At 38.9% G+C, this 72,089-nt stretch overlaps 2 protein-coding genes and 1 long non-coding RNA gene across 3 annotated transcripts; 2 read left to right on the forward strand and 1 right to left on the reverse strand.

The window, feature by feature from the left end:
* Nucleotides 1-23,056: 23,056 nt before the first annotated feature.
* Nucleotides 23,057-27,292, forward strand: LOC141369571 (uncharacterized). Its single transcript, XM_073876464.1, has 4 exons — nt 23,057-23,149; nt 24,069-24,992; nt 25,099-25,968; nt 26,041-27,292. Exons 1-4 carry the CDS (start codon nt 23,057-23,059, stop codon nt 27,139-27,141), a joined length of 2,988 nt encoding a protein of 995 aa, XP_073732565.1. The 3' UTR covers nt 27,142-27,292.
* Nucleotides 27,293-34,250: 6,958 nt separating this feature from the next.
* LOC141369427 (uncharacterized) lies at nt 34,251-42,638 on the reverse strand. Its single transcript, XR_012373092.1, has 3 exons — nt 41,473-42,638; nt 41,107-41,227; nt 34,251-34,350 (listed from the first exon to the last, which is right to left on the reverse strand). It is a non-coding gene; the product is annotated as an uncharacterized lncRNA (long non-coding RNA).
* On the forward strand, nt 36,277-40,249 carry LOC129441561 (coiled-coil domain-containing protein 106-like). The gene is made up of 5 exons (XM_073876445.1): nt 36,277-37,500; nt 38,094-38,226; nt 38,326-38,463; nt 38,969-39,127; nt 39,267-40,249. The coding sequence occupies exons 1-5, from the start codon at nt 37,498-37,500 to the stop codon at nt 39,572-39,574; spliced, it is 741 nt and encodes a 246-aa protein (XP_073732546.1). The 5' UTR covers nt 36,277-37,497; the 3' UTR covers nt 39,575-40,249.
* Nucleotides 42,639-72,089: the final 29,451 nt, after the last annotated feature.

A 72,089-nucleotide genomic window follows, 5' to 3' on the forward strand; every position in this document is an offset into this window, starting at 1 on the left:
AAAAAAAGCTCAGTGGTTTACTCAGATAGCATGCAACCATTGAAACAATGTTAAAAATCGGTGATTTGTCAATGTTAATTTCCCATTGAATCAATACTTTAGGTTTGCACCCTCCATTAATATTGAAATGTCAACAAATCCCCATTATCGTGATCAGTGTTCGCTTTAGTTGGGCCCTTAACTCTTTTGTTTTGATGTTACAGGGGACATTCCACAAGAGATTTTTAAGATATTAAAATAAATCTTTAATGTCCCCAGAGCACATATGTTTTAGCTAAAAATACCATATAGGTAATTTATTGTGGCATGTTGTAAGGCAGGGGTTTTCAAACCTTTTGTGTGTGTGGACCACTATTTGTAATCAAGAATTTTCGCGGACCACCTCATAATACTCATTATAAAATATGTCTACACAAAGTCCTGAACTATTCTGCACATCTAAATAGTCTTACTAGCACTAAAACTATAACTGGTCATCACATCATTACAACAGGTTTCTTAAAAGAAAGCTTACTGCACAAAACGGCTGCCACATATTCATACACCAATCCATTTTGTACGGCACTGAACTTGAATGTCACGGCCGAGCACCACTGGCCTATTTTAGTAATCACACAATAACTTGAAAATTTAATTTAAAATGTATATCAACATTCTTATATCAATATTATTTATATACATATTCTCAGTGTTGGGAAAGTTCACTTTCTACATGAACTAGTTCAGTTCATAGTTAATATTTCAAAATTTTGAACTAGTTCACAGTTCCAAAAATGAACTAATTTATACTGCCCTACAAAGCCAAAGCGCAGTAACTACGCATTTGGTCAAAATTGAGTTAAGGGTTCAAATGGGCTTTGTGAGATCTGTTGTGTCTTGTGACAAAGTCTCCTGGTTCAATTTTGTCCCATTTCAGAGAAACGTGTGTGCCAAAATTGCAGTAACATGTTTAACTGGCTGGTGTAAAAAACTTTAAAGCCATTTTTCTCAGTTTCAGTGTTTGCGTAGATACTGCACTTAGCCTTTGGAGGGCAGTATAGTTCTTTTTACTATATGATTTTTTTTTAAATGATTGCCTTTCTAGCCCATATATAACCACCATAGACAGCAATTATTTTATCAGTTTTAACACTGAAGCTAAATGCGTCCGATTTTATCTTCATATCCAAATTTAAATCCTTATCCAACCAGGGTTTACATTAGCATTGACTGTCTTTACATTTTTGTATTTGCTTGCACATACCTTGGAAGTCTAGCCAGGCATTGCGTGTATGATAATTTACAGGTATTGCACACCACACATGCACGTTAAATAGCGTGAGCTTAGACAGAGTCTATTTCAAGATCCAGAATATACGTTAGCAGCCTATGTTAATCGTTAATATAAACATATGTTTTCTTGTTCGCTCCACGGGTTTAAACGCCGTTTTTTTCCTAAAGAATAATGTTAAAACTTTATGGGTGGTGGTTGAGAATAATTTATATGGCAAAATAATTTTAGCGCAATATAAATGTATCATATTGCTATTCTTAATATAAGAGAATACTCATATATTTTTACAACACTTTTAAATTTAAAACATACATATAAAGATGCTTAGTACAATAGCTTTGCTTCTGACAACAAGTTTCTGTAATAAATCAGTAAATCAATCATAAAATGTTTTGACAGTGCCTAATAAAATGCTTGTCAATTCAAACAAAGCTGAAAGGTGTATAAAACCGCTTGAATTAACAATATCTGAACTGTGCTCTTTTGCATACCTCTACTTTTCTCATGTCTTTCTTTATACCACATTTATCTCTTTAAAATATTGCTACTTTTAGAAATAATTTGTTGGCATTTTTTTGTATACTGCACACTTTATACACTTTATATTTTACCAAACCCTGTTGCTGAAGGAGACGGACCGGAGCTCCGGCAAGGTGTGTTGTGGACCCGAGGAGGCGGAGCTGTGCTCCGGCCCAATTTAACCTATCTTTCTGGTACTTCCACTAACTGAGGTATCCGTCCTCCTTTGCTGTCTGCCTGGTATGATTTTATTGGTCATCTAGGAATAATTTTCACTTTATTTTACCTAATGGGGCGCAGCGCAAACCCGTTGGTCTGTGACATCACACTACCGTGAGATCTATTCAAAAGCATGCTGTAGGCCTACTGTCTCGCGGTGCTAAGATGTCACATGCCGTCCGATCGGTCTGCGTGGCGCCGCAAGATCGTCAAACGAGCGCTGAGCATTGAGTCAAATAAGACAAGCGTCAGAAAATTACCGAGGTCCGGACGGCCATGCCCTTTGTTTTGCCTCAAAATGCAGACAAATAATGTTTTTAGTAAGGCATGTTTGTTAAAACTAATTTTATATTCTATTTAAACTAAGGCTTAGTCCTGGTTTACGCTTATAAAAAACCGTCCTACAGCTCCTGAGGGGGTGCTCTCTCACTATTCACATGTAAATAAAATGGTTAGAAACCGGTTTTTCTGGTTCTCATTGCAGGACTGTGCGGGGGGAGGGCATTCCGTTTTCATGTGGAGACACTTAACAAACACATTTGAAATACACCAAGTTCCAGATTACAAGCAACACCAAAACACATCACGTTTGGGAGCAGTGCATGTAGGCCCTACTTATTTGAGTATAATGGTAGAGTATTGTGTTGGACACTATTTCAAATTGTCCTTTTCTCCACACAAATAAAACACTGATGTGCATGTCCATAGATCTTAGAGTCATTGCTATCATTTTCACTTTGTGTTGGGTTAATTCCCTGACCAGACCTCGATCATTTTCTTACGCTCGTCTTATAATTTGACTCGACGCTCAGCGCTCGTGTGGCTTCTTCCTGCACCGCGCAGACCGATCGGCATGTGACGTTTTAGCAGAGGTGGGACAAAGTCATTGTTATGCAAGTCACAAGTTTGCTCTAAGCAGACCTCTTGGTGATGTCAAAGTACCGCGAGAGCGATTCAAAGCGGATTTCTCCATGTGATAACTGGAATCGCTCTCGCGGTACTTTGCTGTCACTCGGCTGTGGGTTTTTGTAGCGCTACACCAGTCTGCTCCCCAGTCACTTTCGCGCCGCTATAGTAATTTCATATGCCGATTGGATCGCGCAGTTCGGCAGAAAGTCAAACACACCAAATATATAGCCTAATATGTATATGCATTTCAACCCGCTAAAGTAGCAAGTGTAGCATGCTAATGGAGCGGCGCGGCCGTGTGAATTTTTTGTGAAATGGGTCAGTTGCTGCTGATTCTTGCCATAGCTCTGTTGCCCAAATGCGCACGCATACGGTGCCATGTCATCATTGTGTACAAACAGTTAAATGGTCTATTAAGTTTTAAGATGAAGTCAAAATGAAACCGAGATGACCAATAAAATCAAACCAGTCAGACAGAGGTGCAACACAGGTCAGATGCGCAGTTAGTGGTTGTGCAAGAAAGATGTAGCCTAAGTAATCAAACGCTGACTATTATATACAGCAGTTTAATGACGAGAAATGTGAAACCGCAGTGACTGTCAAGGTGACAGGACAAGAAACATTACTGCAGTTGAGCACATATGGGTGTCCAGATTTAATGCGCTGCTCTTACTCCCTTCAGTAATTCACTTTCCGTTATTCAGCGTGTTTATTAACAAAATTCAACGCCACCCTTTAATTCTTGAAGATATGTTTTTTTACTGTATAATGATTAGATTCACTGTGTTGTGCTGCTAAGCTTGAACTTGGAAACGATGCATCACGTGCGCGGTACAACGCTTCATCCACCCGTAGTGCGCGTGCACGGAGTTTAAATGTTCATATTTTGTCTTGAACATTTTATTGCATTTAGTCCTAAGGCCTACCTGTTAAAGTCATTAAAGTTAATTAAATAACAAAAGAAGAGAAAGTGTGCAGCAGTGTGCCCAGGATGGTAAAATAATTATTACAATGTATTCCTAATGACCAACAAAAGTTTTCTGCATACTAATATGGTTTGAAATCTATAGGTATTTGATTCTTTGGTTTTCTGATTTATTAAAATTCATATATGTAGAGCAGGGAAATAAGAAGTTTTTTTCCTGGGGTGCATGCCCTAGAAAATACTTATATGGACCTCGGTATTTATAAAATCATGCAACGCGGCGTGTTTGTCTTTATACACATGTTATGAAATTTATTATTTTAAACACACATTTCACAAAGTATATATTGTAAGTGTAAATATTCATAAACTCAACACTTCCGAGGCGTTTTTCTAAAAAATAATGTTTAAACTTTATTGGTGGTGGTTGAGAATAATTCCTCTTTCCATATGTAACGCATTTTAGCGCAATGTAAATGTATCATATTGTTATTCTTAATATATAAGAATACTAATATATTTTTTTACAACATTTATAACATATATATATATAGATGCTTAGTACAATAGCTTTGCTTCATAGAAGTTTCTGTAATAAATCATTAAATCAATCACAAAACGTGTTGACAGTGGCAAATAAAATTCTTGTTAATTTAAACAAGGCAGAAAGGTGTATAAAACCGCTTTAATTAACAATATCTGAACTGTGCTCTTTTGCACACTTCTAATTTTCTCATGTCATAATTTATAATTATTCATTAGATTTAATATAAATACGTTTTGAAAAGTGTTGAATGCGAACGTGTAAGATATCTGAAAGGCGACGCAGCGTGTTTGTCTCTACAGCCACATGTTATAAAATTATTACACACACATTTCACAAAGTACATATTGTAAGTGTAAATATTCATAAACTCAATATTTCTGAGGTGTTTTTCGTCCGCAAAAGGCACAGTTTCTCTGTTCGCTATTTTATTAGATGTAGCCTATGTCTTAATAATAACATAAAAATATCTGTTATGAGAAGAATTCCTCTTTCCATATGTAAAGCATTTTAGCGGAGTATAAATGTATCATATTGTTATTCTTAAAATATAAGAATACTACTATATTTTTTTTACAACGTTTTAAACTTTAAAACATGTCTTTTTTATACCACATTAATCTCTTTAAAATATTGATACTTTTTTGAAAAACTGACAATTATAAATATTATGAACAAACAATGAAACGGTGTCAAAATTCGACAACACAAATAATTAAGATATTCATTGTAAATAGCAACCCTATATCACGAGTCGCGTTTATTAGGCTCACACTAAATTATCTGTTGCACTTACTATAAATGCGCATTGCACGTACAGTCATCTTAATATTTGTATGCGCTGTTATGCTGGCAAGAAGGGGTTGACATATCACTTCAAAAACAGCAATTCAATGTAAAATATTCAGCAATGCCCTTATTAACTTCTGGAAACAACGGCAATGACAATGTTTTTATGCGCCACCTGGTGGATATTCTTTGAAGCGAAACACATTAAGGGAAAGGGAAAAGTAGCCCCCCCGAAAGCACTTGCAGAATGCTGCGGGACTCTGCGAGACGAATTGGCGAATGCCGCGGGAGAAAACGCGCGTTTTTAAAGGCCACATCTGTATTATGGAAGTCAATGGTCACTATCTGCTGTGGGTTTACCATCATTCCTCAAAAATGTTTTACTTTGTGTTAATAAAAAAACCTAATGCATACAGGTTTAAAACAACACAAGAATGAGTAAATGATGACAGATTTTTCATTGAACTATCTCTTTAAGTTGTGCCTTCAGTTGTGTCAAGGATGTTTAAGTCTTCATCATATCACCTCTGCAAGCCTGTAAAGCAAATAATGAAATACATTACCATTGACTTCCATAGTAGGAAAACATTTTTAGAAGTATTTTGATAAATGATGAAGAAAATATTTTGAAAAATAATAATTAGCACACAATTAATGGTACCTATTAAATTCCATCATTTTTATTCCTACTATGGAAGTCAGTGGTCACTATCTGCCGTGGGTTTACCATCATTCCTCAAAATATCTTCTTTTGTGTTAATCAGAAAAAACTAATGCTGCATACGGGTTTCAAACAATACGAGGATGAGTAAATGATGAAAGTGATTGACTTCCATAGTACCTATTAAATTCCATCATTTTTATTCCTACTATGGAAGTCAGTGGTCACTATCTGCTGTGGGTTTACCATCATTCCTAAAAATATCTTCTTTTGTGTTAATCAGAAAAAACTAATGCTGCATACAGGTTTCAAACAACACGAGGGCGAGTAAGTGATGACAGAATTTTCATTGACCTTTCTCTTTAAGTTGTGCCTTCAGTTGTGTCATGGATGTTTAAGTCGTCTTCGTATCAACTCTGCAAGCCTGTAAAGCAAATAAAGAAATACATTACCATTGACTTCCATAGTAGGAAAAAAAATTGAAAGTATTTTTATAAATGATGAAGAAAATATTTTGAAAAATGATAATTAGCACACAGTTGATGGTACCTATTAAATTCCATCATTTTTATTCCTACTATGGAAGTCAATGGTCACTATCTACTGTGGGTTTACCATCATTCCTCAAAATATCTTCTTTTGTGTTAATCAGAAAAAATGAATGCATACAGGTTTAAAGCAACACGAGGATGAGTAAGTGATGACAGAATTTTCATTGAACTTTCTCTTTAAGTTGTGCCTTCAGTTGTGTCAAGGATGTTTAAGTCTTCATCATATCACCCAAGCCTGTACAGCAAATAATCAAATACATTACCATTGACTTCCACAGTAGGAAAAAAATTGAAAGTATTTTGATAAATGATGAAGAAAATATTTTGAAAAAGGATAATTAGCACACAGTTGATGGTACCTATTAAATTCCATCATTTTTATTCCTACGATGGAAGTCAATGGTCACTATCTGCCGTGGGTTTACCATCATTCCTCAAAATATTTTCTTTTATGTTAATACAAAAACTAATGCATACAGGTTTAAAACAACACAAGGATGAGTAAATAATGAAATAATTTTCATTGAACGATCTCTTTAAGTTGTGCCTTCAGTTGTGTCAAGGATGTTTAAGTCTTCATCATATCACTTCTGCAAGCCTGTAAAGCAAATAATGAAATACATTACCATTGACTTCCATAGTAGGAAAAAAATTGAAACTATTTTTTTATAAATGATGAAGAAAATATTTTGAAAAATGATAATTAGCACACGGTTGATGGTACCTATTAAATTCCATCATTTTTATTCCTACTATGGAAGTCAGTGGTCACTATCTACTGTGGGTTTACCATCATTCCTCAAAATATCTTCTTTTATGTTAATAAAAAACTAATGCATACAGGTTTAAAACAACACGAGGATGAGTAAATGACGACAGAATTTTCATTGAACTATCTCTTTAAGTTGTGCCTTCAGTTGGGTCAAGGATGTTTAAGTCTTCATCATATAACCTCTGCAAGCCTGTAAATCAAATAATGAAGTACATTACCATTGACTTCCATAGTAGGAAAAAAATTGGAAGTATTTTGATAAATTATGAAGAAAATATTTTGAAAAATGATAATTAGCACACGGTTGATGGTACCTATTAAATTCCATCATTTTTTATACCTACTATAGATGTCAATGGTCACTATATGTTGTGGGTTTACCATCATTCCTCAAAATATCTTCTTTTGTGTTAATCAGAAAAAACTAATGCATACAGGTTTAAAACCACACGAGGATGAGTAAATGATGACAGAATTTTCATGGAACTATCTCTTTAAGTTGTGCCTTCAGTTGTGTCAAGGATGTTTAATTTTTCATCATATCACCTCTGCAAGCCTGTAAAGCAAATAATGAAATAAATTACCATTGACTTCCATAGTAGGAAAAACACTTTAGAAGTATTTTGATAAATGATGAAGAAAATATTTTGAAAAATGATAATTAGCACACAGTTGATGGTACCTATTAAATTCCATCATTTTTATTCCTACTATGGAAGTCAATGTCACTATCTGCTGTGGGTTTACCATCATTCCTCAAAATATCTTCTTTTGTTTTAATCAGAGAAAATTAATGCATACAGGTTTAAAACAACACGAGGATGAGTAAGTGATGACAGATTTTTCATTGAACTTTCTCTTTAAGTTGTGCCTTCAGTTGTGTCATGGATGTTTAAGTCGTCTTCGTATCACCTCTGCAAGCCTGTAAAGCAAATAATGAAATACATTGCCATTGACTTCCATAGTAGGAAAAAAATATTTTGGAAGAATTTTGATAAATGATGAAGAAAATATTTTGAAAAATGACAATTAGCACACAGTTGATGTTACCTATTAAATTCCGTCAATTTTTATTCCTACTATAGAAGTCAATGGTCACTATATGCTGTGGGTTTACCATCATTCCTCAAAATATCTTCTACTTCCTGCTTCGCTACTGTTCGGACGCTTTTACTTGCGCTCTGTGCTTTGCGCTTTTGCTTTTCGCTTTTATCTTTTGATTCAACTACCAGCAGCTCAGCACAGTGCTCAAACTAAACAATTGGGCACTCACACTAAAACTACAAATTCCTGGAACAATATTGATATTTGGAACATTCAACAACGTGGGGAATTTGTCATAGCGGTCTACCAGTCTGCTATTGCCGGGAGTTGACAATCCTAAAACAGGACAACACAGCTGCCCACACTTAAACAGAAGAAAAGAAGAAAGAATGCCTTCTTCTGGATCTAAATCCACCTGCTGCTCAAATTGCCACAAACTTTTACAAAAGATTGCAGTTCTCGAAACAAAGTTACTTGTGGCGCTGCCGACCCAGCCAGAACATACAGTGGAGCTTCATTGTGGTCCTTCTCAACATAAAGCTGGTGAGTCCTGTGAACCTAATGCTTTTAAACAGGTCATAGTGAGCTCAGAGAAACCCAAAGTAATTGAGAACACAAACCGATGGCATAAACAGCGTGCGGGACCCAAAAGTGCTCAAGACATTAGACTGTCACGAGTGTCACAAATTGCTGCATTAGCATCATCTACCCCATATATGGGTACAACTCGAGTAGCCAATATTGGTATTCTACCACCCCCTGTACGGCTTGAAAATAGATTTGAAGCACTAATGAGTTTGGGTGAAGAATCCCCAAATGTTAATGGACACAGATCACATCAGCCAGTAGGTTACAGAGCTAACAGACGCTCAACATCATATAGGCAGCGGCGCTCCGCTCAGACAGCAGCCGAGCCAAACACGCTGATAGTGGGTGACAATATTATCAGAAACTTTGAAAGCAAGGCTACCCGTACATACTGTTTTCCTCGGGGAACGGTTTCTGATGTTAACAAGGAACTTTGCAACATTCTGATGAAACATAAGTCTGTCAGTGGGATTGTCATACATGTGGGAAAGAATGATATTCGGAAAGAGCAGTCTGAGCTCCTTAAGGGGGATTTCAATGAACTTTTTGAAACACTTACAAGACTGAAAGTTCAATCTTTCATCAGTGGACCTCTTCCAGCCCGAGGAACAAATATGTTTTCTCGTCTACTAAGCTTAAATTCATGGCTGCAAAAAACCTGCACCATGAGAGGACTGAATTACATTGACGATTTCAATATCTTCTGGAGTCAAAGGCAACTTTTTAACACAGATGGTATCCACCCAAACAAACTAGGTGCTAGATTGCTTAAAGACAATATATTTTTCTCCATGCATCATCCATCAGCTAAGTGTGCCAGTCCAATACTGAACAGCGGAAATGACCACAGGATTTTACACCAGCACCTGGATGGACATTTAGATGACAAGGATAAAACTCTGCAGTCACAACAACTACTGTTCACAGACACATCTCAGCCTGAGCCCTGCCCACAGACCTCGCTACAGCTGGATTGTGAATCAACACCCAAGGACGTTTCTGTTAATAACCACGATCAGAGAAGGAATGACAACACTCCCTCCCAGCCTTCAGGAACACCAGCTGATGTCATCACACTCTCTCTACCTCTCTCCAACATCACCACTTCTGGGCTTTTCAGAGAAAATGGAGAAACTGGTATCTGCTGGAACAAAGCTCTCCCACTCTATTGCTGCGAGTCCCCAAATATCAACCAAGAAACAGCGGGCTCCTCAACCACCAAAGCCTTCGGGCCCAGCCCGCCCTCCCCCTCCATCTGAGAAAGCACTCCCGACCACTGCCTCAACGTCAGGGATCACACCAGCCCTCATCTGCAAACATCACTGGTAACTGATGTGTGTTGGGTTCCCGCTACGTCAGCAGTAACAATCATAAATATTTTAAGAACAAGCGGGCGCCTGATGTCCCTTTAGCTTTCCCTATCTCTGTCCTGACATGTGATAGAAAGATGAAGGCTGTCTCCAGCCGCACAGCAATTCTATCTAATCTACTGCCTATTATACGTCATTCTGAGATTGATACAGTTCCAAAACCAGTTACTGTTAAGTTAGCACTTCTGAACATCCGTTCACTAAAGAACAAATCCTTTTTAGTTAATGATCTTATCACCACTAACAACCTGGACTTCATGTTTCTAAATGAAACTTGGTTAGATGACAGCTGCAGTGCTACAGTCCTCAATGAATCAGCCCCACCCAACTTTACCTTTATAAATGTCTGTAGAGCTGTTAGAAGGGGTGGAAGAATAGCTGCTTTATTCAAAGATGCCTTTCAATGCAAGCAAGTGTTACTTGGTGATTACCAGTCTTTTTGTGTATTGCTCTAAAAGGTACACCACACATTCTGTTTACAAATATTTATAGACCTCCCAAATACACCTCAGCATTTGCTGATGAATTCACAGAACTTTTATCAACAATTTCCTCTGAATTTGATTATTTTGTTATTGCTGGAGATTTTAATATTCATATAGACAATTCAGAAAACAATACTGCGATTGAACTGTTAAATGTTTTAAACACTTTTGATCTGACCCAGCACGTGCAAGGTCCTACACACAATAGGGGACACACTCTTGATCTGCTCATTAGCAAGAGTCTTAACATTTCATCCACTGTAATCAAGGATGAAGCACTATCTGACCATTTCTGTGTTTACTTTGATTTATTGATTTGTCCTGCCACTGATGCTAGATCTGTCTATGTCAAAAAAAGGTTCATAAATGAGAACACCAGTGAGGTATTTATGAATGCTATGTCAATGTTGCCAAACATATCGGCAGACTCTGTTGATGTTCTCCTTGAAAACTTTAACATAAAAGTTAAAGATGCTATTGATGGTATAGCTCCAGTAAAGGTCAGGGTGATCACTGGCAGACGTAAAGCACCCTGGAGAAACACAACAGCAGTACAGCGCATGAAAAGAACATGCAGAACAGCTGAACGTATGTGGCGGAAAACAAAACTTGAAGTACATTATAGCTATAAGGACAGTCTTCGTGCTTTCAATGTAGAACTAGGCATAGCTAGACAGACCTTCTTCTCCAATATTATAAATAACAACATAAACCACACTCGCACTCTTTTTGCTACTGTAGAGAGACTAACCAACCCCCCAAATCAAGTTCCTAGTGAAATGCTCTCTGACAACAAATGCAATGAGTTTGCAACCTTTTTCTCTGAGAAGATCAGTAATATCAGAATGGCAATCAATACGACCTCAAATTGTACTGTGGTCAGTCAGATATCATTGCAACAACCTCAGAAATTAGCCATTTTTTTGACATAATTGATATAAAAACCTTGGAAGAAACAGTACAACATCTTAAAGCATCAACTTGCAGCCTTGACACTCTCCCCACATCTTTTCTCAAAAAGGTACTTAACTGCTTAGAAACTGACCTCTTAAAAATAGTAAACACCTCTCTGATCACAGGCACTTTTCCAGAGTCATTAAAACAGCAGTTGTTAAGCCTCTCCTAAAAAAGAGTAACCTAGACAAAACCATAGCAACTACAGACCTATCTCAAATCTTCTGTTTATAATCAAGATCGTTGATAAGGTTGTTTTCAATCAGCTGAACAAATTCTTAAACTCAAATGGCTATCTGGACAACTTTCAATCTGGTTTCCGTCAGCATCACAGCACAGAGACAGTGCTCATAATGATATTCGCTTAAACTCTGATTCTGGTAAGCATTAGTCAATGCTCGCTCCCTGGTAAACAAAACTTTTATCTGCAACAATTTCACCACGTCAAATGAATTAGAATTTTTCTTTGTGACTGAGTCAGGGGTGAAATCCGGGGATTTAAGTCCCTTTTCGGAACTTGTGCCTCCTAATTTTGAATTTTTTAATACTCCTCGCCCTGCAGGACGTGGAGGAGGTCTTGTGACTATTTTTAAAAAGGACTGGCAATGTAAACAATTGAATACGACTAGTCCAACTAGTTCCCTTTCAAGGAACTCGAGCTGCGTCGCCATAGCAACGCTTTGGGGAACGCCTCGGCGTGACTAATCTGAAGCACGTGTAAAACATAAACAATGATGAGATAATTGTATACTGACCGTGATGCCGTGCGGCCCAGGGGTATAAGAAGGCATCCTACACAAACACACTCGCTTTTAGTGCCTCAGCAAGTGACTACGTGTATGTTTGCATAAATCTGAAGTATGTTCAAGAAGTTCAAGTATGTGTATCTTCCTGTCAGCGCGATATCACAGACAAGGATACACATGTATATGTGTCTTCGAGCGCAGCACGCACAGTTGGTTTTTGAGGATATTGGCTGTGTGCACTGTGATCATTCCCGTGCACGTGTTGCGCTCCAGCTTCGCGTTTAGAGAAGGATATCTCAGGCTCGCGGATCCGGTCCCGCTTCTGTCGAGGCAGAGCGGTGACTGCACTCGTGCGTGCAGGCGGCGGTATCCCCGCCTACACCCGTGACATCTGTCTCTCACTCTCTAGGAAGCTTGGGCTCGCGGTTGCGATCCCGCTTTTCAGCGGCGGTTGCGCTCGTGGGAGTCGCCATATGATTTCGTGCAGGCGGCAGTATCTCCGCCTGCACGTGAAGTCTCTCTCTCGCCGGATCGGGAAGGCGCCCTGCGTGAGAGCCATATATTTTCAGCTGTCTGTCTCCGTTGGATCCTCTTCATAATCCGCCTACTGTTTAAGGCTAAACGTGCAGTTTCCACGTGAAGCCTCCTCTTTTTACAGTATGGAGGTATTATATATACCTACGTTTTTTACACCTGTATGTGTAGACTATGTATGTGTATCTGCCTGTCACAGCCTGCATGAGCTGTTTGTCATTGTTCGATGAGTCAAACAGTGAAGTTGTGTCTATGCTGTGTGTTGCTTGTACAGCTGTGCACAGCATTTATTCTCCTGATCGGCCGCTGGTGCGCCATAAGTCAGATTTTGTGTGTTACGATTCGAGACCCTCAGCTGCTGAGGCGGGTAACGTCTTCGTTCGTGGCACTCACTTTCTTATTAAAGCAAAGCAGCTCACACCTCATTCATGGTGCCTGCTTCCCTTTCAGTGCGTAGTACGACAGGCAGCCGCCATTAACCAAGCGTGGGCATCTCGTTCCCCAAAGCGTTGCTATGGCGACGCAGCTCGAGTTCCTCGAAAGGGAACGTCTCAGGTTACGTATGTAACCCTGGTTCCCTGAGAAGGGAACGAGACGCTGCGTCTCCATGCCATACTCCCTGCATCCCTGCAGGCACTTGCTTCGGCACTGGGTAGCGAGTGTGTTTGTGTAGGATGCCTTCTTATACCCCTGGTCCGCACGGCATCACGGTCAGTATACAATTATCTCATCATTGTTTATGTTTTACACGTGCTTCAGATTAGTCACGCCGAGGCGTTCCCCAAAGCGTTGCTATGGCGACGCAGCGTCTCGTTCCCTTCTCAGGGAACCAGGGTTACATACGTAACCTGAGACGTTTTGAGGTTCAGCTGATTCATTTGAATTCTTCAAACCCTGTACTGTTCATGCTAATATATCGACCACCTGGACCAAATAACAATTTTATTGACGAATTTGCAGAATTTTTGGGAGAATTTCTGACTGAATATGATTGTATTTTGGTTTTAATATTCATGTGGGTTGTGCAGCTAATGCTTTAGCAAATGACTACTCAAATCTTATATCTTCACTAAATTTTGTACAATGGGTAAATGGTCCTACTCATTATCTTGGAAATACTTTAGATCTGATAATGACTTTTGGTTTCTCTGTCTCTGATGTTGTCATCAGTGACTTTTCCTTTTCCGATCATAAACCGGTGCTATTCTCTACTATTCTCCCCTCTATATCAGTTATTAAACCACCTCAGGCATGTTGGTCTCGTACTCTGACTACACAATCCCATAATGCATTTTCCAATATGTATCTAGAAGAATATCAGCCCCTAATATCGGACTCTGTTTTATCCCATTTGAGTGTTGATGATCAAGTGCAAATGTTTAATAACAGATGCCATAATATTCTAGAAGTAATTGCACCTCAAAAGCTAGTTAACCGGAAAAGTAAACCACAACCATGGATAAATAATGATATTCGGGAACTCAGACAGAAATGTCGTCAGTGTAACGAAAGTGGAAGAAAGATGGGCTACAGATATCATATGAAATGCTGAAGACCTCATTACATAATTTTCAGAAGGCGGCAAAGACTGCAAGGACGAAATATTTATCAGACATCATAGCTAAAAACTTCTATTGTTCTAGAATTGTATTTGCAACGATAGATTCCTTAAATCCTACGACCCAGACATTCCCAGAAGTCTCTTTCTCACTATGTGAAAACTTTCTTAAATATTTTTTAAATAAAGTGGAAAACTCATGGGTCCAACTATCGGCAACATCAAATTCTATTCCAGACCCGGTATTGTTCACTACTCATTGGAGCGAATTTGAACCAGTCTCGTTCCAGACGTGTAAAGAAATCACTCTAAAATTGAAATCCACCTTTTCCCCTTACGATGTCTTGCCTTCAAGATTCGTAAAACAAATCTTTGACACCATTGGATCGGATCTAGTAACGATAATTAATAACTGTCTTACGAAAGGGACAGTTTTAGACTGCCTTAAATTAGCATCCGTCTCACCGATCCCGAAGAAGCCTTCGCCGGATCCTTCAGTCTATTCTGATTTTCGACCAATCTCCAATCTGCCGTTTCTTTCAAAAATTTTAGAAAAAATTGTATACATGCAGCTACATAACTATCTGAATACAAATGGTATCTCAGACATCTTTCAGTCTGGTTTTAAAACCTTACATAGCACAGAGACTGCACTTTTGAAAGTTTTTAATGATATTTTAATGTCCACGGACGCTGGAAACACCACGGCTTTAATAATGCTAGATCTGAGCTCAGCATTCGATTTTGTTGATCATGGTATCCTCTTGTCGCGCTTAGAGAAACACGTTGGTTTACGAGGCACCGTACTTCACTGGTTTCGATCCTTCTTATCCAACCGAAGTTTCTCAGTAAATATCGGAAAGTACTCCTCTACCGTAGCACAGGTGATATGTGGTGTTCCTCAGGGGTCAACTTTAGCGCCGCTGTTGTTTTCAATATATATATGTTACCTATAGGCTCTATATTTAGAAGATTTGGAGTGTCTTATCACTGCTATGCTGACGACATGTAGCTTTATATACCTTTTAAGCACAATGATAAGTCAGCCATAAATCTACTGATGGACTGCCTTCAAGAACTGAAGGCATGGCTCAATAATAACTTTCTACAATTGAATGAGACCAAAACTCAATTAGTCCGAAAATTAGCGAAAGTTAAACCATTCTTAAGCAGGAATAGTTTTGAGATAGTAATCCATGCATTTATTGTTGTTTTAAATGTGCTTTATAAATAAAGTAAACTTGAAACTTGAAACTTGGTAAAATATCAGTGCTGGTGCTACTAGATCTTAGTGCTGCCTTTGACACAGTAGATCACACCATACTCTTACATAGACTGGAAAACTGGGTAGGGCTCTCTGGGATGGTCCTCAAATGGTTTAAAACATACCTACAAGGAAGAGGTTACTATGTGAAAATAGGTAACCATAAATCTGAGTCGACATCCATGACATGTGGAGTCCCACAGGGTTCAATTCTTGCACCGCTTCTGTTTAATTTGTATATGCTCCCACTTGGTCAAATAATGAAAAAGAATCAAATTGCTTACCACAGCTATGCAGATGACACCCAGATATACTTAGCCCTGTCACCCAATGACTACAGCCCCATTGACGCTCTATGTAAATGCATTGATGAAATTAACTGTTGGATGCGTCAAAACTTCCTCCAGTTAAACAAAGTCAAAACTGAAGTCATTGTATTTGGAAATAAAGATGAAACTCTCAAAGTTAACACATAACTTGACTCTAGGGGTCTAAAGACACAAAATAAAGTCAGAAATCTTGGTGTAATTTTAGAGTCTGACCTTAATTTCAGTAGTCACGTGAAAGCAATAAGCAAATCAGCTTACTACCATCTCAGAAATATTGCCAGAATTAGATGTTTTGTCTCAAGACAGGACTTAGAGAAACTTGTTCATGCTTTCATCACCAGCAGGGTGGATTACTGCAATGGACTCCTTACGGGGATCCCCAAAAAGAACATTAGACAGCTGCAGCTCATACAGAACGCTGCTGCCAGAATTCTGACCAGAAACAAAAAATCTGAGCACATTACTCCAGTCCTCAGGTCCTTACACTGGCTTCCTGTTACATTTAGAATAGACTTTAAAGTATTGTTACTCATTTATAAATCACTTCATGGCTTAGGACCCAAATACATGACAGATATGCTAACTGAATATAAACCTAACAGATTACTCAGATCATTAGGATCCGGTCAGTTAGAAATACCAAGGGTTTACTCAAAACAATGTGCGTCAGCATTTAGTTATTATGCCACCTGTAGCTGGAATCAACTTCCAGAAGAGATCAGATGTGCTTCAACAGTAAACACTTTTAAATCTAGATTAAAAACACATCTGTTTAACTCTGCATTTACTGAATGAGCACTGTGCTGCTTCACACTGACTGCACTTTTAACTCAAGTCACTTTTACTTCTGTTTTATTCTTTTTAACATTTTAAACTGTTTTATTAAAATCACATTTATTTTCTTTAATTGTTATTTTAAATTCTCATGTATCTTTTCTTTCTCATGTAGGAGATTACATAGACTGATACCAAGATGGCGCCGGTGTTCATGGCCTGCCATCTACGATCGTCGTGTTTTATAATTATTTTTGTGATTTTAGCTCTTTTTTCTCAACATGCCTTTTCACTACTTGTCTATGACAAAAAACACTTTTGGAAATTAGAGACGCAGTTGTTTTTGGATTAAAAACGGACCTAGGGGGGAAATTTTCCAGTTTTCCTCCCCCTCTATCTATCCCGGAAAACCCAAGTCAATTACCTTGTGTGTCTATTGGGAGAAAACGACGTCGGAGGCGCGTAAGGCGAGGTGGCGTGCTTGTCAGATGGAAATTGCACCTGGCGTCGCTGGCTGTGACTCATTGGCTGTGACTCTCTGGCTGTGGGTTTGATCGGGACTGCGGTCTGACCAGATGCACCCCGGTAACACGGTGCCGCTGGCTTCGGCATGTTGTGCCCGCTTGTAACTCAGCCTCATCTCATATACACCTGCCGCGGTTTCGCAGTGGCGGTGTGGATTATTCAAATCTCCAGCCTTTACGACGTGTTTCTTGGTCGGCTTGCTATCCTACTGTCGTAAGGATGGGGCTTATAAATTCCAGATCAGCGCGAAACAAGGCTGTTATACTTAATAACTTTTTTATTTCACATGGATTGGACTTTCTATTTGTGACGGAGACGTGGCTAAATGCTGGGGATCACAGCCCCTTCTCTGAACTGGTGCAACCACATTGCTCCTTTTTAAACACTCCCCGTGTCATCGGCCGGGGCGGAGGCATTGCATCGGTTTTTAAGAATCATTTTGGCTGCCGGTCACAATCGGCTGCTGCTTATTCCAGCTTTGAACTCCAGTTATTACAGTTTGACCAGGCAAACCCTGTGCTGTGTGCATTAGTCTACAGACCTCCAAAGTTCAACAAAGACTTTATACCTCATTTCACAGAATTTCTAGGTGGGATTATGACAAGATATGACAGACTTTTAATTCTTGGGGACTTCAATATACATGTATGTTGTCCCACAAACTCCTTAGTTAAGGAGTTTTTTTAATTTAATGGATTCTTTTAACCTAATTCAGCACGTGACTGTCCCAACCCATAAACTCGGTCACACTTTGGATCTTGTTTTATCATATGGCCTTTCTGTATGTGACAATGAAATATCCGATACTGTGTTTTCCGACCATAAGTCTGTAATATTTGCTATTTCTTTACCCTCTATCACTGTTAAATCAACTGTTGCTGGTCGACGACTTCGTACAGTAAATGCAGATACGATAAGAGATTTTTGCACTCGGATGCTGTTCCTAGTGTTTTGCATGTTGATGATCCATCTGCAACATTGGATGTGGAGGAGCTGCTGGTCCAGTTTAACTCCTCATGTACCAACATATTAGATTCTGTTGCTCCCCTGAAAGAAAAGTGTGCTAAATCAGCATCAAAACCCTTGTTAAATGACTCCACTCATGTTCTCCGTCAGGCTTGCAGGCGTGCGGAGCGCAGGTGGAGGAAGGACAAGCTTCAGATCTCACATGACATTTATAAGGACTAATTAATCAACTACCAAAACTGTGTACTCCAAGCTAGGGCCACCTATCTCTCTGAGTTTATTGAGACAAACCAGCATAAACCCAGAGTTTTGTTTGACACACTAAATGCTGTGGTAAATCCTCCAGTCTCTAACTGTTTAGTTGCCACCACACAAAACTGTGAACATTTTTTTACTTATTTTATGGACAAAATTAATGTGATACGATCCTCTATTCAGCGTCCTGTCTATCTTTCTGCCCCATATACCTGCTCAGTTGTTTTAAATCAATTTGAGCCTGTATCTCTAACACCATTAAAGATCATTGTTGAAAATTTGAAGTTTACCTCCTGCTCACTGGATATTGTTCCCACCCGTATTTTTAAGCAGGCCTTTCCTGTCATTGGCCAGAGTGTCTTGGCCATAATAAATAGCTCCTTGAGGTCGGGTTTAGTTCCAAACTATTTTAAACATGCAATAGTTAAACCTCTGATTAAAAAATCCAATCTGGATCCTATGGTGTGTTCAAACTTTAGACCAATCTCAAATCTGCCTTTCTTCTCCAAAGTTCTGGAAAAGGTTGTTCTGTCCCAGCTACAGAAATTTGTAGAAAAAAACTCTTTGCTTGAGGTATTTCAGCCAGGTTTCAGAGCCAAGCACAGCACAGAAACAGCTCTTTTACGAGTGTATAATGATATCTTACTAACTGTTGATACTGGTGTTTCTGCTATTTTATTAGATCTGAGTGCAGCATTTGATACCATTGACCATAATATATTGATCTCCCGCCTTGAGAGTTACGTTGGGATACATGGAGAAGCCCTTCAGTGGTTCAAATCTTATCTGTCAAACAGGACTTTTATTGTACAAATAGGGGAATCTTTCTCCTCTAAAGGTCATGTTAAATATGGGGTCCCTCAAGGATCTGTCCTTGCTCCATTGCTCTTCTCTATTTACATGCTGCCTCTGGGGTTGATTTTTAGAAAATATAATGTATCTCCATTGTTGTGCGGATGATACACAGTTTTACTTACCTTTTAATTATGTTAAATCTGCTGCTACTGAGTGTCTTGAGGAAATGAAGGTTTGGATGTCTCATAACTTTTTAAAACTGAACGAAAATAAGTCAGAAATCATTGTTTTTGGGCAGAGTAACACAGTAAATTTGGGACCACTGGAATTGTATTACAAACCAGTGGTAAGAAATTTGTGTGTCACTTTGACAATGCTTTTAAGTTCGACAAGCAAATTAATGCTGTCGTAAAATCTTGTTTTTTTCATCTGAGACTCCTAGCAAAGGCCATATCCTTTTTATCTTCTAGAGATCTTGAAAAAACTATTCATTCATTTATTTTTTCTCGACTAGAGTACTGCAATTCACTTTATATAGGAGTAAGTCAGTCAGCATTATCACGACTGCAGGCTGTTCAAAATCCAGCAGTGTAACGCGGTGCTTTAATGAAAGCAGAGGAGAGGTGAATCCATGTGCAAAAGGTGTTTATTATGTAAAATCCCAAAAAGGGTCAGCAAACAAATCCAAAGGGTTAATCCAAAATCAGAATCCAAATACAGGCTAGGGTTCAGGGCAGGCAGAGTAACAATCAAAATCCAAGGTAACAGGCAAAGGTCAAAAAACAGGCAAATCCAGGAAACAGATTAAACAGATAAACAGATAACAAAAACAGAATTCAGGTAACAGGTATCAGGTATCAGACAGGTAACAGACAGGCTTACTATGTATAATATTCAGCCCGGAACAGGTGAACAGGAAGTGACTTATATACAAAACAGACAGGAAGTGTGAACTGAAACATGGCATGATGAATATCAAAATAAAAGTCAGAACAGAGCAGGGTATCAAAATAAAAGTCCAAAATACAAAAATACACAGAACACAGAACAAAACCATTACAGAACCCCCCCTCTAAAGGGCGACTCCCGGAGCCCAACAAACAAATCATTAAGTCAAAATAGATCAGGACCTCTTGGCAAGGCAGGGCAGTTCAGGAGAGGTCCTGGGTCATAAGGTCAGGATGGTCCAGGGTCGTGGGGCAGATGCGGGCCTGGGTCATGGGGCAGATGCGGGCCTGGGTCATGGGGCAGATGCGGGCCTGGGTCATGGGGCAGGCTTGGACCTGGGTCATGGGGCAGGCTTGGACCTGGGTCATGGGGCAGGCTTGGACCTGGGTCATGGGGCAGGCTTGGACCTGGGTCATGGGGCAGGCTTGGACCTGGGTCATGGGGCAGGCTTGGACCTGGGTCATGGGGCAGGCTTGGACCTGGGTCAAGGGGTAAACATGAAGCTAGGTCATGAGGTAGGGATAGACCTGTAACACAAGGAGAGGAGGGATCAGAGTCCACTTCGGTCTCCGCCTCGGTGTCCTCTGCCTCCTTCCTGTGTCCGGGTACTACCCCCCCAAAAAAAAACTTGGGAAAGCTTCCACAGCCCAGGGTGGCGATGTTCCAGATGGTTGACCAGATGAATCAGAATAGTCAGTTGAGCCAGGTGAATCAGACGAGCCAGTTGAGCCAGAAGAATCATGTGAATCAAGTGAGTGAGACGAATCAGACGGGACAGGTGAATCAGGCAGGACAGATGAATCGGGCAGATCAGATGAGTCAGGCAGATCAGATGAGTCGAGCAGATCAGATGAGTTGGGCAGATCAGATGAGTCGAGCATATCAGATGAGTCGAGCATATCAGATGAGATCAAATTAGTCCAGGGGTTCAGGTTCAGGGTCTTGAGGAACATGGGAAATACCAGAGCAAACGGCAGACAAAACGCACCACAGGGCTATGGCAAATTCTGAGAGTCTATAATCCAGGAGACATACCTCAGGGGAAGATTCAGGCATGGCGGCCATCTTCACGGCAGGTGCAGGGTGAATAACAGCTCTCCTAAGTGCAGGTGTGGTGGTGACGATGGCCCTCTGAAATACAGGTGCAGGAATGATGGTAGCTCTCTCTTGAACAGGTGCAGAAACAGGCAAAATGGTGGCAGTTTTCGGGACAGGCAGGATGGTGGTTTTCTTGAAGACAGGTGCAGGTGCAGAGACAGGCAGGATGGCGGCCATTTTGGGAACAGGCAGGGTGGCGGCCATTTTAGGGACAGGCAGGATGGCGGCCATTTTGGGAGCAAGCATGGTGGCGGCCATTTTGTTATCAGGCATGATTTTAACAGGTTTGGGCAGAACGGGCAGAACATGGCTAGGTGTGTGGTGAATATTCCCTGGTTCATTATCCACCACACCCACAGTGAACGGAGAACCACACAACAGCAATGCAAAGTCAATATAACTCTCCAGGGACCAGGCAGACATATCACGTGGCATACATAAGCGCAACCATTCATCCAATGCATTGTAGAAAATTGGTTTTAAAGTGTCCTCATCATAATGTACTTGATTACTTAAATCCAAAAAGTCACTTACAAAATCCTCAATGGGCCGGTGGTTCTGACGGAGTGCAAGCAGTGCAAAAACAGGTTTCATAATGCTGGTGGGAGATTACAAACCTTCGCTAGATTCCGGGTTAAGGCTGAATATTCTGTAACGCGGTGCTTTAATGAAAGCAGAGGAGAGGTGAATCCATGTGCAAAAGGTGTTTATTATGTAAAATCCCAAAAAGGGCCAGCAAACAAATCCAAAGGGTTAATCCAAAATCAGAATCCAAATATCAGGCTAGGTTCAGGGCAGGCAGAGTAACAATCAAAATCCAAGGTAACAGGCACAGGTCAAAAAACAGGCAGATCCAGGAAACAGATTAAACAGATAACAAAACAGAATTCAGGTAACAGGTATTTAGACAGGTAACAGACAGGCTTACTATGTATAATATTCAGCCTTGAACTGGTATACAGGAAGTGACTTATATACAAAACAGACAGGAAGTGTGAACTGAAACATGGCATGATGAATATCAAAATAAAAGTCAGAACAGAGCAGGGTATCAAAATAAAAGTCCAAAATACAAAAATACACAGAACACAGAACAAAACCATTACAAGCAGCCAGGATGTTGACTGGCATACAAAAACATGAACATATCACCCCTATTCTTTGCTCTCTTAGCTGGCTGCCTGTACATTCTCAGATTGAGTATAAAAGCTTAGTGATGGTTTTTAAATCTCTAAATGGGCTGGCACCCTCTTATCTTTCTGACCTTTTAAAGCACCACAGTCCCAACAGATCCCTTAGGTCCTCTGATAAGCTGCTTCTATCTGTCCCCAGGTCTTGACTAAAACTTAGAGGGGACCGGGCTTTCTCGGTCATTGGTCCGAAACTGTGGAACTCTTTACCCTACCAAACTAGGGCTGTAAAGTCAGTGTCTGTTTTTAAAAAGGAGTTAAAATCATATTTATTATCTAAAGCCTTTACCTCCTCTTGAAACCTTTTTTAGTGCAGTGTTGTCTTTTAAACATCATGTTTAACATTTTATAATCTTAAATTATACTTCTATTTCGTTTCTTCTGACCGCCAGAGGCGGTGCTTACAGCACATGGATGTCCATCACACGAACGTGCAGGTCGAGTATTAGTAACAACAAAGTCACCTGTGACATGGTTGACGTCATCGATGTGCCCCCAGGAAGTGACCTCTTGCATCTTCTCGCGTTTGACGCTGAAGTTTCGCTACCCGTAGAGGTTGGAGCTGTAACCAATTTGTTTACCCTCCTAGAGACTGCGTTAGTCTAGCCATAATTCTTTTAAAACCGGCGCTGAGTGGCCTCGCTCAGAGGGAATATTGAGCCCAGCGTGGCGGCGTTTCTCACCGCGGACTCGCGGGTGACTATTTTCCACAGTCAGCTCCGGTTCATCTAAGGTAAGTCATTAGCTAAGATTTAGTTGTACATTTGGCTGCTGTCAACGTGTGTCGCCAAACGGTGTTCTCGCCGTGAACAGTTGTTTTTTCAGTTACGGGCAAACACGCCATTTCAGTTGTTATGTATACGTTTAAAATCAGAGCGTATCTTCGCAATGAAATAAGACAACGCTAAATTTCTGACAGATAATCTATTGACATAGTTTACACATTGTTATTAAGTGTCTTGTTTAATTTATTTATTATTTTTATTTTTTAACTTAAGCAGCAGTACAGCAGTCTACTTAGAGCCAGGGTGTACTCGCCGGTGGCTACTGTATTGTATAATTAACCAGCCTGGTGTTGTCCCGCCTAGCTGACCAAGTGTAACAGCAATCAATATGCTGCATATGTATTCGTCTCGTGCGGGATGTAAGGCCCCCCTCGAACCAGAGGACGGCCACACAGAATGTCCCTCTTGCCTGGGTATTGAACATTTGAGGCAGGGGTTAACGGAACAGGCCTGCATGAACTGTGTTTGCCTAAGTGTAGCCGTACGGACAGCCAGGCTAGCCCAGGTGGACCAGCAACACGGTACTTCCCATGGCAAAGGGGGGCAGGAGGCTGCACTAGCCGGGAGACCCACCAAGCGCCAAGGCGGGGCCACACACAGCCCCTAAAGGAAAGAAACAGAAAGGTGGCCTAGCTCTAAAGGTAGATAAGATGGCCGCAGAGTTCGAGCAAATTAAGGCTCTGCTAACTAATTTGTAGCCACCAGCACCGAGTGTACAGGGCAGCAGCGTTCTCGCTGAAACCCCACCAGCTAGGCAAGCTGAGCTGCCATCGCTATCATCGTCATCAACAGGCAAAGCGCAGGACGAACTATCCATCAGAGCCTCAGAGAGTTTTGAGCTTGGTGAACCTGAGCCACACACATCTCATTCACATGACTCTCAGACTGGCTCCCAGGTCACAAGTCAGAGTACAACGGCGGCATCAGAGGCTGGTCGAGCGTCAGTTCAGCCAGTCTTAAAGGCCGCATTAGCCCGTTTGGGTCTGGATACAGCACCAGCAGCTGTACCCAAGCCAAATGTTTTTTTTAGAGGGTCCACACAGCCCTCCACATGGGTAATGCCACCCTCAGCCCCGTATATTGAAGAGCTGCAGAGATGTTGGGCGGACCCTAGACGGCTTTCCCATCTCCCCAGGGACTGCAGAGTACTGGCAGCCATGCAGGACGCACCCACATATGGTCTTCAGAACATGCCGAACATAGAACCACCAGTAGCAGCACTAGTGCTATCACCCAATGAAGCTTTAAGACCTGACGCCCGTTGCCCCCGTGCACAGTGCCGGGTCACGGATGACTTAATTGTAAGAAGCTATGACATGGCAGCACGTATGGGACACATTGGGAATTCAATGTCACACCTGATGCTGGCCCTTACCGAGACGTTGCAAGGGACGGACCAGACATCGTCTCAGGAACTGTGTGATACGTCACTCCAGGCCCTCGCCTATATGACCAGAGAACTCGGTAGACTGATGTCATATTTAACCCTAGCCCGCCGCCAGATATGGCTAGCCCAGTCCCCGCTGGCAGAGCCCGACAGAAGAGTCCTTCGCTCCCTCCCTGTTCTCCCAGGGGAGTTGTTTGGTCAGGCCGCACAACAGGCCCTGGATAGAAGCACACAGGTAGTACAGGCAAGACAACAGTTTGCCAGTCTCCGCCGGGGGAGCCAGCTAAGACACAGGGCTCCAACCTCGAGGGGGCCACCGCCCGCACTCGCATCGTGGCCAGTTACCCGTCAGGAGTCACGACGCACAGATGGGTTTCGTCGCCCTACCACTTCCAGGACTCGCGGCTCTGCACAGGATAACAGAGCCGAGACTCGTCGCCCCTCTAGAGACCAGAGAGGGCGGACGGGCAGACGGTGACAACATAACGCCGGCGGTCGGACGTTTTTCCAGCCAGCAGCTCGAACGCTGGAAAGCGATAACACCAGACCCCTGGGTGTTGGCAACTCTGTCAAGGGGCTACAGCATCCAATTTCAACGACGACCGCCAAGATTCCGAGGGGTCAAAGACACCATCGTGAGCCACCCAGGGAAGGCCCTAGCCCTAAGACAAGAGATCAACGCTCTCTTAGAAAAAGGGGCCATTACATTAATCGACAGCCAGACACAGGACGGTGGGTTCTATTCAACATACTTCGTAATTCCCAAGAAAGATGGCGGTCTTCGACCGATTCTAGACCTAAGACCTCTCAATACCCACCTCAAGGTCCTAAAATTTCATATGTTGCACACTGTAGATGTTCTCCAGAGCATTCAGGAGGGAGACTGGTTTACAACCATCGATCTAAAGGATGCTTATTTCCATGTTCCGATTGTACCACATCACAGGCAGTTTCTCCGGTTTGCCTTCGAAGGACAGGCATACCAGTTTTGCGTCCTACCATTTGGCAAAGCGCTAGCACCGCGTGTGTTCACCAGGTGTATAGCAGCAGCGTTGGGGCCATTACAAGCACGGGGCATGCGGATTCTACCCTACCTCGACGATTGGCTGATCTGCTCACAGTCGGAGGCTCAGGCCCGCATGGAGGCTGCCGCAGTGGTTGCGAATGTCTCAGAGCTGGGGCTCAAGGTCAACCACCAGAAGAGCTCTTTGGTACCCAGCCAAGAGACAGTGTTCTTGGGCATACAGTTAGATTTGCGGACAATGAGAGCAACCCCTTCCTAGAGAAGGGTTCACAATATCCGCCAGCTGGCTGGCCGCTTCAGAAGGGGCAGGTTACTGACGCTAAGAACATTCCAGCAGTTAATGGGCATGCTCACTGCTGCCTCATCTCTGGTCCCACTGGGGCTTTTAACACTACGCCCATTTCAAAGGTGGCTGAACAACCGCCACCTTCATCCTGCACGGCATGTACACAGACTAGTGAGGGCCACGCACAGCTGCCGACGGCTCCTCCGGCCATGGGGGATGAGGGAGTACCTGATGCAGGGGGTTCCCTTAGGCTCTATCCCTTCCAGGAGGGAGGTCATTACCACAGATGCTTCCCAAGAAGGATGGGGTGCAGTTTGGCAGTGCAGGACAGTCAGAGGCTGCTGGAGTCCGCTACAGCAGCAACAGCACATAAATGTGTTGGAACTACAGGCAGTATTTTTTGGCCTACAACACTTTCTCCCGGAAGTGGCAGGCAGACACGTACTGGTGAGGACAGACAATACAACAGTGGTGTACTACATCAACCACCAGGGAGGCACCAGATCCCTGCAGTGCTTGAAGATAGCCCAGCAGCTCTTGCCGTGGGCCAATCAACACCTTGCCAGTCTGCGGGCTATGTATTTACCAGGCATTTCCAACAGAGCCGCAGATCTCCTGTCCCGCCAGAACCCCAACCCAGGGGAATGGAGACTCCACCCAGCGGTAGTACAGACCATCTGGGAGCATTATGGCAGGGCAGAGGTGGACCTCTTCGCCAGTCAGGACTCAACACACTGCCCCCTCTGGTTCAGCCTCTCCGAACCAAGCCCTCTAGGCCAGGACGCACTGGCACATGCATGGCCGAGACGAAGGCTTTATGCATTTCCCCCTCTACCATTAATCCTGCCCACCCTGCACAGGATTATAGTGGAACACCACGAGACTTTAATGATCGCTCCTCGGTGGCCAGGGAGAGTTTGGTTTCCAATGTTGCTGCGGCTACTGCACGGAGAACCCTGGTGCCTTCCAGTGAGGAAGGACTTGCTGTCACAAATGGGTGGCCAGATCTGGCACCCGGATCCAGCTCGACTGCAGCTATGGGTTTGGCCACTGAAGGGCCAGACCCTTTGCTAGGCCTCTGTGAACCAGCTGTGGTAAGCACCATTAACAGCTCTCGGGCACCCTCCACCAATGCCCTCTACGCAAACAGGTGGAAACATTTTTCTGAATGGTGCCGAACGCAGGGACAGGAGCCAACATGCTGCCCTTTACCAACCATCCTGCAGTTCCTTCAGACACTTTTTGACAAAGGACTTGCATCTTCCACAATCAAGGTGTACACAGCTGCCATCTCAGCGCAGCATAGCAGAGTCGAAGGGAGCACAGTAGGATCACATGTCTTGGTGACCCGTTTTCTGAGGGGCACTCTCCGATTGAGACCCCCCCTGACGAAGCCAGGTACCCCAGTGGGATCTCCCTCTGGTGCTGCAGGCTCTCTGCAGAGCACCATTTGAACCATTAAGGACGACAGACATAAACTGTCTCGCCTTGAAGACAGCCTTTCTCCTAGCCATAACGTCAGCTAAGCGAGTCGGGGAACTGCATGCACTCTCAGTCAGCAATGACTGCCTGCAGTGGCATTCCGGAGATGGCGGAGTCACGCTATGGCCAAACCCCTCCTTCCTTCCAAAGACCCTCTCTTCTACATTTACCAACCAGCCACTTAGCCTGCCAGCTTTCAAGTCAGCCCAGGAAGAGGGGTCAGACCTGAGGGCAGAGTTTTTATGGCCGGTGCGCGCCCTCAGGATATACACCGAGAGAACGGAGGGATTCCGCCAGTGTGACGCCCTGTTTATCTGCCACACAGGACCAAAGAGAGGTCAGGCACTCTCCAAGCAGAGATTGTCTAGGTGGATAGTGGAGGCTATCCAGCATGCCTACAGGCAGAGTGGCTCCCCAAACCCTCAGCCAGTCCGAGCACACTCCACAAGGAGTGTAGCAACTTCATGGGCATCACTGAGAGGCGTGCCCCTTTCTGACATATGCAGAGCAGCCTCCTGGACATCAAGCTGCACTTTTACAAGGTTCTACAGGGTCAATGTGGTCCCTCATAACCCCCTGACAACAGTAATACTCCCGAGCCCGTCACAGCATCTCTAGATGGGTAAGCACTCCTCATGACTTTGTAGGTACTAGTCATCCATGTGCTGTAAGCACCGCCTCTGGCGGTCAGAAGAAACGAAATAGAACGAAGGTTATGCAGATAACCACGGTTCTATGAGTTTCGGATGACCGCCAGAGCTTGGCTGTCATTCGGAGTGAACACGAGAAGATAGCCAAGAGGTCACTTCCTGGGTTGACTTCTCTTTTGTGCCGGGGCACATCGATGACGTCAACCATGTCACAGGTGACTTTGTTGTTACTAATACTCGACCTGCACGTTCGTGTGATGGACATCCATGTGCTGTAAGCACCGCCTCTGGCGGTCATCCGAAACTCATAGAACCGTGGTTATCTGCATAACCTTCGATTTATTTCTTTTTTATTTATATTTGTACAGCACCTTGGACAGCGCCACGCTGTAATTTGTGTGCTTTATAAATAAATAAACTAAACTAAAACTAAACTATCTTTGTCTTTATTGTGATCTTATCGTGTAAATCTTATTTTTACATTTTCTTTTTCATATATTTTTTCTCATTTCTGTGTAAAGCACTTTGAATGACCTCTGTGTATGAAATGTGCTATACAAATAAACTTGCCTTGCCTTGCCTAATAAAAAAAACTAATGCATACAGGTTTAAAACAACATGAGGATGAGTAAATAATGACATAATTTTCATTGAACTATCTCTGTTGTGCCTTCAGTTGTGTCAAGGATGTTTAAGTCTTCATCATATCACCTCTGCAAGCCTGTAAAGCAAATAATGGAATACATTACCATTGACTTCCATAGTAGGAAAAAAATGTGGAAGTATTTTGATAAATGATGAAGAAAATATTTTGAAAAATGATAATTAGCACACAGTTGATGTTGCCTATTAAATTCCATCATTTTTTTATTCCTACTATGGAAGTCAATGGCCACTATCTGTTGTGGGTTTACCATCATTCCTCAAAATATCTTCTTTTGTGTTAATAAAAAAACGAATGCATACAGGTTTAAAACAACACGAGGATGAGTTAATGATGACAGAATTTTCATTGAACATTCTCTTTAGGTTGTGCCTTCAGTTGTGTCAAGGATGTTTAAGTCTTCATCATATCACTTCTGCAAGCCTGTAAAGCAAATAATGAAATAAATTACCATTGACTTCCATAGTAGGAAATTTTTTTTAGAAGTATTTTGATAAATGATGAAGAAAATTTTTTGAAAAATGATAATTAGCACACAGTTGATGGTACCTATTAAATTCCATCATTTTTATGGAAGTCAATGGTCACTATCTGTTGTGGGTTTACCATTATTCCTCAAAATATCTTCTTTTATGTTAATATAAAAACTAATGCATACAGGTTTAAAACAACACGAGGATGAGTAAATGATGAAAGAATTTTCATTGAACGTTCTCTTTAACTTCTTCCACCCTGAAGCTATTTTGGGGATTTTCGCCTGGACTTGGCCTACCCAATTTCAAAAGCTTCCCATACCCACATGCAGAGGTTTACATACAAATGTTTGGTATCATTTTACAGGAAACCCTTTGAAATTACATAAAACACTGTTGAAAGTGCTAAACATGGTTGTATGTGATGTCAGTCCTCTAATAAACACAAAAATAAATAGGCGCTTTTTGATGTTTTTTTTCTAAAGTTTTTATTTGAAAGTGTATAACTCTGGCCCTGGGTACCTCAGCTCCCTGCAGACAGTTTTGTTTGATTCCAGCAATTGTCAGCTTAGACAGAGGAACAAGGAATTTTTTCTCTATCATAATCTATACAAAAGTTATTTTACTCCAACTGAAGGGAGGAATAATACCCTTTTTGTATTTATTTTCCACCTAAAAATATTTGAAGTGCTCCCATAACCACATACAGTGGAATAAATGCAATTGCTTTATATCATTTTAAAGAAAACCCTTTGAAGTTACATAAAAAGCTGCTGTTTGTGAAAAATATTGTTTTTTATTTTGTTTTTCATACAATGAAACACCAAATTTTCTTTTTTTATGTTGTAAATACTGCCTTTGATAGTGTATAACTCTGGTTCTGTGTGCTCTAGCAGACTGCAGACAGTTCTGGTTGTTAACAGCAGCAGACAGTAAACACCCAATAAAAGAATGATCTCTTTAGCATGTCGAATTCAAAAGTTATTCTTATTTTACTGAAGTGTGCGAAAATACATTTTTCATATAAATATTAATTTTTTGTTTTGCACATATAATAAATAGCAAGAGATTATTCATGCACACAACCAAAAAAAATGTTGTGAATGGACTCATTTTTTAGAGTAGGACCTAATATAAAAGATGGTGTATAATTTGTGGCTATATGTGCTATCTGAGGCAGTTCATGCTCAAGTTTCACATACATTTACAAAAGACCATTTTTTACCTTATTATTCATTCAACTATTGTTGGATATGTGTTAATAATAGAACAAAAATAACGCTGTAGCCTTTTATTATATAAAATATGAAATATGTGAATATTAAATCATATACAAAATTATGGGGGGGGTGATAGTGTAAATTAAGTGTAAATAACTTTCTAACAGTTAAGCCTGTAAAGCAAATAATGAAATACATTACCATTGACTTCCATAGTAGGAAAAAAAATTGGAAGTATTTTGATTAATGATGAAGAAAATATTTTGAAAAATTATAATTAGCACACAGTTGATGTTACATATTGATGTTCATCATTTTTTTATTCCTACTATGGAAGTCAAAGGTCACAATCTGTTGTGGGTTTACCATCATTCCTCAAAATATCTTCTTTTGTGTTAATCAGAAAAAATTAATGCTGCATACAGGTTTAAAAACAACACGAGGATGAGTAAATGGTGACAGAATTTTCATTGAATGTTCTATTTAAGTTGTGCCTTCAGTTGTGTCAAGGATGTTTAAGTCTTCATCATATCACTTCTGCAAGCCTGTAAAGCAAATAATGAAATAAATTACCATTGACTTCCATAGTAGGAAATTTTTTTTAGAAGTATTTTGATAAATGATGAAGAAAATATTTTGAAAAATGATAATTAGCACACAGTTGATGGTACCTATTAAATTCCATCATTTTTATTCCTACTATGGAAGTCAATGGTCACAATCTGCTGTGGGTTTACCATCATTCCTCAAAATATCTTATTTTGTGTTAATCAGAAAAAACTAATGCATACAGGTTTAAAACCAAATGAGGATGAGTAAACGATGACAGAATTTTCATTAAACTATCTCTTTAATAGGGATGTGCCCGAAGCCGAATACGTTATTCGGAAGGGCACGGATAATAGCTTGAAAACGAATAACGAATTCATCCGAATATCAGAGAAAATATTCGGCCAGACATAATCACGTGTTTACTGGAACAGCTCTAAATTATAAACCCCTTAAAGCACGAATAATTTGTGTGTGAAGTGAATGAGTGCAATCTATAAAATGACATTTTCGGCGCAACGGGAGCTGCACAGAATATTCTAAAACATCTGTTTTGATAAGAATTTACGAAAGCATAATAATAAGCATTACAACAAACTTGCTGCTCATTTTTATCTATGTCCATATAGCATTTGCGCGAATATAACGAATTGTTTAAAAAAACTTTCTTATTAATCTTCATCTAAATAAATAAATAATCAGATATTCGTTTACATTTTCAAATAACAGTATGCTCTATTAAAAATCAGTTTTGACTTAGTTCAAAACCAGCAACATGATTTTAAACAATAATCTAATTAGAAAGATTTCATTCAAATGTTTCAGTTGTTATTTGCTTGCTTTATTTTTATGTTAATTGCAATTCATGTCTGTAATGATACAATAAAGTGGAGGAGGCAAGCGCAGACGATCAACACAGTTTTATTAATAATGATGGTAAATATAATGAAACAACAGAGTGAATGACTGAGTCCAGGATGTTGGCAATGGTGAACGAAGGTCTACGATGGTGTGAAGAGTGTTGAATGGTGAAGTCGGTGATGAGTGTGATGATGGCCAGTGGATAGAACCAGGAACAAACCAAACACTCACACGGAGACGACAACACGAACACAAATCCAACACGACGACGAGAGACGATAATCCAAGTGATGCAGCAACATGAAATGAGGATCTGACAACAGGGAGAGAACAGGGTGAGTATTTGTAGCTGATGGGTGATGAGGATCAGCTGGAGCGAGGCAATCATACACAGGTGACAACACTTAATCAAACGAGCACATGGCAGAGGTGAGTGAACAAACAAACATACACACACACATGACACGGAGGAAACAGAGGATTTCCTACCGTGACAATGTCATAGTAATCTTCATTTTAAATTTTGCTTTTAAAATGTTACATTTTCATATTTTTATCTATTTACTTATTTATTTTATATATTCACCTAGATTGACAATAAAGCTTGCTTCGACTAGAAGTAATTAAAAGATCATCTACTGGAGTCACACGGAGATACGGAGTTATTAACGAATATTTTATTATCAGAGTGCAGCATTTTATCATGTTTTTCTGGTCTAATTAAATAAAACGAATAAAAACTAAAAGGGTAATTTTTACAGTTTGGTTAAAAGAAGTTTGATATTAGCAGCATTTTTAAGATTTTAAACTAATTCCAAAACAGCTCACGTTTCTAAATAAGGTTTGCATTTCGGATCTGTCAGTCAGTGCAAGTTTGTCGATCTTAATAACTTTTTAACATAAATCAGTTCCCGAACTTTATCTCCCTTAATAACTCTTTAAACATCAAGCAAGTCCTGCATTTTATTTTCAAATTCCTGCATGTTTTTAAACCGAAACCAAGATGTCAGACATGGATGAGTAGTAGGTTATATTTCACTCTTTTAGAAAACTTACAAATAACGATCATTTTAGATGTTTAATTACTATATTTGAATCGCTAGATTAGAGATTAATGTTGGCTACTTATTTTTTCTGAAAACATTGCACTCATTTAGAAAGAATGGGTCTCATTAACTCTACTGACAGGCACATTTAAACATTTAAAGGTGATGTAGCCTACAGTTTTGTCAATGTGCTTTCAAGTTTGTTATTTTAATGCTTAAATACAATGATGCATAGCACATAGGCACAAGCTGTATGAGGCTTTAAAAATGAGTTGTTTGCTTTCAATGAGTATTACTAACTTTCCATGAGTATTACTAACGAGAATCAAGTTATTTGTCTTTTTGATTAAAATTTTGTATTATTATTTTTAATAAATATTTACAGTTATTTAAGTTATAATTATTATAAAAAGCAGAAATGCATTAAAAATGCCATTTTAATGTAATATGACAAACTTCCGGTTTAAGACCCGCCACTTCCGTTTCCATCCGAATACAGATACAAATAATTTTGAGACTGTTACAGATACAAATACAGATACAAATACTGACTCCGCTGCACACCCCTACTCTTAAAGTTGTGCATTCAGTTGTGTCAAGGATGTTTAAGACTTCATCATATCACCTCTGCAAGCCTCTAAAAGCAAATATTGAAATACATTACCACTGACTTCCATAGTAGGAAAAAAATATTTTGGAAGTATTTTGATAAATGATGAAGAAAATATTTAGAAAAATGATAAAAAGCACACAGTTGATGTTACCTATTAAATTCCATAATTTGTATTCCTATTATGGAAGTCAATGGTCACTATCTGTTGTGGGTTTACCATCATTCCTCAAAATATCTTCTTTTGTGTTAATCAGAAAAAACTAATGCAAACAGGTTTAAAACCACACAAGGGTGAGTAAATGATGACAGAATTTTCATTGAACTATCTCTTTAAGCTGTCCATTCAGTTGTGTCAAGGATGTTTAAGTCTTCATCTTATCAACTCTGCAAGCCTGTAAAGCAAATTATAAAATACATTACGATTGACTTCCATAGTAGGAAAAAAATATTGGAAGTATTTTGATAAATGATGAAGAAAATATTTAGAAAAATGATAATTAGCACACAGTTGATGGTACCTATTAAATTCCATCATTTTTTATTCCTACTATAGAAGTCAATGGTCACTCTCTGCTGTGGGTTTACCATCATTCCTCAAAATATCTTCTTTTATGTTAATCATGAGGATGAGTAAATGATGAAAGAATTTTCATTAAAAGTTCTCTTTAAGTTGTGCATTCAGTTGTGTCAAGGATGTTTAAGTCTTCATCATCACCTCTGCAAGCCTGTAAAGCAAATAATGAAATAAATTACCATTGACTTCCATAGTAAGAAAAAAAATTGGAAGTATTTTGATTAATGATGAAGAAAATATTTTGAAAAATTATAATTAGCACACAGTTGATGTTACATATTGATGTCCATAATTTTTTTATTCCTACTATGGAAGTCAATGGTCACAATCTGTTGTGGGTTTACCATCATTCCTCAAAATATCTTCTTTTGTGTTAATCAGAAAAAATTAATGCTGCATACAGGTTTAAAACAACACGAGGATGAGTAAATTATGACAGAATTTTCATTGAACGTTCTCTTTAAGTTGTGCCTTCAATTGTGTCAAGGATGTTTGGTAACACTTTATTTTAAGGATCAGAAATTAGTTAGTAATTAATGACTAATAAGTGTATGTGTAACTGACTAGTTAGTGACCTGTAAGCAGTTACAATCTATTTATAAGCCATTTATTGGTTGTTGTCTTGTTTTTGTCTTATAGCCCCTTAACACTTGATTTTGTCCTAACAATGAACTTATTAACTAAAAACAAAAGATACTAATAGCTTGTATTGTGAAAAATACACACTTTATAGGTTCTTAGTACACTGTTTGAGTTTGTAGCTTATAAGTGTGAAATAAATATAGAATGGGCATTTCAAAACAAACATTTAAATGAGCAGAAAAAGTACTTTCATGTTACACAGAAGCAGTTTTTTAGAAGTTGTACTACACTAACAAACTATTTATAACTCAACTATTCCCTGAGTATATTAATGGGTAATAAGCATATTTCTCACTAATATATGCTTATTAAGGCAGTATTACTTAAGAGTATGTTCCCTATTCTAAAGTAAACATTTATTGTTTTCCAATAACAGAAGAGACAATAAATATTGCAGTAAATAACTTGTTCTTTATTGTTTCAAGTTTCAACAAAAGAACCAACTGCAGGTGAGAGACATCCCAAAATATTACAATCAATTGCCAAACAATTTATGGACAAATGTTTTTACACTAATGATAATTGTCATAGAATTAATTAAACATTGGCATTTTCACACAGGATACTTTCTTCTAATGTCATGCAAAATCATACCCAGGGGGCCTTTTTTATGTCTGTCACCACGCCAATATGTCCACTCAATTACTTTTAAGTGGTCTTTGAGCATGCTTTCTGTGCGGTTCCCCCTAAATCTCCACAATGTTGCCTTGCAGACCCCCCATAATCTCTCAATGTTTTGTGTGTGGGCACCTGTCCGGGGATCAACAAAAACCTCTTTATGGTTCACAGTTAGATGGTTATATCCAGCATCTCTCAGACGGCTATAGGCTCTCCACCCATCTGAGATAACAGTGCTTCAAACACCAAACACACTGACATTAAATAGGAGAATTGGCTAATGAGGGGAACAGGTGTCTAACAACTAATAGAATGAGTCTTCTTCTCTGAAATCTTTGACAGAGCAGGAACACCCATGACCCCCTGAGGGAAGCACATGTGAACCTGTGTACTAACAAACACAAAAATTGTCCACTGTTAGGACAACCAAAGCCCTAATCATATTGTATTATCATTCACATTTACACATAAAGTGTGTGAACATATTTTATATATCAATATATATACACAAGAAAACAGTACACTAAATCAAAACAATTTCTTGACATTTAAAAATTTTCAAAGACTAGAAAACTGCAAGGGAGTGGGGATAAATGCATGACACACGCAATGACGATAGAGAAAACAAGGGAGTCAGTGTGGAGGAGCTTCACAAGTACACGGGAAAAACGTGGTCTAATGACGCAACCTGAGTCCTTGTGAAAACCACGTTGTCCCACAGCAAACACATTGAATACATAAGATCAGAACATCTGGCCATCGTAGACTACATTTAGTAATAACTCAAATAGGACTCCGGCAGGGTCCTAACATAAAGTTATGATGTAATCTGCTTGGGTAATATACTTGGGTAAAATAGTTTCCTCTCAACACAAATACATAAACTGATACAAAAATCTCACAAATAGTGATTATATAACATTATTAAAATAATGTATTCTTACCTGTAAATGAAATGCATCCATGTCTGGAGGCTCAGGTGAGACTTGGAAAATATTGAGCCACTTCGGATGCTCTTGCTATGGGATTTCCTGTGGCATTTATCCCGACACACCCTAGCAGAGAATAATAACATTATTAAATAAGCATTCTAGCTTTAAAAAAAACACCAACATTTAAGAAACATAATATTTTAAGCAAATGCATATGTTAGACATGAGTGATATAAGTTACTGAATTTATATGTAAGGTATAGTGAATTAAAAAGGGAACATTTTATATGCAGTGAACTATTAGTGTGTGTGTCCGTCTCCTACTCTCTAACGTTAATGGTGAGATTAGGAGCATTAAGTTTTGATTTAAATAATTCAGTTTCAGCTTGTGACATAAATTTACTCAGTCAATATATAATGTTACTTTTCTTACCATGCTGCTTCCTTTCCGTTGTAGAAGTCCTTAAATTCCATGATGTGATGGCATGATGGGCAATACATGCGTTTTCGCAGTAATCCCTCCTGCATCAACCAGTAAACAAATTTTTTGTTCATCTTCGCTGATGGTCTGAAAAATACTCTCCTCAAAAAATCATAATTTGAAGCCATTACGCTTCACTGCGCACGTAGCGCAACAAGAAAACAATACCGGTAGTATGAAATAAGCGCACGCGCATTTAAATTTCGCGGGTAATCTTGACCCGCGCAGTGAACGCACTTTCTGTCCAATCAGAGACGCAGGAATCAATATGGGTTGTAGCTAGAAGGGATAAAGCTACGGCCAAAATCTCGCCGAATGAGCGCAGTTTTCATCTTAATCCTACCCCAAACGTAACCATAAACCCAACATTTCACGGCACTTAGGCCGTATATTTATCCTATCAAGCCAGAACCGCTGTTTTTCGTTCCATTTCTACCCCGAAACCTAACCATAAACCCAACATCTCGCGAGATTTGTCTGTAGCTGTATCCAGTCTCTCCCCTCCAGAGTCCAGGCAGTCAGAAGAACCATCAATCATCTGTCGAGCAGGTCTTCATCAAGAGACATCACAAAGAAGAGCGTCGAGATTTTGAAAAAGAAACATTCAGCACAATCGGCCATCGAAATGGTATGTTTATCTTAGTTACATTTCAGCTTTATTCAGTCTCTGAAACAATAAAATTACATTTTTTTTGCAATCCTGCATTTTTTTGCATCCTGTTGTAATGTCATCGCAAAAAAATTAAAAGGTCTCATAAAACAAATAAAATGATCTACTAATCCGTCATGATACGGAATAGACAACTTGGTGAACATATTTGGCCATTTTTATTAACTCATGTGAACAGCACGTGTCACCCCGCTACCATAACAACACTGCTCCCTGGATGTAACAGTCAATATCATGAGCACACATATCACATTAACTCTACTTTAATTCTAATTAATCAGAATGGACCGTTTGTCTGTTGTATTATACCTTCGAGTAACTTGTCAAGTGGGAATGATAATGAGATTACGACAAAACTTCACTGATTAAGTGGTAACTTTATAAAACAGTAGTTTCACAGTCTGAAAACACTTTTCTCTTCTGTACACTTTTTAGTAACGTTTAGTATCCATGAGAATAAACAAATCCAATATTGTTTATTGCATATAAACTTTTCTGGGGTTTAAGGTAATATGTTTAATAAAAATAAATTCCTGTGATCTTCTATACAGCCAAAGCGCAAGTTAAAGCAACAACACAAGAATCAGGAGTCCATTCCAGAGTGCTCCAAAGATGCCACACCCAATGATCTGGAGGAAACTGAACCTTCTTTACCAAGCTGCAGCAGCCAGGGTTCTGATACTAGTATGTTGTCTATGTCACAAATAGCAAATAACTACTAAAATTTGTGTCCAGTATTGATTGGTACCCTACTAATATTCATTTTGGATATTTTGTTTCTAGGCATTGTTTCCATGAAAATGAGGATTGAATTTCTGGAAGAGAAAATAAAGTGGCAAGAAAAAATGATTGGAGAGCTAGAAAATGAACGTGATTTTCTCCGGGAACAGGTTCTTGGAAAAACCAAAGGACAATATGTTGGTTAGTATATTAATATGACAATGCAGTGTGAAAAATGTATTACATAAAAGCAATTTATCCACCATGGTTTTTAAACTTCTGTAATTTTTACTGATTTCAATGGCTGATTGCTATTAGGTTTTGTTAACTTTAATTATTTTTAAACACTGGCTTATTGGGACAACAATATTCTGACCAAGCTTTAGCTAAATGTGTCAAAACCTATTGTAGGTCAGTGAATACTAGTGAATTGTACCTACTGTACCTGTAGATACCTGTTTGACATGTTTTGCAAAAGCATACAGGGAGTAACATTTATTAAGATGTGTAAACTCTTTAATTCAAATGTTCCAAAAAGTGTCATCCAGTCAATGATAAGCTACTGATGATTAGCAAATAATTTATGTTGATTGTCTAAAGCAGCATCAGGATAGAGGAAAATGCTGCCTGCCTTTAAAATCTGTAGGCCTGTGTTAATGCCAGCTTCTAATAATTTAAAAATGCTATGCTACACTTTTATTTTTAGCACCTTTGAATGTGAAACAAGAAGTCCACCATGACTACAATGAAGACACTACTTCCTCATCCCCAAGTCTTAGTGAATCAGACGAGCCCAAAATAATAGAGGACAAACAGAAGAAAAGGAAGAAGGCAGCACACCATTCTCTTCGACATCACATAAGAGGTAAATGGCTTTTCTACATCAACTATAATGTTAACATTACACCATGTAAAGGTATACTGCTGTTGTTTCCCAGTATGCTAACTTTTGGTGTGCTGTTTCCTGTATTTTGTATTTAATAAATTTTTCTGTTTATACAAAGTTAAAGGTCCAGAGGAGGTGATCAGACGCTACCAGCAAGTCCTCAAAACATTTAAGAAAGTTCGCACAATGTCTGAAGCATTCCATCGACACAATGTTGACAGGGGCACCATTGTGGGAACTGCACCAATAGCGGAGCTTCAGGTTGCAGACCCCAAGATCTATAGCACCTTGGTGTTTAATCCAGCTATGGAAACATTACTAGCTTTTGCGAAAAGATGTCCTGGTACTGTAAGTCCAGAAATTAAAAGATCTATTGAAGATCTCAAGGCTCGAGGGCATCTATTGCCCATTTTGATCAAGTACTGAAGTGGTGTTGCTTGATTTTTTCTAGAAAGACTGTTAAGTAAAAGTTGAGTTTAAAGGGATAGTTCATCCAAAAATGAAAATTCAGTCATCATTTACTCACTCTCATGTTGTGAACACGGAGGAAGATATTTTGAGGAATGTTTGTAACCTAACCAATCATGAGCCCTATCACTTGCATAGTTTTCTTTTTTCCTTCTTATTCCTACACTATGGTGTGAATGGTGCTCATGATCAGTTTGGTTACAAACATTCCTCAAAATATGTTCTCGTGTTTATCAGAACAAAGAAAATGATACAGGTTTGTAACAACATGAGAGTGAGAAAATAATGACTGAATTTTCATTTTTTGCGAACTATCCCAAAATTGTTATTGTTGTAGAAATTATATTACTGGATGTTTAAACTTGTTCTTGTTTTTATATCGTAAATGTTGATAAAGAGGTGGTTACTGACTTTGTGAGCAGTGCTTATATAAAAGGAGCTGAAGGAGTCCTTTAATATGTAAGATTGTTATAGTGAAAACTTAATGTTAATTGTGTTTTGGTGCTTATATAAAAGGACCTGAAGGAGACCTTTAATATGTAAGATTGTTATAGTGATAACTTAATATGTCAATTGTTTGGCAATTGATTGTAATATTTTGGGATGTCTCTCACCTGCAGTTGGTTCTTTTGTTGAAACTTGAAACAATAAAGAACAAGTTATTTACTGCAATATTTATTGTCTCTTCTGTTATTGGAAAACAATAAATGTTTACTTTAGAATAGGGAACATACTCTTAAGTAATACTGCCTTAATATGCATATATTAGTGAGAAATATACTTATTACCCATTAATATACTCAGGGAATAGTTGAGTTATAAATAGTTTGTTAGTGTAGTACAACTTCTAAAAAACTGCTTCTGTGTAACATGAAAGTACTTTTTCTGCTCATTTAAATGTTTGTTTTGAAATGCCCATTCTATATTTATTTCACACTTATAAGCTACAAACTCAAACAGTGTACTAAGAACCTATAAAGTGTGTATTTTTCACAATACAAGCTATTAGTATCTTTTGTTTTTAGTTAATAAGTTCATTGTTAGGACAAAATCAAGTGTTAAGGGGCTATAAGACAAAAACAAGACAACAACCAATAAATGGCTTATAAATAGATTGTAACTGCTTACAGGTCACTAACTAGTCAGTTACACATACACTTATTAGTCATTAATTACTAACTAATTTCTGATCCTTAAAATAAAGTGTTACCGGATGTTTAAGTCTTCATCATATCACCTCTGGAAGCCTCTAATAGCAAATCATGAAATACATTACCATTGACTTCTATAGTAGGAAAAAATTGGAAGAATTTTGATAAATGATGAAGAAAATATTTTGAAAAATGATAATTAGCACACAGTTGATGGTACCTATTAAATTCTATCATTTTTATTCCTAGTATGGAAGTCAATGTCACTATCTGCTGTAAGTTTACCATCATTCCTCAGAATATCTTCTTTTGTTTTAATCAGAGAAAATTAATGCATACCGGTTTAAAACAACACGAGGATGAGTAAGTGATGACAGATTTTTCATTGAACTTTCTCTTTAAGTTGTGCCTTCAGTTGTGTCATGGATGTTTAAGTCGTCTTCGTATCACCTCTGCTAGCCTGTAAAGCAAATAATGAAATACATTACCATTGACTTCCATAGTAGGAAAAAATATTTTGGAAGAATTTTGATAAATGATGAAGAAAATGTTTTGAAAAATGATAATTAGCACACAGTTGATGGTACCTATTAAATTCCATCATTTTTATTCCTACTATGGAAGTCAATTGTCACTATCTGTTGTGGGTTTACCATCATTCCTCAAAATATCTTCTTTTATGTTAATAAAAAAACTAATGCATACAGGTTTAAAACAATGCGAGGATGAGTAAATGATGAAAGAATTTTCATTGAACGTTCTCTTTAAGTTGTGCCTTCAGTTGTGTCAAGGATGTTTAAGTCTTCATCATATCACCTCTGCAAGCCTGTAAATCAATTAATGAAATACATTACCATTGACTTCCCAGCCAACATTTGTATATAGGGCCCATATGGGTATGAATTGGGCTGAAAAATGGGCCCTATATAGGATTGTCCGCGGGTTCCATAATGGCCTCATGCCAGTTGCCCACATGGATTTCATGTAGGATCGCAGTTGCCACTAGGTGGGCCCCACCTGGGCAACATGCACGACACCCATATTGAGCCCAGATTTGAGTTTTATGTGGGTACTACATAGGGACAACATGGTCATGAAATATGGGTTGTACGTGTTTGCCCCTTGTCAATTACCCGTGTAGGTTATATACAGGATTTCACTAGGTGTTTGGTGGGCCCCAATTGGGCAATATGCACAATGCCCATATTGGGCCCAGATGTGAGTTTTATATGGGTACTACATAGGGACAACATGGTCATGAAATATGGGTTGTAAGTGGGATTGTCCATGGGTTCCATGTTTGCCCCTAGTCAGGTGCCCACATAAGTAAACTGCAGGATTTAACTGGGTGTTTGGTGGGCCCCAATTGGGCAATATGCACAATGCCCATATTGGGCCCAGATCTGGGTTTTATGTGGGTACTACATAGCGACAACATGGTCATGAAATATGGGTTGTAGGTGGGATTGTCCATGGGTTTCATGTTTGCCGCTGGTCAATTGCCCATGTAGGTTAAATGCAGGATTGTAAGGTAGTTCCCAAATGTACAGCATAAGCAAAACCCATCTGGGACCCATCTTACAGCTCTAAATGGGTGCTACCTGAAGACTACTTGATCTGAAATCTGGTTTGTTATTATTATAATATACAAAGTACAGACTTTTGCTACATCTACATGAGTTTCAGCTTTGAAAAGCTGTGCCTTAGGTCAAACCAAAATATTTTAAAATGTTAGTCTGAACTTGCTTTAAACTACACAAGTAAAGCTATTTGAGTCGGACACCACATAAACATTTGTTGCACAATTTATAAAATTTTCAGAATAGGAAATTGTGAACCAAAGGATCATACAACCCCTTTGACTAATTCTAGGCAAAATATACCCCAATAGACACAATTTACAACAAAAGGTCCAGCAGAATATAGATCTCTTTAAAATTAGGTCAGCAGTTAGTCAATACAATAACTAGTTAGGCTGTAATTAATTTGTTGCAGGTAACTTACATTATTTAGTAAACTACATATTTAATAAGACATATCCAGTGTTATCCAGTTAGCATATAACGAGATGAGTAAGATGAATCCTTGTATTAGCAGGACAGAAATAAGTAAAGCTCACACTGACACTGAAATCCTTTCAAATTCCCTTTTTTTATTTAACTAACCATCAAAAAAGTATATCCTTCGATAAGTATATTGCTAATATAATTAGAAAAAATACATTTAAATGTGAAACTAAGAATTTAATTCTTAATTAAATTTAAGAACAATACAAGAACACAAGAACTACAACAGTTAAAGCCAGCAACCGTTATACCCTAAACAGACACTCTTTGGTGAATTCTTGAGGCCCTCTGTCCTCCTCTGTCCCTTGCCCCAGTAAACCACTTTGACAATGCCTTCTCGACTTCCTTCTGGTTGACCTTTGAAGTCAGGGCGTTGTTCTTAAGAGCATCTGAAAAAAACATTTTTAAGATAAAATGTATTACAAATAGCACATTTGTGGTTTTACAATAAAAGTTTGTGGCACATGCATATGCTTATGTTACACATTATTCTTCCCCCACCCAGCCATACTAAAAAGCAAAATGTGTGTTTACCTTGAAGTGGCAATGATCAATGTATGACATAAAAATTCTGTGAGAGGAATTAGCAAGCCGATCAAACTATTCATGGTAATTAGATATCAGACACTGGACGGTCTGCGTGTGAAATATAACATGTTCATATGTAAAAATAACTCAGTCTTTTTCAACCAATTAACTTATTTCTATACCGCTGTTTCTACTGTCCTAAAAACGGGCTTATGTCTTCCTTGTTCCTTCAGAAATACATAACGAGTATTGATTGTGTAGCGTTAAGTGTGTTGAATATGAGCGTTTCATCCTATCTTAATTTGTTCTATTTTATCACCTCTTAAATATGGGTAGGTTTCTTCAAAAACACCACATTTTGAGCAAAAGTCTATGATAATTGAATTTTTGTAAATGACTTTTGTTAGAGATCAGTTTCAGAGCGATGATCAAAGCATACACAGAGTTTAAACTTTTTTGAATTGAGTGAATGCTTTGGTGGTTTATAAGTTGGGTAAGATAGCGGAAATGGGAATTGCAGTAAAACTTGTCATTGACAGGGAAGTGTTATTTTTTAAATGACGAATTAACTCGTCAATGACATATAGACTGACAGATCCGAAGCATGGACAGACCCTGATATATACACAAACACAGATAATTACAGTTTTAAAATATCTGTTCAAACAGAAATAATCTGCTAAGTGAATGTTTGGTTAACTGTTGGGGAAACTATGCATTTTGGTAAGGGACTAGTATAAGCCCTTTCTGTGAATGCTGTTTAATATGTTTCTCTAAAGTTTAATATGTAGGGGTGCCACGGATCACAAAACTCGCGGTTCGGATCACATTACGTTTTTTAGACACGGATCAGATAATTTTTCGGATTAGCAAAAAAGGATGGGAAAAATCTAATAACACATCAAGAAATTACAAACATGAATAAAAAAGAACAAAGTTGCACATTAAGTAAGGTCTAAAATTTTTATTAGGTACAGAAATCGAATCAAATGAGTAATAACACTTTATTTATTGTATTAATTAAATGTAGTTATTATTTTTTCGAGATTCAGAAGTGATTTTATTATAGTTACAGGGTCCACGACCTTCAAGTCCAAAAAAATGTGCATCCATCCTTCACAAAATAAATCCAAACGGCTCCAGGATGTTAAATAAAGGTCTTCTGAGGGTAATCTCAGACATCAATTTGACATCAAACATCGACGTCAAAATTACGTCACAGAATAGGTCAAAAATGAAAGTCATTTTGACGTCAAAGTGTTGATGTCAATTTGATGTCAAGATTTTGACCTCTGCTGATGTCATTTTGATGTCAATTCTACATCTATTTGACATCAGGATGTTATGATGTTGATGACATTTTAAGGCTATTTTGATATCCCAGCCGGCATTTCAACGTTGATTCACCGTTGAAATTGATCTTTTATGGATAAAAACACACTCTTTCAAACAGTTTCCACTTAGTAGTGCAAAAGTGGAATATTCCAAATATAGAATAAAATCATAAAATAAGAAAACAAAAACATGTTTAAAAATCATTTTATTTATTACTGCAAATATGAGTCTTCTTATGGCCACCACCACCCATCCATTCTGGCTCATGCACTAACAATATGATGACAGCATCTAAAGAGGAAAAACAAACCACATGTTGTTATGTCATTGTCAAAAATGCTGTTATTTTAGCCCATGTATAAAAAAGTATATGCAATATTAAGGCAAGATATGTATTCTTTAATGGTCTGACTAGAAACATAGCATAGCTGTCAGATGAAGGAAGAAAGCTGTTGTGTTTACAAATGTGACAATGAGCTTTAATTAAGATCATCTACAGTGCATTCAGAAAGTATTAAGACCCCCTTCACTTTTCAATTTTGTTATGTTGTTGCATGATACTGCAATTGTTTACATTTTTCCCTCATAAATTGATTTTTTGAAACCTTTGCAAATATAATTTTTACATTATACATATTCAGACCCTTTGCAACAATACCTGAAATTTAGCTCAGGTGTCTCCTATTGGTCTTGATGTTTCTACACCTTAAAGAACATGTTCAGTATTTTACACTTAAAGCCCTGTTTTCAGATTGATTATGATAAAATAGAACGGTTTTGACTGAAATTTGGACATATGATGCTGGCCCGTGAATTTTCGGGTGTTTCTTGTATCACCTCCCACCTCCACAATGGCTCCACAGGAGCACAGGAACAATCCCTCTCAAAATGCACCAAACCTTCATCCACAAAGACGTGAAACCCACCGAGTGATCAGTGGCGTTCACTGATATGCTCACACAAAAATCACTGCAAAATTCCAACAGGTTTTATCGTAGTTTTGTCCAACTCCATTGACTTGTATTAGATGTGCTGTGAGGTACGGTATTACTCCGCGCTGGGAACTTTGTTTATATTCTTGCAATTGGCAAAAGTGGATTATCACCACCAACTGGGCTGGAGGGTCTATTATTCAAGCTCTCTGCGGAAGAATGTACGTGTGTGAGGCGTTTGAAAAATAGGTCCACAAGTTTACAACGAATGCTAAAACACCTGTTGGAAAGCATCTTTTGCAGCGATTTTTGTGTGAGCATAACACCCCTGACCCCTCGCTGAGTTTCACGTCTTTGTAAACAAAAGTTTAATGCCTTTTAGGAAGGATTGTTCCTGTGCACCTATATACACATTGTAGAGGTGGGAGGTAAAACAAAAAACACCTGAAAATTCTCGGGGCAACCGCATATGTCGAAACTTCAGTCAAAACTGTTCTATTTCATCATAAACAATCTGAAAACAGGGCTTTAAGTGTAAAATACCCAACTTGTCCTTTAAAGGGTTCTGATGAACACAAAGATATTTTGAGGAATGTCTGTAACCAAACTGACCAGAAGCACCATTGACTTCCATAGCAGGATAAAAGAATACTATGGAAGTGAATGGTGCTTCTGAACGGTTTGGTTACAAACAAATCCAGATGTTGCAAAGTTTGCTGCGTCCTACCCAAAAAGACCTGAGGCTATAACTGCTGCTTCAAAAGGTGCGTTAACTAAGTACAGAGTAAAGGGTCTGAATACTTGGGTGATATTGACTTTATATGTTCACCCCCCCCCCATTTGAGATGCTAAACAATGCAAACATTGACTGTTTACCATACGTGTGGGTCAAACAGCCTCTTGTGCAGGTACTTACCAATGAAAGCTAAGATGGACTCCAGACCTTCTGGACTGTCTGTGCGAGGATTCAAACTCAAACCAGACCAGCAAGGCATCACGTTGGCAGACACCCCAACCTGATCAAAAATTTTTGATTAGGAGATGTTCTTGTCCTATTTTTAATATTTACATTTTACAAACTTACCACAGATAATCTGGCAAAGCAAAGACTTATGAAACAGCATCTTCCCAAATCTCCTCTTCAGGGTCATCTTGGCTATCATGGCATTTAGTAATGTTCTGGAAAAAAACATATTTCATTAGTACAAAAACATAAAAAAAACTGTGGCCCAAGTACAACTATTAAAAAAATTAAGAATGTTTCCTTTTTTTGTCATGGGACACTATTATTTCCTTACGTTTTGAGGGGTACAAATTTGGGCATCTGGAAAGACACATGACTTCACCAAGTTGGACGGGGATCTGCCTACAACATAAAACACATAATAAAATAAAAAACAAGTCATAGCTCCTTTTAAAAAGAAAAATTGTGAAATACAAAACACTGCATCTTAATTATTAGGATAACTAGAATTTGATCTGAATACAATCCAAAACAAATACAAAATATATTGTAAGGTTCCATTACAACATGGTAGCTTGGTGGTGGATTACAATGGTTGGTGGTACTCATGGGCATAGCCATAATTTCAAAAGTGATGATTAGAGCCATAATCCATAAAGATTAGGGCTGTGACGGTTGTCATAACCACCGCAGTGGTGAAGTGCGGCCTGTGGTGGTGAGTGCGGCCTGCGGTTGCGTGCACGTCACAAACTATGCAAAAATGTAAAGTACAATTTCCCCCAGCGAGATAGCTTCAAGTTTGTGTGAACGCAAACAACCAGCAGATTCAGAGTAAGAGCACTTTTAGCAACTGATCTCATTGATGACCCGTTGGCTTGGGAGCAGAACAAAGGGAAAATATTCTTTCTTGGTCACTCAAGGTTGCAAAAAGTATTAATCTTCACTACCCGTACACCATCACAAGATGTTTTTAGTGCTGCTGGAAACATTATAACCCCAATAAGGTTTCTCACTTTTTGTTTCATGGATTGAAGTGCTACAATTAACACACACATAGGCGCCAATCCCGTGGGTGCTCAGAAGCTCGGCTCAAGCACCCAGCGAAATGGCAAAGCACATATGCTCAGCTTATTCACATTAAAGGGATAGTTTGGCAAAAAATGATATTAAACCCATGATTTACTCACCCTCAAGCTGTCCGAGATGCATAGCCATCGTTTTTCAGACAAACACATTTTCAGTTTTTTTAGAAAATGTTTTAGATCTTTCAGTTAATTAAATGTGAAGTTACGGGGTGCAAAAAATGTGCATCTATCCTTCACAAAATAAATCCAAACAGCTCCAGGATGATAAATAAAGATCTTCTGAGGGTAATCCACCCGGTGCTATTGTAGAAATATCCATATTTAAGATTGCAATACGCCGCCATCTTAGACTCCTCTGCACTCAGGAGAGAGTATTAGCGTAGTGCACGCACTTTTCTTAGTGACGTATGACAAATTCGGAGGGCGGGGGCACAGAGCAGCAGCAGAGTAACCTCCGTACACTGCGTAAAGCTCTGATCTTGAATACGGACGCGACTAAGATGGCGCAATTACCAGATGCAAGTTATTTTGGTTTATAAAGTTTTAAATGTGGATATTTCTACAACGAAACTGCACGGATTACCCTCAGAAGGACTTTGTTTATCATCGTGGAGCCGTTTGGATTTATTTTGTGAAGGATGGATGCACACTTTTTGGACTTGAAGGCCGTGGACCCCATAACTTAACATTTGATTACCTGAAAGATCTAAAACATTTTCTAAAATAACTGAAAATGTCATCGTCTGAAAAATGATGGACATATGCATCTCGGATGGCTTCTGGATGAGTAAATCATGGGTTTAATATCAATTTTGTCCGAACTATTCCTTCCGCTTCTGTTTAATTTGTATATGCTCCCACTTGGTCATATAATGAAAAAGAACCAAATTGCTTACCACAGCTATGCAGATGACACCCAGATATACTTAGCCCTGTCACCCAATGACTACACTACAGCCCCATTGACTCTCTATGTAAATGCATTGATGAAATTAACTGTTGGATGCGTCAAACCTTCCTCCAGTTAAACAAAGACAAAACTGAAGTCGTCGTATTTGGAAATAAAGATGAAACTCTCAAGGTTAATACTTACCTTAACTCTAGGGGTCTAAAGACACAAAAGTCAGAAATCTTGGTGTAATTTTAGAGTCTGACCTTAATTTCAGTAGTCATGTGAAAGCAATAAGCAAATCAGTTTACTACCATCTCAGAAATATTGCCAGAATTAGCTGTTTTGTATCAAGACAGGACTTAGAGAAACTTGTTCATGCTTTCATCACCAGCAGGGTGGATTACTGCAATGGACGTTGTTGTGGTTGTCCTTTTCTTCAAATAAAACAATCTTCAGGTTTTGATTTCAAAGATGGACTTTATTGTTAGCGAAATAAAGCCGTGAGGAGATCTTGCAAGATCCACTGGCTTCGTCTGGCACCCTGGCTGATATATATATACTTTTGGGTCCCTCCCCTCAATGCTTAGAACAAATATATGATTTGTAATCTATAGAACCACATGACATTCCTCAGACCCGTGGCTCCCTCCCATGACCTATTTGACCCTGGGCTATTCCCTTTGTGCCTGTCCAGATGGCTCTTTAAACTTCCTTGAAACCTGAATACACCCAGCTGGTCCAGATGGTTCTTTAGACTACTGCTTAGTTGGATTATATTAGTAAACTCATAATGCACATATTGGGATTAAAATAAACTACTTTATAATCCCCGCTCTGAGGCTTACCTAGCCTCAGTTTTCCTGTTTATTTATTTTAATCCGGAGTGCTGTTTCATAATTCAGTGTCTCCCTATTACTATCTTGTGGCTAAAGAAAGCCACTATACATTACCAATTACCCAATTATGCCACAGCACTTCGAACTATGGACATTAAGAACAAACGTCTTTCCATTCTCATTTTGTCTTGAATGTAAAAGTAAAAGAACTTAAGCCCTAAACAGTTTGTGCGCAATTGGTTTTGTGCTTACAGTTGTCATTATAGTTATGTAGAGTATATGAAAAACACAGTAAATGTAAAGTCAACGTTAATGAATCCAAGTAAATAATAAAAACAAAAGTAAAGTATGCATAATAAACACAAAATAAATGTTAAAGATTAATGTTCAAATTCAAAACGAGTAAATATAACTAATTGATACTGAATTGAATCATAAAAAGTAAAAATTAAGTATAATAAACAAGTATAAATGTAAGTTGATCGAATAAACAAAGTAAATAAAAATAACCAATAATAAAACTAGGTAAAGATGGCATAATAAACACAAATAAATGTAGATTAACTCAAATAACATAAGAAAATGTGAGCCACTAATATACTAAGTAAAGATTGCAACACACATGAAAGTAAAGTATTCCAAATAAAACAAGTAAATGTAAATAACCAATAACAAACTAAGTAAAGATTGCATAATACACACATAAATGTAATTAATTCAAATAAAACTAGTAAATGGAAATAACCAATAATACACTAAGTAAAGATTGCATAATACACACATAAATGTAATTAATTCAAATAAAACTAGTAAATGGAAATAACCAATAATACAATTGAGTAAAGCATGCATAATAATTCTTGATATCAAGAAAACCCTTTTTTTTTTTTAATCTTCGTCTCCATCCTCATCAGAGGTGCTTGAATTCTCATTTACTAGTTGTAAATTCATTACTGTCTTGTAAAGCAGATCTTGATAATATACAGATTGATTATTCTGTGATTTCAATTTCCTATCATCTTGATATTTCAGCACTTCCATTTGTTTAACTGTGGCTTTGATAATGAAGACTTTTAATAAGGGTATTACACAACAAAATAATAGTCCTCCAATGCTGCTTGCTACTCCCAAGAATATACCTAATTTTGCTAACCAAGCCCCCCATGCTCCTAGTTTTAAATCGAACCAGTCCCATATTTTCTCATCCCTTCCTGCATTGTTTTCCATTTCTATTTGTAAGTCTTTGAGTTTTGCCATGGCTTTTGTAAATGTACCTTCTGGTGAGGTATTATTAGGGATAAATGTACAACATTGATGTCCAAATAAAATACACACTCCATTTTTATCTGCTAATATCCAATTTAGAGCAAGTCTATTCTGCCATGTCATTTTACTTGTTGCATCTAGTTGTTCTCCTAACGACATCAACGCCTCATTGGTGTGATTAATGAATCTTTGCTGATTATAATATATGTAATTTATCCATTCTGTATTTTTATTTTGTGAAATCCAAATAAATATTGATTCAAAACCTGATTTTACTTCATCTCTAGCCTTAAATTGATTTGGTACCCCTCTTGGTTGACCTATTGGGTCTAAATATACTTTAGGATCTGGTTCGTAACTTCTCTTAACTCTATGGTTACTTGTGTCTTTTTTCTCCAACTTATTATCAAAATCCCATTCTATATTCAATTCAATTCAATTTTTATTTATATAGCGCTTTTCACAATACTCAATTGTTTCAAAGCAGCTTTACATTAATAAAAGCAGTAAAAGCCCAGAAAAATGACAGATAGCATAACATAATACACAATAGCATAAACAGTCAAATTTGCTGCGGCTATGACGCGACATTATGAGCGAGCATATTACTAATGTAACGTCGAGAAGAAGAAGCTAAGTTAAGCCCAAGCAGGCTACCTCCCCGGGGTAAAAAACCCCCTAGGAGAAAAAAAACAAAAACCCCGGGTTGTTTAGCCGAGGAAATAAAAATAAAAGTCCTAGGAGGGAAAAAACCCTTGGGAGATATACATGTATATACACACATATAAACGGATAAGGAGCTTAAGCAGAGATTAAGCGGAGATTAAGCGGATATTAAGCAGATATTAAGCGGGTCCTGCTGGTGATCGTTGGTCAGGCATCAGCTGGGCATCACATTGAAGGACGACCAGTAGATCAGAGGTGTGCCGACTTTCACATCTACCGGAACTGAGTCTGTTTGTCCCATTGTCCTCAGGGTCAATGGGACCCAGGGACGAGACAGGGAGAGAAAAACAAAATCATATTAGCGTAGGGGCCGTTCACATGTAATGCAAGTGTCACACAGTGATGTGGTTGAATCAGCTTAGTTTCAGACAGACTACCTATTGCAGCATAATTATATTATCCACAGTTGAGGATTTTGCAAATTGGGGGCCCACTGCGACGGTATATATGGTAACTAAGGGTCACCTTCCGATTTTTAAGAGAAAATGAAACCTGTCGACCCGTTTGACTAAGGCCTGTAACCCCACTGTCGTCGTTAATGCAGGTTCAGTGGCAAACGGGTCTATATTGCATACTATTTACAAGATCACGAAAAAACGCCAACATCGCAACCTGACCATACGTGTCAACCCGTTTGACTAAGGCTGGAGGCCCCACTGTCGTCGTTAATGCAGGTTCAGTGGCAAACGGGTCTGTATGGCATACTATTCGCAATAAAAAGAAAGCTCCAAAATCACAACCCAACCATATGTGCCAAAACGTTTGACTAAGGCCAAAAGCCCCACTGTCGTCGTTAATGCAGGTTCAGTGGCAAACGGGTCTGTATGGCATACTATTTGCAATACAAAGAAAGCGCCAAAATCACAACCCAACCATACGTGCCAACCCGTTTCACTAAGGCTGGAGGCCCCACTGTCGTCGTTAATGCAGGTTCAGTGGCAAACAGGTTTGTATGGCATACTATTCACAAGAACACGAAAGTTCCAAAATCGCAATCCGACTATAGGTTAAGATAAGATTTTTATTTATTTATTTGGTTGATCTGTGTTATGACCGCGAGTGCTTTGTTCCGTACAGATAACTATTTCGAGTTAAGTACTTTTACTAGACAAATTATGCGAATGCTTTGTTGAAGAGAAAAGTTTTAAGTCTAGATTTAAAATTATCGACTGTGTCTGATTCTCGGACATCGGTTGGTAAATCATTCCAGAGCTTAGGGGCTAAGTAGGAAAATGACCTTCCACTTTTAGACACTTTTGATAGTCTAGGGATAATCAAGAGACCAGAATTTTGCGACCGTAGTGTGCGTGATGGATTGTATTCTGATAGTAATTCTCTAAGATATGAGGGTGCTAGGCCATTTAAAGCTTTGTAGGTGATTAGTGATATTTTAAATTGTATGCGATATTTAACTGGTAGCCAGTGTAAAGATGCCAGAATTGGGCTTATGTGGTCATACTTTTTAGATCGAGTAAGTACCCTTGCGGAAGCGTTTTGAACTAGCTGAAGCTTGTTTACTTGATTTGCATGGCATCCCCCGAGTAGCGAGTTACAATAGTCTATTCTAGAGGTCATAAAAGCATGGATAAGCTTCTCTGCTTCAGATGTAGACAGTATATGGCTTATTTTCGAGATATTTCTAAGATGGAAGAATGCTGTGCGGCAGACGTTGGCGATATGACTATCGAAGGATAAGTTGCTGTCGAACATCACACCTAAGTTCCTAACCGTGGAAGATGGCACCACAGTGCAGCCATCTATGTGCAACTTGTAATCTGACATATTATGTTTGTAGCGATTCGGTTCAATAATAAGTATCTCTGTCTTATTGGAGTTCAGCTTAAGAAAGTTATGTGCCATCCAGTCACTAACATCGCTAAGGCAGTCTGTTAGCTTAGAAAACGTGTGTGTTTCGCTGGGATGTGAGGAGATGTAAAGCTGGGTATCATCCGCATAGCAGTGAAAACTTATGTTATGTTTCCTGATAATGTCTCCTAGAGGTAACATGTATAACGAGAACAGGATAGGACCTAAAACCGATCCCTGCGGTACACCGTATTTAACCAGGGAGTGATATGACTCTTCCTCGTTTACATAAACAAAGTGATAGCGATTGGTTAGATACGACCTAAACCAGGCTAGCCCCTGACCACTGATACCAACATAGTTTTCTAGTCTATTGAGTAAGATTGTATGATCTATTGTGTCAAAGGCTGCACTAAGGTCTAATAATATAAGAATTGAGATTTCACCACGATCGGATGTTAATAGGAGGTCATTTGTAACTCTAAGCAACGCTGTCTCTGTGCTATGGTGGGGCCTGAATCCTGATTGGAATTTTTCATATGTACTATTATTTGTCAAGAATGTGCGTAACTGGCTTGCCACTACCTTTTCTAATATTTTCGAAAGAAAAGGGAGATTTGAGATTGGTCTAAAGTAGGGCTGTCAAAAGATTAATCGCGATTAATCGCATCCAAAATAAAAGTTTGTGTTTACATAACATATGTGTGTGTACTGTGTCTAAATATTATGTATATATAAATACACACACATTCATGTATATATTTAAGAAATATTTGCATTTAAATACTGTATATACATTTATATAACTTATATTATATATAAATATAAATATTTTATATATAAATATAACACATTTTTCTTAAATATATACATAATTGGGTGTGTTTTTATATATAAATAATAATTATACACCGTACACACACATATGTTATGTTAACACAAACTTTTATTTTGGATGCGATTAATCGCGATTAATCTTTTGACAGCCCTAGTCTAAAGTTATTAAGCTCTCCCTGATCAAGCTGCGGTTCTTTAATCAGCGGTTTAATAACTGCTAGTTTGAAAGCTGTTGGAACATATCCTATTTCTAGCGATGAGTTAAAGATATTTAGAACCGGGGTTGACACTACAGGGAATACCTCTTTAAGCAGTTTTGTGGGAACGGGGTCTAATATACAGGATGATGATTTGGATGATGTAACTAGTCTAGAGAGCTCATCTATTGTAGTAGGTTTAAATGAATCAAGATGTTCGTATGGTAGTCTAGTGTTAAGTGAACTAACGGGTTCAGTGGTGGCTGCCTGGGTAGCTACGATGTTTTCCCTTATAGACGTAATTTTGTTAGAAAAGAAGTTCATGAAGTCGTTACTATTGTGTTGAAGTCTACTATTGGTTTCTGTTTGTTCTTTATTTCTAGTCAGTTTTGCAACCGTGCTGAAGAGGAAACGAGGGTTATTATGATTCTCATTTATAAGCCTGCTAAGATAGGTAGATCTGGCGGTTTTAATAGCCTGTCTGTATTGTTTAACACTCTCTTTCCATGCTGCACGCCATACCTCTAACTTTGTGCTTCTATAATTTCTTTCCATTTTCCTAGTTGCCTTTTTGAGTGCTGCGGTGTGATGATCATACCATGGAGCTGGCGGTTTTTCTTTGATTCTCTTTTTTCGAATGGGAGCAACGGCATCCAATGTGTTAGAACAGACATTGTTTAGGTTTTCTATTACAATATCTAGATCATCAGAGTTATCTGCTACATGTTTAATTTGGGACAGGTCTGGAAGAGTGCTAATAAATCTATCTTTAGTGGTGGAAATTATTGTTCTGGCTAATCTGTAGCATGTTGTGGATTGAGTGATCCTATCTAGAGGTACAGTGTATGACACAAGGTAATGGTCAGAAACTGCATCACTCTGAGGTGATATTTTGATGTCATTAATATTGAGCCCGAGTGACAGAATTAAGTCTAATGTGTGCTTACGAGTATGCATTGGCCCTGTCACGTTTTGTCTAATATTGAGAGAATTTAGAACATCCATAAATGCATGTCCTAGTGCATCTTTTGGGCTATCCACATGAATATTAAAATCACCAACGATAAGAGCTTTATCTACAGTGACTACAAGCTCAGACAGGAAATCTGCTATTTCTTTAAGGAAATCTGCATGGTGGCCCGGAGGTCTATAGATTGTAGCTAAGGCAAAAGAGAGCTGTTTGTGGTTACAATCGGTTATTTCCATATTTAACAACATTAGTTCGAATGATTTAAATTTTACTTCAGATTTTTGGTTTACTTTAAAAATTTTGTTGTATATTGTAGCTACACCACCCCCTCTCCCCTTTAATCGAGGTTCGTGTTTATAATAATAGTCTTGTGGGGTGGATTCGTTTAAACTAATGTAGTCGTCTGCTTTAAGCCAGGTTTCTGTTAAACAGAGTGCATCTAAGTTTTGGTCTGTAACTATTTCATTGACAATAGGTTCTTTATTGGTAAGCGATCTAATGTTAAGAAGGCCGAATTTTAATATTCGAGGTTCATCTGTTAAAGTTTTGTTGTCTAATTTTATATTAATCAGATTTGTACCAGATGTGGCAAGCACCATTTTGACATCCAGTCGTGAAGAGACAATAATCTACTGTAAGTTTCATCCCCCCGGTAGGCGGGGAGGGGACCAGAGCATATTACATTGTCTGACATTGTTTTAGCAATTTCACATATCTCTTTAATATTATCTTTGGTGATCTCCGACTGGCGGAGTCTGGTGTCATTCGTGCCGGCGTGAATAACAATTTTAGAAAACTTACGCTTAGCATTAGCCAGCACTTTAAGTTTTGATCTTATGTCTGAAGACCTGGCTCCCGGTATACAATCGACTATGGTGGCTGGTGCCTCGATGTTTGCGTTCCTAAGTATCGAATCTCCAATGACCAAGGCACTTTTAACAGACGTCTCAGTCGGTGTGTTGCTTAGAATATCGAACCTGTTTGAAATTACCAGGGGGGTCTTGGGTGGGCACCGGAAACAACTTTGCCGCCTGACAGTCACCCAGTTAGTCGGCCCCCTTGACTCAGATGGAACCAGATGGAACCGAGCTATGTGTATTACGTTTAACACTAGGCGCACCCGAAACAATTCAATTCAATTTTTCAATTCAATTTTATTTATATAGCGCTTTTCACAATACTCAACTGTTTCAAAGCAGCTTTACATTAATAAAAGCAGTAAAAGCACAGAAAAACGACAGATAGCATAACATAATACACAATAGCATAAGCAGTCAAATTTGCTGCGGCTATGACGCGACATTATGAGCGAGCATATTACTAATGTAACGTCGAGAAGAAGAAGCTAAGTTAAGCCCAAGCAGGCTACCTCCCCGGGGTAAAAAACCCCCTAGGAGAAAAAAACAAAAACCCCGGGTTGTTTAGCCGAGGAAATAAAAATAAAAGTCCTAGGAGGGAAAAACCCTTGGGAGATATACATGTATATACACACATATTAACGGATAAGGAGCTTAAGCAGAGATTAAGCAGAGATTAAGCAGAGATTAAGCGGATATTAAGCGGATATTAAGCGGGTCCTGACGGTGGTCGTTTGTCAGGCATCAGCTGGGCATCACATTGAAGGACGACCAGAAGATCAGAGGTGTGCCGACTTTCACATCAACCTGAACTGGGTCTGTTTGTCCCATTGTCCACAGGGTCAATGGGACCCAGTGACGAGACAGTGAGAGAAAAACAAAATCATATTAGCGTAGGGGCCGTTCACATGTAATGCAAGTGTCACACAGTGATGTGGTTGAATCAGCTTAGTTTCAGACAGACTAACTATTGCAGCATAATTATATTATCCACAGTTGAGGATTTTGCAAATTGGGGGCCCACTGCGACGGTATATATGGTAACTAAGGGTCACCTTCCGATTTTTAAGAGAAAATGAAAACTGTCGACCCGTTTGACTAAGGCCTGTAACCCCACTGTCGTCGTTAATGCAGGTTCAGTGGCAAACGGGTCTATATTGCATACTATTTACAAGATCACGAAAAAACGCCAACATCGCAACCTGACCATACATGTCAACCCGTTTGACTAAGGCTGGAGGCCCCACTGTCGTCGTTAATGCAGGTTCAGTGGCAAACGGGTCTGTATGGCATACTATTCGCAATAGAAAGAAAGCGCCAAAATCACAACCCAACCATACGTGCCAACCCGTTTGACTAAGGCCAAAAGCCCCACTGTCGTCGTTAATGCAGGTTCAGTGGCAAACGGGTCTGTATGGCATACTATTTGCAATACAAAGAAACCGCCAAAATCACAACCCAACCATACGTGCCAACCCGTTTGACTAAGGCTGGAGGCCCCACTGTCGTCGTTAATGCAGGTTCAGTGGCAAACGGGTTTGTATGGCATACTATTCACAAGAAACCCCTCTGTGCTGATGGAAGAAGCTAAACTGTACATGTGACAAGTAATGCAGGTTACAATAACAAGCGGAGTCTTACCGCTTTCATGTTGGGTGATGGCGTCTTCGGTCACCTGGACGCGGTCCGTGAAGCTACATCGCGAGGGAAGCTCACTCGCAGCACGCCACGATCGCCTGCGGACGTCTGTAGCCAGTGTGATGTGAGGCAAGCTGAATCTGCGACGGCCGGGCAGCGGCTCCTCCACGGCTTCCTGATCGCTTTCATTCTGGGCGATGGCGTCTCCGTTCCCTCGAGCGCGGTCCGTGAAGCTGCACCGCGTAGGGTGTTCGCTTTTTGCACTTCTCGGTCGCTTGTGGATGTCTGGAGCCTGGGTGAACTGGGCGCTGTACTTCGCGTAGGATCTGCGATAACCGGGTATCAACTGCTCCACAGCTTCCCGCTCAGGTGAGGACAGGTCTGAATAGCATACAGTGGATGAGTCCGCCATTAGATCAGCTGTTTGTTGATGCTAGCGGGCTATATGCTAACACTGGGTGTTTAGCAGTGATAAATCGTTTCACGTGGTAGTACTGCTCAATAGTCGTCACGGTAAAGTATTCTTGAGATAAACGAATATGTTATATTATATAAATAGGAACAAGGTAGTCAGAAAATAGGATTTGGATGATAAACTCGACGGAGCTCTGATGCACGACGCTCACTCTGACTCTCACTCTGACGTAATCCTCAACTAAATGAATAATATTCTATTATTTGAATTTCCTGTATTAGTCGTACTCTTGTGCATTTTCCTTTCCATCCTATTGGCAAAGACGGTAAAAGTTTTCTATGGCCACAAACCCAGAAAAAATCTGCTATCGCTTGTGTTTGATCTTTATAGGTATCCGCATCAGGTAATGCTATAGTTTGATTTTCACAGGTTTTTTCTGGAACTATTTTCTTTCCCTTTCTTATTCCTGATGACCTAATAGGGTGGAAATCTAAGGAATCGCCAGCCTGTCGAAGTTTTGTTTTATCTATGGTCCAAATTACTTTGCATTTTCCTTTAAATTGTCCCATATTAATATCCCCTGTGGTTTTTACAAAGCACTCATATTCCTTACTATAATCTATGGTGTACCATTGTGGAATCTCTATTTTTTTATTATTTGGTATTTGCATAATTTTGGATATATCAATACCTTTACATCTAGCTGCTAATAGTCGTATGTGTCGATACATAAGTCTGTCTTTGGCATTACTTAGAAAACCCAAACATTCTGCTGGACAAGTAGGTTTAAGCATTTTCATATCACAATAGAGTCTATTCATCTCGGCACATTTCTCAAAATCAAATGGATTTGGTACTATTATTACTTGGCTTGCAGGTGATTTAGAACAAAATAGGCAGTTTTTTCCTTGTATGTCTGTTGCTGTAAAGGTTGCCCATTCATACCATTGATTACTTTGTGCCGTTTCCCATAAAATATCTAGTTGGGTATCTTCTTCATACATGTTGTAATCGTCCTCAATGTTTCTCCTTTGTTTTCCACTTAGTGTCAGTTCAGTGGTATTCGCAATTGTGTTGTTCCTAGGTTCCTTTGTGTGTGCAAAAGTCAATTGCTGGGATGTGTGATTGAGCGTTTGTGTTAAGGGTAGTAAAGTTGATGACAGGGCCATGTGACTGAGGTTTTGTGTCGGTGCAATTGAGATTGGCTGAAATGAGGTGTGATTAAAAGTCTTTGTGGTTGCAAGTGACGGTGATGTAACGGATGCATCGTTCAAAGTCTGTGTTATGGCCAGTGAAATTGATGTCCGAGATGTGTGATTAATTATCTGTGCTGTTCCAGGTTAATGACAGGGAAGTATGATTCAGAATCGGAGTTACAGGTGTTGGTGTCCATGGCATTGTGGTGTGATTCTGAATTTGAATGGTTGGTGTCGTTGTGTTGTCCGTAGCATGAATTGGCCACAAGCATATCAGGCATGTTGTCAGATGTGTTCTGTCCATTGTCATTTCCTGATGCCACACCTTGTGTCTCATTGCTTTTATCCGTCGATGATTCTTGGTTGTTTGTTCCAAGGCTGTCCTGTCCAGTCGCTGGCTTTTCTGTATGAGCTTTGGTGCAGTGGTTCAAGTGATACCACGTGTTGCTGCCTTCCACTCGAACTGCTGTTGGGGTAGCGGCCACTACTTTATAGGGTCCCTCCCTTCTGGCCTGGTTCCATTTCCTCCTGAATACCCTCAGATAGACGTGGTCCCCTGGGGCAATTGGGCATGTGGTCTCCGTCTCCTCACACGACTGCTTTCTTTTTTCCTGCACATAAATAGCCTTATGGATAGCAGTTAGTTTTTTCATGTATGACCTTAATTCCATTTGCAATTGTTCTAATGGAGGACCCGAGTATGGGCCTCTACAAAAGGGAGCGGGCATAGGTCGACCTGTAAGCATTTCATGCGGTGTTAGATGTGTATTTCTGTTAGTTTGCATGCGATAGCTCATTAGTGCTAGAGGTAAAGCATCAACCCAGTTAAGTTTAGTACTTGCACATATTTTATTGAGTTTTGCTTTGATGATCCCATTGGCTTTTTCTACCATTCCTTGAGATTGTGGATGATAAACACATCCCAATCTTTGCTTTATTCTTAAATGTTGTAGTACTTGTTTTACAGTTTTTTGAATAAACGCAGATCCATTGTCTGAACTTATTTCTGATGGTATTCCGAATCTAGGAATAACCTCTCTTGTCAGAAATTTAATCACTGTCCCAGCTCCTTCGTCAGCCGACGGTACAGCTTCCACCCAGCGACTATATCTACAAATAACAACAAGTATATATTTCTTACCCTGCACTCTTTTGATCATATCCACATAATCCATCACCAAGTGTTTAAAAGTACCGGAATATGACCTATTGGTGTTGTTATTCCTTTTCTGACATTGTATTTAGCACACACTTCACATGTTGACAAAAATTCCTCTACGGTTGCATACAAATATGGAGACCAATACCCTTGTTCTTTAATCTTCCTAATCACTTCTGCTCTGGCACAATGATCAAATCCATGTGCATCTGGGATTAGAATATTCAACAGTGCGGTTTGTGCAACAATGTGACTTTCTTGAGATCGCTAAATGTTTTGGGAGTCTTTTGTAGCCCCTCTTCTGTGCCACATAGATTGCTCATACGGTCCTGCCTGTTGCTGAATCCGAGCAATATCATCTATGGTTGGATTGGGTTCTATAAGAACTTCTGGAGCTATTATTGCCACCTGACACCCGGAGGCTTTTTTAGCCTCTGAATCTGCTGCATTATTACCTTTGATGACAAAATTGTTGCCTTTTTTGTGAGCTTGACATTTGATAATGGCTAATCTTTTTGGCAACATCATAGCAGAAATTAATTCAACTATCTGTTCAGCATGTTGAATGGGAGTTCCATCACTTCTTTTAAAACCTCTTTGTTTCCATACTGCCCCAAAAAAGTGGCTGACACCGTGTGCATAGGCTGAGTCAGTAAATATGTTTGCTGTTTGACCTTTTGCTAATTTACATGCTGCTGTAAGAGCTTTTAATTCTGCTAATTGAGCAGAACATGGCTGGGTGCAGTTTTGGGATAGTATGGGCACAAAGTCTTCTCCCTCTTTTTTCACTACTGCATAACCAGTGTGAATTCCTAAATGATCTCTGAAACTGGACCCATCTACAAAGTATGTGATATCCGTTTCAGTAATTGGAGTAGATTCAAGATCAGGTCGTAACCTGGTGAATGCTAATGAGTTAGCAACACATTCATGTGGCTCACCTTCATAAGCTAAAGGAATCAACTCTGCAGGATTAACTGTATTACACCGTTTAATTGTAATATCTGGATGTGTAAGTAGCAATGAATATGCCAAAGTACGGGCTTGTGTCAAAACAAATTTCCCTTGTTCAATTAATTCTGCAATTTTGTGATGAGTATATAAGATAACTGGGTATCCCATAGTTATTGTAGATGCTTTTTCATATGTCTGAAATACTGCTGCAAGACCTTGTTGATAACAAGGTGGATACCCTTGTGCTACATTGTCTAGTTTAGTGCTGTAGTATGCTATTGGTTGCTTTTTTACCACTGCAGGTTTCTTGCATTAATACTGCAGAAGCATATCCATCAGCTCTGTTGGCAACAAACAAGTGGAAGGGTTTGGTATAATCAGGTGTACTTAAAACAGGTGATTTTTTTAGTTCCTGTTTAATCAATTCAAATGCTGTTAATGCATCTGTAGTCCAATTTAAGGAGGCATTTAGATTTTGTAACCCTGCCTGTTTCATTATGTCTCTCAATGGTGCTGTTTTGATTGCATAATCTTCTATCCAATCAGCATTGAAACCTGTCATTCCTAAAAAAGTCATCATCTGTCCTACTTTTTGTGGCAATGGTGCTTCACTTATGCCTTCTAGGTGTGTTGGGGCTATGGCCTTTGTGCCATATGAGATTAACCGCCCTAAATATTCCACCTGTGGCTGGCAATATTGTAGTTTGGTTTTGGATACTTTATGACCTCCTTGAGCTAGTTTAGTAAGTACCTTTATTGAGTCTCTATGGCATTGTTCGAGTGAGGTTGAACAAATCATCAAATCATCCATGTATTGCAGCAAAGTGCTGTCTATCATGAGATCTTCCAAATCAGCTTTAAGTACCTGATTAAATATTGTGGGTGATTCCTTAAAACCCATAGGTAATTTTGCATATGAACATTGTTTACCCGCATATGTAAATGCAAACAAATATCTACTTTCCTCCGCAACTGGTATGCTGAAAAATGCAGAACATAGATCAATCACAGTAAAGTATTTGGCATCAGTGGGGACATTTGTTAGCAGAGTGTGTGGATTTGGCACATCAACTGGACTATCCTCTACTATGTCATTTATTGCTCGTAGGTCATGTACGAGGCGCCATTTATTTTTGTTTGCTTTAATTACAGGATAAATTGGCGTGTTACAATAGCTGTTTGCTTCAAACAGTACTCCCGCTTTCACTAATCCTTCAATTGTACCTTTTATGCCTAACTCAGCCTCTGGGCGTAACGGGTATTGTGCTTTCCTAGGAAGGCATGCATTTGGCTTAAGCTGTACTTTGACTGGGCTGGCTGATTTTACCAAACCCACATCTGTTTCATTTTTTGACCATAGCTCTGTTGGGACTTGTCGTTCTACATTTAGTAATAACTCAGCATAAAAACTCTCCTCTGTTTCAGGTATTGACATCATTTGAATTTGGTTCTGTTTGTTAATCATGATTTCCTGAGGAACACCTAACAAAGAATTTCCATACAGTATTTGAATGTAATTTTTATCAGCTGAATGAAAAATCAATGGATTGTCAGTTGTTTCCCATTGACTTTGTGTAGCCTTTTTTAACATAGGCCCAATATCTTTTGTTTTCCAATTTTTTCCTACATATAAAGATATATGTGGTACAGAATCTGCTACATTGAACCATTGCTTTGTAAAGTCATTCTCACTTACAGTTATAGCGGCTCCCTGTTTACCTATTATGATAGAATGTGAAATCAATTGAATTTTTTGCCCTTTGGTTCCTTCCTGCCATTTTGTTTCAAGTTCTGTATTTCTTGAAGGGTCATACATCATTGTACAATGGAACTGTGATTTTGGTATTTGTGCATCAGGAATCTGTGCTTCAATAAATTTACCCCATTTATCAAATGCTTGTTTCACATCATTCTCTATCTGTCCTAACCAGTATACATTAGCTTTTGGCTCAGAGATCATCATTTGAGTTCCTTTTATGTCCACATACACTCCCTCTGCTGAACCATATTTTTAAGACCTAATTTGCACAATGCATCTCTTCCTAAAAGATTAATAGGAGTCTGGTTTGATATCAGGATTGGTAAGGTCACACGGTTGTTATTAGTTTGTAGACAAATCGGAGCGGTCATTGGAATTAACTGTGTTTGTCCCGAGAATCCTATTGTCTTTACAAATTTGCCAGACATGGGGAGATGTGATGCATAATTTGAATTTACACATGTATAAACCGCTCCTGTGTCTACCATCATGGGTATGTTTTTTCCTTCTACTTCAACCTGTAAAATTGGTTCTTGATTTGCATTAGTGGTTAAAATTGGTAACTGTCTCTCCCCAATAGGATTCTCTGGGCATCTCTAAAAATCTTGATTTCTACCTACCCAGGGGTTCACCGGACCTTGTACAGACCCCTGCCAACTGTTCCCCCTTCTTCCCCTCGGGGGCTGAGTCCAAGGGTTTGTGTAGCAGTTTCTTTTAATATGTCCCTTCTGGCCACACCCCCAACACACTCCTTCAGGATCTCCAAAACCTCTGCCTCTGCCTCTCTCCTCCCCTTGTGGTAGATTTCTTTTCCACTGCATCGGCCCTGGCTGCTGAGCGTATACATTGATGATGGGAGCGGGGGTTGGGTGTGCATTAGGAGGGTTTGTTGTGGCCAGAGTCTGCTGGACAGCGGGTGGAGGAGAATTCACAGGAGCCATCACTGACATCTGGTTAGGTTCGTCTTTCTGTACTGCAGCTTGAATCTTTCTCTTGTTTTTATTTGAAAGTTCTTCCAGCTGTAACTGCGTCAGTTTTCTTTGCAGTTCTTTCTCTTGTGTTTTCAGCTTTTGTTCATTTTTTCTGAATAAGTCCACAGCATGACACACGTGGTCACAAAACTCTTTGTGTGATTTAGAGTTTAGACCTACCACATCTTCTAGTCTGCTTTTTACAGTCGGTGGCATAGCATCCACTATGTCATTTCTAAAAAGGGTTGTCATTAAAGGGTCCCCCTCGGGGTCTCCCTCAGTCTCTTGTTTCCATCTCTTTAAGTGTCTCTGAACATAAGTGATGGGATTCTCTGTTTCTCCCAGTTCCTCCCCCTTCAGTGCCTTGGGGTCGATTCTGGTTTCATATTCAGTTCGTAAAACTCGCCAAACGGCGGGACGGTATGCATCAAAAACAATCCCATCCATATCGTAGGAATTAGCGGCTCTGTGCAAGTTAGAGTCCTGAAGGATTTGATCAGTCTTTGCTCCCCCTACAATTCTCGCTAGGAGGGCTTTGATGTCTCCTACTGCAATCACCTTTCCAGCTAATTCTTCCTCCAGAATTCTGATGAACTTACCAGGAGTCAGTTGACCAGATTTTCCAAGTCTTGTGACCCCCAGGGTACGTAGTTACCTTGAGCCCCTTTAATTAGAATGGGGAGCTGCTTTGTTAATGGTCTTAGTGATTTTTCTTCCCCGCGTGACCACTTTCCCTCATCAACCAGGGACTCCGCTCCTCTTTCTCCCTCCCTGCTCGGTTCACATGTGACCTCAAACAAATATTCTTCTTCAGATTCTTCCTTTTCTGGTAAGATTTCTTTTATAACCTCTTTTTTCTTGTCTACCTGCTCATATGGTAGTTTTTCACTTGGTGTTTTCATTTTATACTGTGTTTTCATTTTTTCTAATGCTGTTCGTGCTTGTTTGTAACAATCTAACTGCAGTGTTGTTTCTTTTGTTTTTATAGCTGGCTTAGTTTTAGGTCTTACTACTTGTTCCATCTCCTCATCCTCCTCTTTCTCCTCATCGTCTATTTCAACATTTCCCTTCATCTGCATCTCACCCAAAATTTCAACAGTTCCCTTGAGCAATGGAAACTGACCCTCAGAGGTCAAATAAGGAGGGGGGTCTGCATATTTTTGTTCCTTAATCATGGTTTCTTGTTCCATGTCTTTCAACAGCTTTTTGGCCTGTTTTAAATTTTTACGGAGACATTCCCCTTCTTTTTTGAACAATGCTAACACTTCATGCTCCTTTTCACATTTTTCTTCTCTTTTTTTGTTTTTCTTACTGGTATTTTTGGTTTTGTAATTTTTAACCAATGTTTCCATTTCCTCACACAATGCCACATCAAAAGTCCCCTCTTTTGGCCATCTGGTAACCATACTTTTTGTACGTTTTTGCCATTTCTTAGAGAGATGCTTTATGAGATCTTTACTCAATGGGTATTTTACTCCCAAGAGTTCAACAGGACTGTTTGCCATATCTTTATTTTGTAATACACCCGCCCTCTAATTTTCTTGTACTCAGAACACTTTATAATGTTCTTATCTTATATCTCCAAAAAATCCCCACAGTTTCTCAAAATGTTTTAAAATGGTTATTTTTGCACATCCAAAACATATCAAACCACAATATCAGCCACCTTTTATATTTCCTAAACTTTTTATATTTGGTACAGAAAATAAGTTTTGACCAAACCTTAAATTTCAAAAGTATACATCAATATTTTAGCTCAATAATATATAAACCACATTGTTACCCAAAAATGTTTCAGTAATGACTCAGCATTCATATCAATCCCTTTATTAATTTATTTGGGCTCCCTTTATAGTTTAGGGCTCATTACTTGCATACTCTAACCCTTTATTTGTAGGGTGTATAATTCAGTCATACAATTATCCCTTTATTTATAGGGCTTATCTATCATACTTTATCCCTTATCGGGCTTATTTCAAGCATTCACTTTATACCCAGTAAGACAGCACTCACGGGCCCCCTGCTCAGCCACAATGACAGACCAAGGGAAACGTATGCACCACCCCCACTAGATGCAAAGTTTATAGAACACACGCACTCTCACACTGCAGCTTTCAAACACACACACTCAAACACAAATTATTAAATAATTTACACAATCGTCAGTGCACCTCCCCGACGTGACGACTTTTGCGTGTCCTTTTTTACATTAACCAATTAAGCCATTATTAATCCATTTCCTCGATATAATGATTTAAACTTTTAACTTCAAATTAAACCAAATTAAACCTCTACGTTATTCACTTCCTCGACAAACGTAGCATATGCACCCTTGCATACAAACTCTTACGCGTTTTCTTTTACTTAAAATCTGTTTCAAGTCACTGTGATCATCAACGCCAACTCATCAGTAAGAAAATACAGATTCATGCATGCATGCCTTAGTTAGATTGTATCCTTGAAATCAAAACCCAGTTCACATCTATGGTTCTTAAATTTAGAAGAGCTTAAATTTCTCACCACATTGAGCAAAGTCTGGCAAACAACACAAACCTAATTTAATAAGCAAAAAGTGCTTACCTTATGGCCATACGTTGTTTGTGTTGCTCGTCAGGTTCGCCCAGGTGGTGTGACTGTCCAGCTCTTTTCTATCCCGGGTTTCGGCACCAAATGTTGTGGTTTTCCTTTTCTTCAAATAAAACAATCTTCAGGTTTTGATTTCAAAGATGGACTTTATTGTTAGCGAAATAAAGCCGTGAGGAGATCTTGCAAGATCCACTGGCTTCTTCTGGCACCCTGGCTGATATATATATACTTTTGGGTCCCTCCCCTCAATACTTAGAACAAATATATGATTTGTAATCTATAGAACCACATGACATTCCTCAGACCCGTGGCTCCCTCCCATGACCTATTTGACCCTGGGCTATTCCCTTTGTGCCTGTCCAGATGGCTCTTTAAACTTCCTTGAAACCTGAATACACCCAGCTGGTCCAGATGGTTCTTTAGACTACTGCTTAGTTGGATTATATTAGTAAACTCATAATGCACATATTGGGATTAAAATAAACTACTTCAACTTCTTACGGGGATCCCCAAAAAGACCATTAGACAGCTGCACCTCATACAAAACACTGCTGCCAGAATTCTGACCAGAACCAAAAAATCTGAGCACAACTCCAGTCCTCATGTCCTTACACTGGCTACCTGTTACATTTAGAATAGATTTTAAAGTATTATTACTCGTTTATAAATCACTTCATGGCTTAGGACCCAAATACATGACAGATATGCTAAATGAATATAAACCTAACAGATTACTCAGATCATTAGGATCGGGTCAGTTAGAAATACCAAGGGTTCACTCAAAACAAGGTGCGTCAGCATTTAGTTATTATGCCACCTCTAGCTGGAATCAGCTTTCAGAAGAGATTAGATGTGCTTCAACAGTAAACACTTTTAAATCTAGATTAAAAACACATCTGTTTAACTCTGCATTTACTAATTGATCTCTGTGCTGCTTTAAACTGACTGCACTTTTAACTCAAGTCAAATTTACTTCTGTTTTATTCTTTTTAACATTTTAAAGTGTTTTTATTAAAATCAGATTTATTTTCTTTAATTGTTATTCTAAATTTTCATGTATCTTTGTTTTTATTGTGATTTTATTGTGTATCTATTATTTTTACATTTTCGTTTTTCTCTTTTATATATTGTTTTCTCATTTCTATGTAAAGCACTTTGAATGACCTCTGTGTATGAAATGTGCTATACAAATAAACTTGCCTTGCCTTGCCTTGCCTAAAGGTACTGTTTTTCCTGATCGCAACTTTAGTTTGTGTGTAATGTTGCTGTTTGAGCTAAGGTATTATTTATGCTCCAAGTTCACTGCCAAGCGATATGTTCCCCTTTCAAACCCTACAGCGAACAGCCAGTTTGTACTACAGCCCTCTACTTCCTGGTTGAATGACAAGCATTGACTAACCTCCGCCCACAGGAACACGTCAGTCGCCAGCTAAGCTCAAATGGCTCTGGCTGCACGATTAATCACACACGATTGTCACGCACATCTCGTCAGTAAAGCCGGTTCCTTGATTAGTAATAAATCAGCATCAGCTGCTTTCAGATGGAGCGCCATTTACTACACAGACCCGTACTTTATCATTGCCGATTATGAATGCAATATTTCCCCTTTTGTCAGTGAACTATGGCTCTGTGTAGTAAATGGCGCTCCATCTGAAAGCAGCTGATGGCGATTTATTACTTATCAACAGTGTTGGGCAAGTTACTTCCAAAGTGTAATACATTATATATAACAAATTACTGTCATTTGAAAGTAATTAGTTACATTACAATATTACTGACTCTGAACTGTAATGAGTTACACTACTTTTGCGTTACTTTTGAGTTACTTTCATCAAAATAACAGAAGTATGACTAGGCATTATAAAATGTTAAAATGTAGTTTATCGATGCTTATAAATCTAGAAGTTATGTGTTGGCCCTCGAGCTTTGAATAGGCACAGTGAAGACTTATGGCAAAATACAGTAACATAGACAAAGGGTCTAGTAAAAGTCTGGTAAATTATGGTACACATACCAAACACAATAGAGCCCACTATAATGCAACCTATACACTAATAACACGGCAAGACACGCAACCTCTTTTCATTTCTATTCTTTAATTCACTTTTAATTCAGATTCACAAACCTGGCAGGCACTGGGTTGACACAACTTATCAACAAGTCCTATTGGAAGATCAGGCCTCAAGGAATATAGCTCATTTCAGTCCAATAATAGGATTACATGTAGACTAACATATAAAACACAGACAAACAGAAGAACACTTCTTTTTGCCAAACAATGAATATAGGTTCCCATACAAAGGCTGGTAAAAACTTTAAACAGTGATGTTTTAATCTACTATTTAGATAACCATGTTTAAGTCTACACTAATGTTATGTTGTAGTTTTGGTTGCTGTTTGTAATAAAACTGTAGATAGCATAGTAGCCTAGCAATCTATTATGTATATGGACTGTAACCATAGCAACGTTAACTTACCTTGTCATTGCTGGTGTGATATGGATTTTACTGGCAAGATTTCTAAAAGTCGCTTTACTTTTGGGGTTCAAGCAACATGGGAGACCGATAGAAACTTTCTGTTGCTTTTACTTAGTGCAAAATTATGCGTGTGCGGCGCTACCAGACCTGATTGCGACCACTTTAGTCAATGATATACAGCCGCGGACTTCCCAGATTCGGCTCTTAAAGAAACGCGTCTATATTTAACGCGCAAATACAAAATTAAAGTAAAAATGAACATGCTGCATACAGCACCTGGAAACAGCCATACACTGCGTTCCAACCCGCCTACTTCCATTCTATATAGTAGGCAAAGAGTACGAGAAGTAGTGATTTTCGTCTACTATATAGTATGGAAGTATGCAGTTTGGGACGCAGCCTATTTTACCCGCAGCTTTTTCCTGAGTGGATGCTGGTCGCGCGCATTGGTCAAAAAAAAAAAAAAAAAAAACACAGTCTATTTTTGAAATGCATTGTTGTAACGCACGCGTTACTAAGACTTTAATTAGTACAATATTACCAAAATTTTATTAGTAATGCGTTATATTACTGTGTTACAGCAAAAACTAATGTATTACTGTAATATATTATATTTTGTAATGCGTTACTCCCAACACTGCTTATCAAGGAACCGGCTTTACTGACGAGATGCGCATGACAATCACGTGCGATTAATTGTGCAGCCCTAGCTCTGGCTAAGCTAAGCTGCTGTCGAATCACAACACACTAAACAAACTACACAATCAGAACTCTTTACATATTTCTGAAGGAGGGACTTCTTAGAACAAGGAAGACATCAGCCCGTTTTGAGGATAGTAAAAACAGCGCTACAGTAAATTGTGTGAAAAATACAGTTTTTTTACACACAAAACATGAACACAATCAAACACACAGGAAAAACATTACCTTTAACTTCACAATTTGCATCGAAAATCACACGAAAACGTGACTGTGCCGCTTTCTCCTCTTCAAAGCTTTTGAGCGCTCCAGAGCACCTGGCGTTGCTAATTAAAGCTTGAGGTTGCGATGAGCACCCATCGGCAGAAAAAGACATTGCCGCCTATGAACACACACATTTGTTAAGAAACATCATATCTGATCTTTGTTTACATTTTTATATTTCAAAATGTAATATATGTATGCATGAATTGGTGCATTAGCCTACCATCGGGGTGGTAAAATACTGTCACTGTCACAGCCCTAATAAAGATAAGAAAGAAAGAACTGCTGTTATGTACACAACCACAAAGATCCATTTTGTCTGTCAATATGAAGCCTCTTTAAAACTTCAATCAACATCCACTCTAAACTATGAATTAACTTCTGGCTCTGTCTATTGAAAACGAAGGGTCTGAAACATGTATACTATAGAGGGTATTGTGACACAGAAGAAATAAAGTGCTGTGCTGAACAGTGACCATTGCATCCTGAATTATTTTCTTATATTTTCCTAATGACAACGATAAACCAGTACTGAGAAACAAGTAGCAGGTGTATTTAAAAAGCTCACCTGTGAAGTTTCTTATGTTTGTGTGTCATCACGTTTCTGCCTTGCTGTCTGTTTCTTGTTCAATCCTGACAACATATGAAAAAGTAAAATTAAGAGAATTCTATAAATGATGACCTTTATCAGAATGTAATGCATAAACTTGCATAATGCATTTAAGTATATACTGTGAAATATCAGGGTTAACATGTCACAACATTACCTGATCCAGACAGATGTAATGGCTGTTGATGCATTAAAATCTTAGCATTGACAAGATCACCATCACTATTTTTAATTTGAAGGGCTCTGATAACAAAGACATTACAAAAGAGTTATAAAAATACACTGAAAACAAGAGCACATTTGTCTGAATTACTAATATTTTCAAGTTCCATTAAACTTGCTAATTTTTCATCAAGAGAAGTAAGCAAAATAACACCATTACACTTCATTTCAATTCAAATAGCACATGCCAACAACTTACACGGCTTGACTTTTTCTTTCAAACTTAGGAGTTAAGAGTTTTATTCCACTTTAAATCATGGATACAGCGCGAGGGACCGCAGGTACAAGCATAAGCGTGTGACGTAACGTGTGATTGCCTGATAAATGCAGTTATTGCAAATTCGCGAGCAGATCCAAACAGGAGCAGATCCAAAATAACGCTACTGTTACGTGCCTTTTCTTTTTCTGATGTTTACTTTTTCTTAAAACCTAAATGTCGTGTTTATGAGGATACTTGCAAAAACAGGATTTTTGACGCATATGTGTAGGCTACTTAAGACCAATAAAGCGGAAAAAATACAAGCTCAGTTAGAAGTGAGTGCGCGGCTTGCATGCTCCTCTAACACAGAAACATCGCGCATTGTTTGTGTTTCAATGGCTGGCACTTGTTTTTAAACTGCGGTGCTTAAATACATGTTCAAACGTTAAGTTGTTGTGACCAGGCGTACATGGGACTGCAAGAACCAACTTGTGGATGACATCAAAGTACCGCAAGAGCATTTCGGAACTGCTCTTATGATTTCTAGGGCTGGGTATCAATTCAGATGTTCCAGATCGATTCAATTTCGATTCACAAGCTATCGAATCGATTCGATTTCAATTACAGATTCAATTTTCGATTCCAGTTCTCGGGCCGGTTTTTATACTCGATTCTCGATTCAACTCAATGAATTTAGATTTAATACAAATACTATATTCATTAAAAAAATAACAGTGAACATAAGTTTACAAGTGGGTAATTAATAAAAAGAAATTAAAAGCCACAACACTATCGTTGTTGTCTTCTTGCTAGCAAAATCTTAAATGCTTCCATACTTCTGACATTTTATGTGAAGGTGGCATCAACGTTGATGAA

This window comes from Misgurnus anguillicaudatus, chromosome 14 (assembly GCF_027580225.2).
Source record: "Misgurnus anguillicaudatus chromosome 14, ASM2758022v2, whole genome shotgun sequence".
Lineage (NCBI taxonomy): Eukaryota > Metazoa > Chordata > Actinopteri > Cypriniformes > Cobitidae > Misgurnus > Misgurnus anguillicaudatus.

Coding starts and splice junctions, on each gene's coding strand:
- LOC141369571 (XM_073876464.1), top strand. CDS start 23,057: ATGGTTGACGTCATCGATGTGCCCCCAGGAAGTGACCTCTTGCATCTT. Junction 23,150..24,068: donor TACCCGTAGAGGTTGGAGCT/GTAACCAATTTG, acceptor ACTAATTTGTAG/CCACCAGCACCGAGTGTACA. Junction 24,993..25,098: donor CCCTGGATAGAAGCACACAG/GTAGTACAGGCA, acceptor CATCGTGGCCAG/TTACCCGTCAGGAGTCACGA.
- LOC129441561 (XM_073876445.1), top strand. Junction 38,227..38,325: donor CAGCCAGGGTTCTGATACTA/GTATGTTGTCTA, acceptor TTTTGTTTCTAG/GCATTGTTTCCATGAAAATG. Junction 39,128..39,266: donor TCTTCGACATCACATAAGAG/GTAAATGGCTTT, acceptor GTTTATACAAAG/TTAAAGGTCCAGAGGAGGTG.